Source organism: Gymnoscopelus microlampas (assembly GCF_963454915.1).
Source record: "Gymnoscopelus microlampas genome assembly, chromosome: 5".
NCBI lineage: Eukaryota > Metazoa > Chordata > Actinopteri > Myctophiformes > Myctophidae > Gymnoscopelus > Gymnoscopelus microlampas.
In genome coordinates, this window is record NC_139942.1 from 11436830 (window position 1) to 11508918 (window position 72089).

A 72089-nucleotide genomic window follows, 5' to 3' on the forward strand; every position below is an offset into this window, starting at 1 on the left:
ATAGCAACTTCACCCAAAAATGAACCTTTTGTCAATTCTTCAAAAGTGCCAGGCCTACAAGCTCACAACGGGTCACATTGCAACACATTGTGAGCTTGCAGATCTGCCATTTTTGAATTGCCTAAGTATAAAATGGGGATAAAGTGGTTAAACTTAAATGTATTTAGCTGGGGACCCCCTGACTCTGCATCACTGCTACAACTCTACACTGGGTGTCATGCTTTATGAACAGCTCCAGATATAGAAAAAAAAAAAGTTAAAATACAGGTAGAACAGCAGGTATGATTAACACCTTTAATACTTTATTAACAAATTGCAAACAGTACAGCAAGTACAATTATGCAAGCAATGCTAAAAGGATAACACAAAAAGCCCTGAGGGCTTGTTTTCATCGTGGTCATAAGAGTTCTAAAATATGTAAGAAGCAGAATTCAATGTCACATATACAGTACACGTCAAAATAACTTGTCTCTTAGGAATTGCGCATTCAGCCTGCGCATAGTGACCTTGTAGTATATTTATTTCTGTAGTACATTCATTTTGTATATTTGTCAGCTGTAGTGTATGTAGTATATTATATTTTACATAATGTCTCATTGAGTCCATTTATAAGTATGTGGCCCTCAGGTTAAAGGGATAGTTCACATTTTTATTCTATCGATTAGTCACCCCATGGAGAACAGCGAATCCGGTTCCGAGACAAAAAGAGTCTATTTTGTATCTCTTACAGGAACCGCTGCCTACCGGTCCGCTGGTCATCAAAGTATTGGCTTATGAATGCGACAAAAAAAAAATATATATATTCATGAATTCAAGTTTCCATGGGGTGACAAATCGGGGGGTGAACTACCCCTTTAAGCAAAGATGCTTGGTGCAAAAATAGCCGTGTAGCAGGCAGACCATACAGACACCAAAGATGGAAACCGTTGTCCCTTGTAGCTACCAACCCCAGCAGAGGATGGACAGGACCTGCTGCTAACAGAATAAACATGACTTGGTGGAGGAACCAAGTTGGGTTTTCGCTGGGTTCGTCAAAGGGCTTGGGCTTCTTCGAAAGGTTTCCGTTCCGCTGTTTGGCTATCACAAAGCTCCATATATAAAACGTGTTTATGACAAGGCTTGGTTGAATGCTTCATTCTGATGTCAATCACTGAATTCAGCAGTGTGTTATTATTTTAATAATGACCGCTGAACTCTATAACAAACATACCGCTATCTAATCAAAGATTCAGAACATCTGGCTCATCTGCGCTGCTTGTTGTTTACTGTAACCAACATGGCATGGCAGCTATTTGTAAACCAATGTCATTTAAACATTTGAAGCAAGCAAGAGACAATGCAATAGTTGATCCTATTTTTTAAATCACTTCTAGAGCAAAGCGGACGCACCTAGCATTAATTAATGGAATACTTGCATTACCATAGGCCTTTGTTGTGTTGTTACTTTTGGGTCAATTTATTAATGTCCTTTTTAAGTAGCCATGTAACAACCTGCAGGGTGATTACACCCCTCCACTATTGCATTATGATTAGACCCCTCCACTATTGCATAGGGGTCTAATCACCCTGTCAGGGTTTATTTGTCAATAATGACCCCACTCCCCATTGATTAATAAACTACTATTAAGAGGAACAGACCTGGCTTGGACATTATATCTCTCCCTGCAACGAGTTGCAAATTATGAAGCATAAAAGTAGAGTCCACCAACTACAAAAACATCAACATTTAAATTCACCGCACAATGTGATTCCTTAGGTGAATGAAAACCAAATGACAAACATTCGGGTTTGTTTACTGCAGTATAGACCACAACTGATACCACTATAACATAAGCTGCATAATATATCAAATAAGTTGCATAATGTCATGTCATTATGTGCTGAATATGCATCAAACAATTTAAAAACATGATTAAAAAACGTGGTGTATATGGTTCAAATGCTAACATAAAAAACTAATGATTTAATATACAACATGCAGTATACTAATTCATTAACATGCTACAATAATATCAAATTATGATTGATAAAACTATAATTACAATGATTAGTTAGTGTCACACAATGCCTACTGTGTAAACTGTCAAAAATGTGGGAAATGTTTATGAACAAACATTTATAACTGTAGGTTAATTATCAAATTCCAATTTCAGTAGCCCTGAAAACAACATCAAACCATGGGGTGTGTGGTAAATGTAAGTAAAACAAGGGAACCAGGAGACCTGGTACTGCCAGACCCCTAGTGGTTGAAATCTGAATGGCCGGACTTCGCATGACGTGTCATGCAAAGTCACGTCATGCGAGGTCCCTTCTATGCCCATGTATGGATGAAAGGGGGACAAAAGATGGACCGACATTTATGCCCATGTATGGACGAAATGATAACAAAGCCTCATGTAGGCCGACCCTCTGGGTCTGGCAACAAACATTCTTCCTCCTGGGTGTCCAGAGGACTCTGCTATCAATCATCAGATGACTCAGCGCTGCTTGACGGAGCCTGTGAGAGAGTTGAACAAAGTTGATGTCAAAGTGAGAGGCAGCGTGTCACTTGGATTGAGTTATTTGTTTTTCTCTTCTGCACCGTAACTGTTTCTTTTTTTTTTGTTTTACTTTTTTTGTTTTATGTATCCTAATGTCTTTACATTGGGTTACAAGGTTTAATTGCCTTGTTTAAATGTACTATTTACGGGGCCAGGCTTCCAGCATGGACCCGTATTGTTATTCGCATTATTCCATTTCTTCTTCTTCTTCTTCTGCCGTTTTTGCCAGTTCTGGCTGAACCGTGCATACGCTTTTTATGAAACTCGGCCATATGATAGATGGTCATGAAAAACGATCAAAAAATAAATCTCACAATCTTTCGTCAAAAGGTGGCGCTATAGCACTCAGTTGAAAATGCCAACTTTGAACAGGTACAACTCATGCCCTGTTTTACCTACAGCCATAAAACTTCAATACACACATGCGTCTCCTCATGATGAACAACTTTCACACTCTGACTTTTGACCTCTGACCCTTAGATCTCCCACCATTTCGAATTATATGAAAAACAGTTAAAACCTATCTCCTCCTGGGATTTTTGAGTAATCTGCACGAAACTTTTTACACATGAACTTTGGACCTATACCAAAAAACGTTTGCAAAATATCTTCCATAAGTGAAAAAATGAAGCTTTAATGAGCCAATGAATATTGCAGTTTTATGACAATTATTCATCTGCCCCTAACACATACATGCAGACTTACCATTCTTTGAAACTTTGCAGAAATGTAAAGGGCCATTCCAAATATCACTGAAACCAATCTTACTCCAATTGATCAAACGGGGGCGCTATAGCAATTTTTTGAAAATTGAAACTTTAAACAGAAAAAAGTCATGCCTCGTTTGGCCGACAGCCATTAGACCTGCTTACACATGTGCCTTGACTAATGAGGAACACATCTATCACGTTAACCAGTAAGCACCACCCTTATATTGTCCGCAATCTTCAGCAGTTTGAAAAACACTTAAACCCAGGATTTTTCAGCTATTTGCGTGAAACTGTATCATCTGTGTGATCTCCTTTCACAGGTTCTTGTCTGTTGGTGGCTTCTCGCTTAAATGTGTGCCCCACAACCTGAAGGTCACCAGTTCAAGCCTCACTTGGTGCAGACTTCATCTAAGTTGCATTTCACACAACATGACTATCAATGAATACATCTGCAATTGTTAAAGATAACATGAAATACTTAATTGAGTGTTTTTTACATACTTCATTGTGAAAATAGCTGATCTACAATCTCACAACTTTTCAGATAGCAATGAGAGTATGTTTTTTCAATGTATAACATACTTCATTGTGAAAATAGCCGATGTACAATCTGAGGAGAATCTGAAGGAGATGTACAATTTCTTCATTGGTAAATGGTTTGTGAACGAGTGATCTTTGTGTTAGTGAAACAGGGGCTTGGGTCATGACAGAAGGCAAGAGTTTGTGATCCTCAACAGACAATATCAGCCTAGACAAAGCTATAGCACTATAGGTAGTGTTGCAGCTACCTAAGAGTGCCTCACGATCGCAAGGTTTCCGGTTCAAGCCTCACTTGATGCAGACTCATTTAAGTTGAATTGCAAAAAACATGACTCAATCTATTCCGTTTCCATGGCTCTCTCTCTCTCTTCAATCTATTCCGTTTCTATCTTCAATCTATTCCGTTTCCATGTCTCTCTCTCTGTCTCTTCAATCTATTCCGTTTCTATCTTCAATCTATTCCGTTTCCATTTCTCTCTCTCTCTCTCTCTCTCTCTCTCTCTCTCTCTCTCTCTCTAGCTGAGTGGTTAGTGAGCCCGCCTAGGGAGCCAGATGCTCTGGTTGACCCAGGTACGATTCCAGACCAGGTCAGCAAATGTGTCGACGAAATGTAATTTGTCCCTGAGCAAGACTCTTAACCCCTAATTGCTCACAGGCCCTCATTGGAAACAAGACCGCAAGGACTTTCATGAACTGACCTGTTAAAGGAATTATCATTTCTCTTTCTCTCTCCTGGCCCCGTATTATCGCTGCTTGCAGCTATATTGTTTCTATTGAACTTTTCCCCACACTGGTCACAGCAGCAAAGTCTTGGTTTAGCCTAACTGAGGACAGGACAGGACAGGTATCTGAGTAAACACATACCTGCAGTGAGACAGTTTCATGCATCTATCAGACTTCATTCTGATAGCATTCATTCACTTCTAAAGCTTTTCCTGTTTCTCTTTTGTGCAGAAAGGGTTTTGTATTAGTTGATGATATGTATTAGTGTTACTTTTATGCTATGTTGATGAATTAAATACATAGGACCACAAAGGAAACACGTCCCCAGGACGTTACCCTTTTAGCCTTAATGTCTGATAGTACCACGTGCTGTTTATATTTTTGACTAATTACGTATTCAATCACAAACGTTCTTACAGTAACCTTACAACCAGAGTCAGATTTACTGTTAAATATGGGCAATTGTCTGCATCTCTGAAAAAATGTTTTCAGACTTTACTTTTTAAGAGAGCGAGAAAAAAAGATCATTCATATTAAACCCAATATCAATCTTTTAAACATGAGAAGTGAACAATGGGGGGAAACCGAATGGAATAAAACAGAATAGGACAATTAAAGCAGTCTTTCAAAAGACGGCATGCCATGCAATATGGCCTATAGGCTATAACATTTAAACACGCCAGTGATACAAAAGTTGTTCCGTTTGTGTTGTAAGAATATGCAGTATGCTGTTTTAGTAATATTATGTTTGTGTAATGTGAATATTGTTTTTCAGATTGACAAAAAAAACTGCTTCAGAAACATTAGTTACATCTGCTAATGTGTCCGTATTTGATTGGGAATAAATAGTTCAGATGTTTAAAAATGTACTTTGACCCTCGGGAACTAATCATTGAATAATCTGTTGTACTGACCTATCCCTAATTAATGTATTAATAAAATGTATTTTACATGGTTACCATTATGGCAATATCAATACAATGGGAAAGTAAACATCCACTTAGCCAGCCAGGCAAGGAAGAAAACAAATGCTCAAGGCTCAATGACAATCGGCCTTGGTTCTTCAACAGAGTCTATTAAGTAATTATTAGCAGCTTGGACCTGAGAGAAAGACAGAAACGGAGAGAATGCAACTTACTGAGGTCCTGGTGGTCTTGTGGTTCCTCCTGTTTAATGGTGTTAGTCCTGGATGACTCACAGTGGAAAGGCTGCTTTCTCGAGTATGGATGAGCTGATGCTCTTTTAATGATCCAGACCAAGTAAAACACTTCCCACATATTTCACAACTGAAAGGCTTCTCTCCAGTATGGACGCGCCGATGATTTTTTAATGTTCCAAACTTAGTAAAACACTTCCCACATTGGTCGCACCTGTAAGCCTTCTCTCCAGTATGGATAAGTCGGTGAGATTTTAAGTGTGAACTCTGTGTAAAAGACTTCTCACATATTTCACAGCTGAATGGCTTCTCTCCAGTATGGCTGCGCAAATGTATTTGTAATGATCCAGTAAAAGTAAAACGCTTCCCACATATTTCACAACTGAAAGGCTTCTCTCCCATATGAATGCGGCGATGAGTTTTTACTGTTCCAGAGTCAGTAAAACACTTCCCACATATTTCACAGCTGAAAGCCTTCTCTCCAGTATGGATGCGACGGTGTTTTATTACGGTTCCAGGCTCAGCAAAACACTTCCCACATATTTCACAACTGAATGGCTTCTCTCCAGTATGGACGCGCTGATGATTTTGTACTGATCGTTTCTCTGTAAAACGTTTTCCACATATTTCACAACTGAAACGTTTCTCTCCAGTTGAAAGTCTGCCCTCTCCAGTATGGATGCGTTGATGTTTTTTCAATGTTCCAGACTCAGTAAAACACTTCCCACATATTTCACAGCTGAATGGCTTCTCTCCGGAATGGGTGCGCAAATGTTTTTGTAAATTTGAAGACTGATTAAAACACTTCCCACAAGTTTCACACCTGAATGGCTTCTCTCCAGTGTGGATGCGCTGATGTACTTTTAATTTTTCTTTACGCCTAAAACACTTCCCACATATTTCACAACTGAAAGGTTTTTCTCCAGTATGGATGCGCCGATGAAATTTTAATGACCCGTTCCAAGTAAAACTCTTCCCACATATTTCACAACCGAAAAGCTTCTCTCTAGTATGGATGCGCTGGTGAGATTTGAGGCCACCACTGTAGGCAAACTTTTCCCCACACTGGTCGCACCTGAAAGCCTTCTCTCCAGTATGGATAACTGAGTGACTTTTTAAGTGTGAATACTGAGTGAAAGATTTCCCGCACAATTCACAGCTGAAAGGCTTCACTCCAGTGTGAATTCTTTTGTGTATCTCAAGGCCATCTATCCGATTAAATCTTTTACCACACTGGTCACAGCGGTAAGGCTTTTCACCAGTGTGAATTGTCATGTGTTGTTTTAGAACAGCCATGCGTGTGTAGCTTTTCCCACACTGGTCACAGCAGTAAGGCTTCTCTCCAGTATGGATTTTTTTGTGTTTCGAAAGGTCAGACTTTTGAGTGAAGCTTTTTCCACATTGCTCACAGCAATAAGGTTTCTCTCCAGTATGGATGCGCTGATGAGTTTTCAATTTACCAAAACAAGTAAAACACTTCCCACATGTTTCACAGCTGATTGGTTTAAATCCTGTGTGAATTATATTGTGTTTTCCGAGGTTAGACATTGAAGAGAATCTTTTACCACACTGGTCACAGCAGTAAGGCTTCTCTCCCGTATGAATTCTCTCATGTTGTTTAAGACCAAACAAGAAGGGGAACCTTTTCCCACATTGGTTACAGCAGTAAGGCTTCTCTCCAGTGTGAACTTTCTTATGGTGTTTGAGGTTACCCGATTGAGTGAAGCTTTTCCCACACTCCTCACAACTATAAGGCTTCTCTCCAGTGTGAATTCTATGGTGTACTTTGAGATGGTAAACTGAAGCGTAGCTTTTTCCACATTGTTCGCAGCAGTAACGTTTTGCCTTAACTGAGGACTGAGCAGGACAGGTTTCTGAAACAGAAAACACAAGCACACATCAATCAGATTTAATTTCACAATTACGATTTAATTTAATTACGTGAAATGTATGGATCCTTGACAAATTGATTTCTGACTTAAAAAAAACCAAAAAAACAAAAATAACAGACCTGCAAACATTGGGAAAATGTTTTGCGTACCGTGCTTCCGCGCACATAGTTTCTGTGCATGTCGTTTCGGCGTACGTGGCTTCGCTTGAACAAGGTTATTTTCCCACTAGCATTCATATCATCAATTTATTCAACAATAAATCTTCTTTAGGAGTAATTGAAATATTGTGATACTATTATCAATAACATTGTATTACTTAATCAAATATAAAACTTGATTTCATCAGCACATGTAGGCCAATTGCCTAGTACAGCGTTTCCCAACCGCGGCACGGCGGACCTTTTTGTGCCGTGTGATATGCCTTGGTGTTCCGATTAAATTTGCAAATGAAAAAAAGAACAAAATCAACCCCGCCCCCACAATAGATACGTGGGCTGCCACTGCCTTGAGCTCATAGTCCGTCGCGGACACACAGCCAATCGATCGCCCATAGAAATGCAAATGTGTGGCTTTGTCTTCATAGGGCCATCACCTGTACTCCCCTGGCAGGTAGTCAGGGGTGAAAGTGGGTCGGAACGGGCTGGTAAGGCGTTCAGCAGGTCCGCCAAAGCAGGCCTACTAACGTTATATCAACATAAGTGTTAGTTTTCTTATAAAGTGCTTCTAAATCACTCCAGTGTGTTTGTGTCAACATAATCCATGTAGTTTGTTGGTGTTTAATTACTCCACAGAAAGGATCTGTTCACTCGCAAGCTGTGGTGACGTCAATGTTCTCTCTGTGGGGTAACAAGAAGATTTGCCCCACACGCTCACCCTCATTTGCGGACCAGCGGTTCTTGTATTCTTGTATTTGTTTTAGTGAGACTAAGGTTAGAAATAAGTTTAGGGTTAGCCATAGTTTACTGAGGTTACATTTAGGAATAAGGTTAGGTTTAGTCATAGTTTACTGAGGTTACGTTTAGGAATACCAGCCAGAATACCGCTGGAATTGCACCGGGGCGACTGTGCTTTGGGGCGTGTGTTTTGGTATTCATATGTAGTGGGCAACTGCACATGCATCCGCAATAATATATATAATGCTATCAGGATGAGATTATTAGATATTATTATCACATATTAGAAGTATATTGGGTTTAGTACCAACAAAGTTTTACTGTGGGAAGCTGAAATCTGACTCCTCCATTCATTGCACTGACCCAAGTTTATATATTTGTAGGCCAAAGACATTTTGTAATGTTCAAGTTTTCTTTGTTATTCCATCTTGTGTACATAAGAGTAAGACTTGGTGGGTGCTTTTAGACGGTGACCATTGCTCTTATCAGCGCAACATACGACTAGGTTAGGTTTGAAGGCCGCATAGCGGCCTGAAAATGTAGTTATAGTTTTTTTTAACACTTGCCACCAATACATTGCTCTGAATATGCATATCATTTGATGTTACATTATTACCTGCTGATCATTGATGATAGACGTTAATTATTAACTGCTGATCGACGTGAATATCAGTCTTGAAAGACCATACAAACTGCAATACAATCTGTCTAAACTTTCAAGAAAGTTCAAAAGGCGCGTGCAGTGCATATGATCCATATTAGATCTGTTGATTAGTCAATGATTTGTTACTGCTGTGCACAGTAGATTTGCAGGTGGTTTTTCATTAAAACCGCATCGCAGACACACGTATCGTGTACTTGGTGTAACAGCTGTGGTAGAGAAGAATTATGCATTGCGCGAGCACTGTTCAGTTCTACCTTCCTCGAAGTTAACATATAGCCATGCTGGATTGCAGGGTACGCGTATGCGAGAAAGTAGCCAATAGAATGGAAGCAGGACACAGCACCATACACCGTACAGAGCAGGTGACAGAGAGATATATAAACACAGTGGACGTCACGTTGTCAGCTTGTCATTTTGCGTACTTTAGATGGACACATCGTACCTGTGTACTTTGTTGTGAAAATGAGGGCATGCTACGCAAAATGTACATGTTGGCAGGTCTGTAATAATACATACATGTTTTTCAACAAGAGAAGTGAAAATGAGGGACAACAGATGTGAATAAAGCAATACAAATCATGAAACTTACTGAGGTCCTGGTGGTCTTCAGGTTTCTTCCGTTTAATAGAACCAGCCCTGGCCGGATCTGGAGAGTTAATCTTCACCTGCAGTCTGGACACTATAGACTGGTCTGGAATGAAGGAATTGAAATCCCATTAATTCAAGATGAATGAACTCTACTTGAACAATGATACACAATGAGGGAGGATTAGACGTGGCTAATTCACTCTGGCATTGATTTCAGTAATTGATCATCATGCAATATCTGTGTAGAGTAAATCTGCGTTAATCCCATTTGATTTAGAGATATATTGTGGGCAACTGGTATATCTGGCCTAAAGCGCCAGTGAGCAGACCATGCGGTCACCAATATCACTATTTGCAAGGAAGCATGAAGGTACACAGTAGCCTACATTTAATGGCGAACCAAATTCGCCTTTCAAATCATACGGGCTGGGGCGTGTTAGGCGGGATGAGTAGGACGAAAGGCTCTATATGTCCTCCCGGTGGGGGCTCCTCACTGGTATGTGAGTCAGTAGGATATACTGTAACAGCAGTGACAACACAGAGGGGAGGAATCAATTGGCATAATGACTAACATGGGGAGAAGAAGGGGGCAAAAATAATTGGCTACTCTAAATTTTTGAAAAAACAATAAAAAGCATAGGCATGTTAGTATGCATTTTGGGGACTGAGAAACATAATAAATAGGGATGCATCGCATATTCGGCCACCAAAAATATTCGGCAGAAAATGGCAAAATAAAAGCACATTTGCTTTTCGGCCGAAATGATTTTAATGCTAAATAAATATTACCACATGTTTAGAAGACATACACAAACAGCACAATCCGAGCTGTAAAACACTGTTGTAGGGATTAGTATTGAGCAGCTGCGTCTCTCTCGGTAACACACTGTTCAATGGAGGAGTACACAGCAGCTGCTTCGCTCCAAGCCCAGCTGCATTCCTCCACGCACACCACACACACCACACACACACACACACACACACACACACACACACACACACACACACACACACACACACACACACACACACACACACACACACACACACAGTGACGGCACTCAACTCAAGTAGGAAGGAAGATCTACTAACTTTGTAACCAAGCGTTGCTGTTTTCATCTTGAATTAACCAAACTAAAATCCAAGCGTCAGAGAGGGTGTAACATTAGTAGGTTAACCAATGCTAGTTAAGAGCCCGCGCAGAATGAAGAAAAAATAAAAAGAAGAAATCGCCAACATGTTTGTACCAAATTAACCAAATTACCCAAATTAATGTAACAAAAACACCCAAAAAAGTAAAAAATCTGGCACATTTTTGGTTCTTCAACGCTCTCTGCATCCCTGCAACAAGGCAAACCGTGTGTACAGACAGTAGCAGTAGTAACATGAATACAATAATATTAGGAAATAGTAATAAATTACAATACAGCATAACCATACCTATTCTGTGTAACTTGATCACTGGTGTCAACATGGCGGTCTGCATCGCCGCTACAACTCTGTTCTTCACACACTGATGGAAAACTTGAGGATGGACGTTGTTAGACCTGGATGTCAAATGTTTTATGAACAGCTCCAGCTCTAAAAACAAAATAAGAGGAATGTAAGAATTTCTCCAGATCTGTCATTCGAATCATGCATCAAAGCTCTCAGTGTTGTTGATCAAAAATTACGTTTTGGGTCGTCCTCCCTTTGTCATTCAAGTAGCCAGACTACTTCACACTACATGGTACATGAGGATTTTATGTGTGAGAGAGAGAGACAGAGAGAGATGAGGAGATGGAGGCAGAGAGAGAGAGAGAGAGAGAGAGAGAGAGAGAGAGAGAGAGAGAGAGAGAGAGAGTAAGTGAGTGAGTGAGTGAGTGAGTGAGTGAGTGAAGGCAACACATGTTTGCAACCACAGATCTGGCCCTTGCCAAGAATGAACAACATCTTGAGGAATGCCTGCGCCCCCTCCCCCGCACGCATGCACGCACACACACACACACACACACACACACACACACACACACACACACACACACACACACACACACACACACACACACACACACACACACACACACACACACACACACACACACACACACACACACACACAAACACACACACACACACACACACACACACACACACAATAAAACAGTACATACCTATTCTGTGTAACTTGAAACTAATCTCTCAAGAACAGATTCTGCACTACGTTGGAATCTGTCCTGAAAGTTCGTCAGAACGTGTACACACTGTGTGGGAGTGGGCGTGCCTTCAGATCAGGAAGCAGGCCGCGCTTTACCCAATCAAATGTAGTGGGCGGGATTCACGTGTCCGTCGATCCTTCCGTACTGGAAACTAACCGAAACTAATTTAACAATAGCGTCCGTGGAGCAGACAAAACCACGGAAAGATATTCACATTTGAACTAACTCTTTCATCATAGAAACAAGTGGGCTTATAACCAAAACGATCCATGTTCTCTGGGAGAAGTGGTGTTAGTGTTCCGTGTAGAAATATTGTTAGTGGGAATGAAAAGTAGTCGCACCACCCGGAAGTGGAGCGGTGAAGGCAGACTTAAACCCTGGTTTCCTTGCGCACATGTGCTGCGTCGGCATTGTCCCAGAGTATAACTGAGGAGGAACGAACAGCAGAGGTCGCTGTTTTTCCTTTTCAGTTGTCTCTGGGCTCCGAGACTGCTTGAAACAGAATCGACCTTCCTCAGAGTCCTCAGGTCGAAAGACCGAAACGTCAGTCTATCTGTTTTACTTGCACCGAAATAAATAAAAGGCCTAAACTGTCCGTGTTGCTCCAGAGTTCTCTCTTCTGCATCTATTGTCCTTACCCTTGTGACGCACCGGACTGGCCGTTTAAGGCTGAGGCACAACGGTAGAATCCCTTTGTTCTGGTGTAATAAAACAGTACATTCCTATTAGACTAAATGTTTACAGTAACATAATAAAACAGTACATTCCTATTAGACTAAATGTTTACAGTAACATAATAAAACAGTACATGCCTATTAGACTAAATGTTTACAGTAACATAATAAAACAGTAACATAATAAAACAGTACATACCTATTCTGTGTAGCTTGATCACTGGTTTCAACATGGTGGTCTGCATCGCTGCTACAACTCTGTTCTTCACACACTGATGGAACACTTTAGGATGGATGTTGGTACACCTGGACGACAGATAGTGTTGCACTGTAAACTCAGTGTTACTGAGAAATGTAATCAAATGGACATTTGGCTCCATTTGTACGCTCCCATAGTTTGAGTAACACTAAGTGAGGACTAGTGGTCGGTGAACGGGTGAACAGCAACAAAGTACATTTTTCTCAGTAACTGTACTTTAGTTGTTGTTTTTTCCCAGATTCAAGCAACCAATATTGTACTTTTGACTCCAATACATATCTAAGAAGGGACACTTGGGACCCAAACTTAATACATTATGAATTAGCCACTTATGCCACATTAATATAAATACAAAAATGTAAATTTAAAAATGTGAAAATGGCAGATCTACAAGCTCTCAATGTGTTGCACCGTGATTAATTGTATGCTTGTAGATTGGCTATTTTCACAATTTTAGCTTTTTTATTTTTACATACAGCAATGCATTGCTATTATAAATAAATAGTAATTTTGAATTCTGAATTCTTAAGTATGTTTAAAAGCAAGTACCAGTACTTACGAATGTGGCTGTGCAGCTTCCACTTGTAGTCAAGTCCTGGGGTTGAGTACTTTCTCCACCAGTCCTGAACACCGGTAGGCTACAGTCTTTGCCTAAAAGTGAATTCCACAACAATGCACTGGTATTCATTTTAGTGTTTGTATGATATATATTGTATATTGTATGATATATAAAATACCATACCGAAAGGCATGGCGAGAGAGTATGTTTTGCACCCTGTCCGTCCATCCGTCCGTCCGTCCGTCCGTGTGTGTGTGTGTGTGTGTGTGTGTGTGTGTGTGTGTGTGTGTGTGTGTGTGTGTGTGTGTGTGTGTGTGTGTGTGTGTGTGTGTGTGTGTGTGTGTGTGTGTGTGTGTGTGTGTGTCCGTCTGTGAACAGGTAATCTCCGGCTCCGTTGGCTCGATTACAGCGAAACTGTGCACACACACTCCCTGGATGCCAATTCAGAACATTTGCCCCAAATCTTTCACATGGGCCTGTTATAGCGCCACCAGGAGGCCGCTTTTTGCAAAACACATTTTTTGACAGTACTCCTACCGATTTTGTCCAAAAAATCGGTACAAAGTATCGCGAATCGGTACAAAGTATCTCTATAGTCATTACACAAAACGGTCTTTCATATTTTTCATATTCCATCCTGAATGGCTAAAAATGGCTTCCAAAGTTTGCAGGAGTGCTCCGTTTTGAACAAAATGCCTCAAATCATGAACACAGCATGCAATTTCCATGAAATTGTGCACGCACATTCCCACTATGCCGAGGAAGAAATGCCACTTGAACATTTTCAAATCAGCCTCATGGTGGCGCTATAACATGCCGATTACTGTTTTTACCTATAACTGCACCGAGCTGTGTAAAACTTTGTATGTGCACTCCCTAGAGGTCAGGGAAAAACCTTTGCCCTGCATTTTTCACATCTGCCTTTTATAGCGCCACCAGGAGGCCGACCTATATAAAACACATTTTATATTACTCCTTAACATTTTATCCAAATTTCACGCAAATCGGTAGATATGATCTCTATAGTCATGTGATCAAGACGATGATTTTTTTGATTTTTCATATTACAACCAGATTGGCTAAGATTGACATCTAAAGTTTGCAGGAGTGGCCCGTTTTGAACAAAATGTTGCAAATCATGAACGCAGCGTCCGATTGCGATGAAACCTCGCACGCACATTTGCACTACGTTGACGAACAAATGCCACCTTTTTAACATTGCCCTATTATAGCGCCACCAGGAGGCCAACTTATATAAAACTTTTTTTTATATTACTCCTTCAGATTTTATCCAAACATCATGCAAATCGGTACACATGATCTCTATAGTCAACTGATCAAGACTGATTTTTCACATTCCAGCCTGATGGCGAATTCCCAACATTGCTGCCCCACACTATCGAACCTGACCTGGCGGAAACCTGTGCTCCGAGGAGCACTTTTTCTAGTTGTATTTCATTTTTTTCATTTTCCAAAACATTTTTTTTAAATAAATAAAATATCTAAATACTGAATCAAGCCACTTAAAAACGGTCTGGGGGGCTCACAAAAGCCTGAGTAGAAGCTAAAATGACGCAAAGCTTTTTGGAAAGTGAAATATCCCTTTAAGGTACCAGAAGTAAAATGTACTCATTATGCAAGTTTTCAAATGTATAATGTACAGTATAACAAGCTTTTGAAAATAGCAGATCTACAAGCTCACAATGCATCGCAACGCATTGTGAGCTTATAGATTGGCTATTTTATGCCTCCCCCTGGCCAGCCGGGGTGCCTGATGGAGGGGAAGGGAACTGGTCGGAATAACGTGTTCCTTCCACGCGATACGTCCAACCAGGGAAACTCTCCCCTGTCAGGTGACAAGAAGGTCAGTTGGCTCTCATGCAATGAAGGAGGCATGAGCTCGGCCATGGCCTCCCTAGGTTGGCAGAGGGAAGGTAGTGCCCAGGATTACACGCTTAGGCATTGGCACCAGGGTGAAAAAATAGGGGTTACAAAAATCGTGGGATAAAAATTGAAAAGAAAAAAAGATTGGCTATTTTCAAATGTAATAATCTACAAAGTAACTAACTAGTAACTAAAGTTTTTAAATAATTGTAGTGGAGTAAAAGTACATTATTTGCCTCTGAGAGTAGAAGTAAAAGCACTGAAATTTGTTAATTCTCCAGTAAAGTAAAAATACCTCAAAACTGTACTTACTGTAAGTACAGTACTTGAGTAAATGTACTTTCCACCACTGCTTGTATGATGTCTGCCATGGAAAAACCTCCCTTTGTGCACCAAGCATAATAGGCCCGTGTTTTGGGGAGGTGGTCATTATTGAAATTTAAAGCCCGACAGGGTGATTATGCACCGAGGCGGAGCCCGCTTATTACACAGCTACTTAATAAATAAATAAATTGACCCAAAAGTAACAACAAAACAAAGTATTTCCTTGCTTACGGCAATGAAAGTATTCCATAAGTATTGGGCTGGGCGGACAAGTTCGCCTCGGAAAACAAATGACGGTATTCCACAAGGTAACCGGAAGACTCGCCCCAAAACACACTCGCCCCCATTCTATATACCGCCGATTTGCCTGTAATACCGCCGGATTTGCCCCGGGGCGACTGCATTTTGGGGCGAGCATTTTGGTATTCCCCCATTGTGCCACGATAAACAAGGAAGTGCAGTGGATCAAATAGAATCACTTTTCGGTTATTGCATCATCTATTTCTCACAACAACAACACAGGCACTCTCACAAATGTTTTCAAAAACATTCTTGAGAGCAACGTTTAGTTGCAAATGACATTGTTTGTTTACATGCTGTCATGTTGGATAAAAGCATAAAACCAAGCAGCGCAGGTTGACATGAGCAGGTGTTCTGAGTATCTGATTACACAGCGGTCCGTTATAGCTCCATTAAGAACCTCTCACTCCGCTATTACAGCTCCGAGATGAGGTTCTATGTGGATGTCACCCAAAATCGGTAGAACGTCCACCAAGGCTCCGCTGTTTAGCCCTTTGTATACATCGTGTCCAAAAACTAATGGTAGATTCCAATGCGTACAGGTGTTTAAGGTTTGGTTGGGTGGAAAATATTTTAGGTTGGAGCTCGAAATAACCGTTTAAATCTCTTATTTAGTCAGCCTGTGGCCATGTTTCCCATTCAACCGGAAAACCCTATACGTCCGCTGCCAGTACTGCTCCCGGTTTGGCTACAATGTAGATGATACAATGACCAAAAGTTTTTTTTAAAGTGAAATATCCCTTTAAGTCATAATTTAAATGATCGTGTTTATCATTATTGACCCAAATCAATTGATTTTCACTTCAGCTCTCTTTTATTACTATTCTTTTATCTTAACTATTATTATGTTTTTATGAAGATGATTTTCTTAAATCTGTGTCAGCAGTTCTTTTGTTTTGTAATTAACTTTTGTTTTATAATAACAAGGAGGGAATTGCAGAAGAAGTATTAATGATGCTATATTGTTATTATGGTTGCTTATATCTAAGCTTTATATTTTACCATCACTTAGTAGGCTACTTATAATACGTTATAATATTTGGAAGTTTGTAAGAGCCTAGATGTCTCCACTAGGCAGGTCTGATAGCTATGATTTTGGTTACAGCCTGTCTTGTTATGGTTCAGCTTGTCCTTAAAGCAGCTATACTGTATATCTATTGTCTGACACCTGTGCTGTTGTGGCCTTGTGGGGATCGGCGAGGCTGCGCAAAACGTTCAGCATGGGTGATCCCTATGAAGACCCCCTTCGTTCCTTGTGTAGCAAAAAGGAGACAAACACATTTTAATACAGTCACTGCCGGCCCGGGCGACGATCCCCTACACTGCAGGAAATTACAACTAACACGAGAAGCCACTTATAACATCACCACCCAGATGAGCTTTTGTTGAATCACAAAAACCTGTTCAGGTCACATGACTATAAAAGAGTCCCACTTTCCCATAACAGCCCGAGAGCTGAAGAAATAATATAACTCAGTTTGATATGCATTAGGCCACCCAAAAGATTTTTTAGATTTCTTATCTCTAGGATACAAAAAAATAAGTGTGCAAACAGAACCAATTTGGTTCATAACTATCAGTCATTTGGAGAACCCCTGGAACCCCCTCAAGGACACCTGGGGGTCCCCGTGCCCCACGTTGAGAACCAGTGCTGTACAGGAGGGTAGGTCTTTCTGGGACCAACAATCACACCATGTTCAAAGTCACTTGGATCCCATACTCATTCTGATGTTTGTGGGACAGTAACTGATCCTCTTGGACCTTTCTGCATACAATACTTTATATACAGTATTGAGTTGCAGCCACGCCTCTCTCTCTTTGGAGGAGTAGGTTGTTTGCATGAATGTGTGGCATTTGACCTAAACCTTTTTATCAATACAATACTAAAATAAAAGATAAAACATTGTGTTTCATCATATCTAAGAATAAGCATTGTGTGTAAGCATTATGGTATGTCAACTTCAAAAATAAGCTATTATATAGCTTCCTGCATGAGCCCCAATGAGGAGCATATTTTAAAGTATCAATTTCTATTCAATGCATCAAGTGTGACGCGTTGTAAGCTTTAGATCAGCTATTTCTGCTTTTTTTTACATGTATAAAATTATTAAATGTCAATAATGTATTTGTATGTTTCAGTTATTTATCAAATCTACCCTGTGCAATTTTTTATTACAAAACTTAAAAGGTAAGCATAAATTACATTTGTATTCATATGTTCCAGTGTTCAACGCCAAACACACAATTAAATCGTTAATCACAATTATTTGAGTGACAATTAATCGTCAACTTAAATGTGTAATTGTGACAGCCCTATGTGTGTGTCTCAAATAATTCCTTCATGCCACATGACAGTCAGCACAGGGCACATGAATGAACATCAACCTGAATGATCACAACAGATGTGTATAGATACCAGAATTAAACATGATTAGAACGACATTCATGAGACATGTTACTCACCCTGGCACCAGAATAAATAATAAATACAGCAGCAGACCCACGGCCAGCAACCACCAAGCAACTTGTTGGTAGATTGCAGGGCATTTAAATAATCAACCTTGATTGACGACAAGGAGGTGGGCAGTGCAGCCGTACCTACGGTGGCCCCTGAGGCTCAGGTCTGACTGGCTGCAATTATTGTCTTATCAGAAGACGTGCTTAGTATACTGTGTGTATATATTAGTGGCAGCGGTGGCCTAGTGGTTAGAGGGGCGGCCTTGATACCGGAAGGTCCCTAGTTCGATTCCCCAATTCATCACATCAATCATGAATCACCGCTGAATAGCCCTTGAGCAAGGCTTCCATGCAGGGTCCGGCTGGAAACAAGTTTCGTACTTAGTCCGACACCCTGGGTAAACAACAAACTTTGCTTTGCTTTGTGATCACATGCAAGTTTGGATTTGTTCTACTACGTTACTGCTAATCCCCTCTAGAGGGCAGCATTGTTCCACACTGAAACCTCTCATGTAGTTACACAGGTAATACAATGCATTTTCCCCAACAAAAACAACAATAATAATGACATCCAAATTGGCTCAGATAACAAACATAATATTCACATATTACTGGAATATTATTTGGTTTGGTTCTGCATAGTCGCTACAGTAATAATAAATAAATGATGGGAGGCAAATAAAAATCTAAAGCAGGGGTCTTACACGTTTTTCAGGCCAAGGACCCTGCAGTGGGAAAAAACACAGAATCACATCCACAGAAACACAGGCACTCATCAGCACTGTAACAACACCCTCTGTATTTACATGTCTGTATATTGTCTCTGTCTTTACAGATCTAGCTGCCTATAGCAACATCACCCAAAAAAAGGTTACCCGAAAATGAACTTTTTGTCAATTCAACTTTTTTCAAAAGTGCCAGGCCTACAAGCTCACAACGGGTCACATTGCAACACATTGTGAGCTTGCAGATCTGCCATTTTTGAATAGCCAAAGTATAAAATGGGGATAAAGTGGTTAAACTTAAATGTATTTTACTGGAGACCCCCTGACTCACACAGGATTGCTGTTAGGCCTGGGTGTCAAATGTTTTATGAACAGCTTCAGATATAAAGACAGAGAGAAATAAAGTTTAAAATACAAGTAGAACAGCAGGTATGATAAACGCCTTAAGAGAGGTATGATATCTTCAGCAGCAGTGTTAAAATTGAAAACTTTATTGACACATAGTACAAACAGTACAGCAAGTACAATTACGCAAGCAATGCTAAAAGGATAACACAAAAAGCCCTGAGGGCTTGTTTTCATCGTGGTCATAAGAGTTCTAAAATATTAAGAAGCAAAATTCAATGGCACACATATACACATCAACATAACTTGTCTTTTAGGAATTGTGCATTCAGCCTGCACATAGTGACCTTGTAGTATATGTAGTAAGTACTCATTGAGTCCATTTAAAAGTATGTGGGCCTCAGGTTAAACGGATAGTTCACCCCTAAAAGATTGTTTTCCTAACGATTAGTCACCCCATGGAGACTTGAATTCATGGATATTTTTGGGCGGTGTAGCCGCCCCTATAAGTGGGGTTGGGACACCTCATTAGTACACCCTTCGCTGTACTGTGATTGGCTCATAATAGTACACCCCTAGCTGTACTGTGATTGGCTGACTCTATTGGCTGACTCTATTCAGCACTGTGATTGGCTAGCGAGACACATGATGAAATGAATAACCTATAAATAGGACTATGCACTTAAACAAAAACACTTTTTTTTAAGTGAGCTTCCATCACTGTGATGACCACTGTGATGACCACACCGCCCACTTCACACTGGGTGTTTTTTTTTTTTTTTTGTCACATTCCTAAGCCAATGATTTGATGACTGGTAGCGGTTCCTGTAGGATACACAAAGAGTCTCTTTTGTGTCTCCTACTGGAACTGCTACCTACCGGTCCGCTGGTCATCAAATTATTGGCTTAGGAATTCGACAAAAGTATATCCATGAATTGAAGTCTCCATGGGGTAACTAATCAACAAAGAAAAAGTATTGATTTGGTTGAACTACCACTTTAAGCAAAGATGCTTGGTGCAAAAATAGCCATGCAGCATACTGTATTATATTAACATACAGACAGACCATACAGACACCAAAAATGGAAACCGTTGTCCCTTGTAGCTACTGATAAATGACCACTTAACTATCCCAGACACTGAAAATGACTTCTATATATGTACAGGTTTATCCTGTAAACTAACTGCTGACCCCAGCAGAGGATGGACAGGACCTGCTAACATGACTTGGTGGAGGAACCAAGGTGGGTTTTTGTTGGGTTTGGGGTTCGTTGGGCTTAAGGCTTCTTCGAAAGGTTTCTGTTCCGCTGTTTGGCTATCACAAAGCTCCATATATCCATATATAAAGTGTTTATTACACAGCTTGGTTGAATGCTTGATTCTGGACATTAAATCTCTCCCTGCAACGCGTTGCAAATTATGAAGCATAAAAGTAACCAAACTCCACAAAAACAACCTCAACATTTAAATTCACCGCATACTGTGATTCCTTAGGTGAATGAAAACAAAATGACAAAAATTCTGGTTTGTTCACTGCAGTATAGACCACAACTGATACAACTATAAAATAAGTTGCATAATGTAATGCCATCATGTGCTGAATATGCATCAAACGATTTAAAAACATAATTAAGAAATGTGGTGTATGGTGCAAAGGTTAACATTAAAAAAATAAATAATATGCAGTATACTAATGCATTAACGTGCTACAATAATATCAAATTATGATTAATAAACTACAATTACAAAGATTAGTTACAATGTCACACGATGTCTACAATGGAAACTGTCCAAAATGTGTGACATTTTTATGAACAAACATTTATAACAATTCAACTGTAGGTGAATTATCAAATTCCATTTCCAGTAGCTCTGAAAACAACAACAACATCAAACTATGGTGTGTGTGGTAAATGTAAGTAAAGAATATTCATCCTCCTGGGTGTCCAGAGGACCTTGCTAGTTGGACATCAATCATCAGATGACTCAACGCTGCTTGATGGAGCCTGTGAGAGTTGAACAAAGATGATCAAAGTGAGACAAAACGTGTTAACATGAATGGAACCAACATTGTGTAGTCTGCTTTCTGTCCCTAAAACCAACTAAAGAACTTTCTGTTTGCCGCTGCCCTTGATTGTTTTTATTCTCTCTTCTGCACTGTACCTGTTTTATTTTTCTTTCCTTTTTTTACTTCTTTTGTCTTATGCATCCTAATGTCCTTACATTAGGATGGAAGACTTAATTGCCTTGTTGTTTAATTGTGCTATTCTTTCTAGTGAACTTTTCCCCACACTGGTCACAGCAGCAACACAGTAACTGAGGACAGGACAGGACAGGTATCTGAGTAAACACATACCTGATAGGAGACAGTTTCATGCATCTATCAGACTTCAATTTAACGTTTTTACTGTTTCTCTTTAGTGCATATAGTGTTTCGCATTAGTTGATGATATGTATTATAGTGTTATTGTTATGCTATGTTGATGAATTGAATACATAGGACCACAATGGAAACACATCCCCAGGACGTTATCCTTTTAGCCTTAATGTCTGATAGTACCACGTGCTGTTTATATTTTTTGACTAATTATGTATTCAATCAATCACAAACATTCTTACAGTAACCTTACAACCACAGTCAGATTTACTGTTAAATATGGACCATTGTCTGCATCTCTAATAAAATGTTTTCAGACTTTTCTTTTTAGGAGCGAGAAACAAAGATCATTCATATTAAACCCAAAATTAATATATATTTTTTTCAAATGAGAAGTGAACAATGAGGGAAAACAGAACAGAATATAACAGAATAGAAGGACAATTAAAGCGGTCTTTCAAAGACATGCACCATGCATTCTGGCCTATAACAGTTCAGCAGGCCAGTGATACAAAAGTTGTTCCGATTGTATTGTATTAATATAGTATGCTGTTTTAGTAGTATTATGTTTGTGTAATGTGAATATTGTTTTTAAGATTGACAAAAGAACTGCTTCAGAATCAACATTAGTTACATCTGCTAATTTGTCCGTATTTGATTGGGAATAAATGATTCAGATGTTTAAAATCAACTTTGACCCTCGGGAACTAATCACTGAATAATCTGTTGTACCTAATTAACATATTAACTCACTGAGTGCCATTAACGTGTTTCACGTGTTTTTACCGCTATGGCGCTGGGTGCCATTAATGTGTTTGACGTGTTTTTGATGTTTTTGATTTATGGCAATACCAATACAATGCAACTAGCAATGGGTGTAAAATATGTGGGCAAGTAAACATCCAGTCCACTTAGCCAGCCAGGCAAGTTAGAAAAGAAATGAACACTGAGCCTTGGTTCTTCTACAGTCTACTGTGTAACTATTAGCAGCTTGGACCTGACAGAAAGACAGAAACAGAGATAATGAAACTTACTGAGTTCCTGGTGGTCTTCAGGTTCCTCCTGTTTAATGGAGATGGTCCTGGATGTCTCACAGTAGAAAGGCTGCTCTCTCCAGTATGGATGCATTGATGTCTTTTTAATGTTCCTAACTTAGTAAAAGATTTCCCACATATTTCACAGCTGAATGGCTTCTCTCCAGTATGGCTGCGCAAATGTATTTGTAATGATCCAGTATAAGTAAAACGCTTCCCACATATTTCACAACTGAAAGGCTTCTCTCCCGTATGAATGCGGCGATGAGTTTTTAATGTTCCAAACTCAGTAAAACACTTCCCACATATTTCACAGCTGAATGCCTTCTCTCCAGTATGGATGCGACGGTGTTTTTTTACTGTTCCAGACTCAGCAAAACACTTCCCACATATTTCACAACTGAATGGCTTCTCTCCAGTATGGACGCGCTGATGCAGTTTTAATCTTGCTTTCTCTTTAAAACACTTTCCACATATTTCACAACTGAAATGTTTCTCTCCAGTTGAAAGGCTGCTCTCTCCAGTATGGATGCGTTGATGTTTTTTTAATGTTTTAGACTCAGTAAAACACTTCCCACATATTTCACAGCTGAATGGCTTCTCTCCGGTATGGATGCGCATATGTTTTTGTAATGTTCCAGACTGATTAAAACACTTCCCACATATTTCACACTTGCATGGCTTCTCTCCAGTGTGGATGCGCTGATGTACTTTTAATTTTTCTTTCCTCATAAAACATTTCCCACATATTTCACAACCGAAAGGTTTTTCTCCAGTATGGATGCGCTGGTGCATTCTGAATGACCCATCCTGAGAGAAACCCTTCCCACATATTTCACAACTGAAAGGCTTCTCTCCAGTATGGATACGCTGGTGAGTTTTTAGATGCTGACTGTGGGCAAACGTTTTTCCACACTGGTCACAACTGTAAGCCTTCTCTCCAGTATGGATAAGCCGGTGATATTTCAAGTGTCCATTCTGGGTAAAACACTTCCCACATGTTTCACAGCTGAAAGGCTTCACTCCAGTGTGAATTCTATTGTGTATCACAAGGGCATCTCTTCGATTGAAGCTTTTACCACACTGGTCACAGCGGTAAAGCTTTTCATCAGTGTGAATTTTCTGGTGAGTTTTTAGATGACCCATGCTTTTGAAGCTTTTCGCACACTGAGCACAGCAGTAAGGCTTCTCTCCAGTATGAATTTTCTTGTGTGTCAAAAAGTTAGACTTTTGAGTGAAGCTTTTTCCACATTGGTCACAGCAATAAGGTTTCTCTCCAGTATGGATGCGCTGATGAGTTTTCAAAGAATCATGACGAGTAAAACACTTCCCACATATTTCACAGCTGAATGGTTTAAATCCTGTATGAATTCTATTGTGTGATACAAGGCTAGGCATTGAAGAGAATCTTTTACCACACTGGTCACAACAGTAAGGCTTCTCTCCCGTATGAATTATCTCATGTTGTTTAAGAGTAGACATGAGGGTGAACTTTTTCCCACATTGGTCACAGCAGTAAGGCTTCTCTCCAGTGTGAATTTTCTTGTGGTGTTTGAGGTGACCCGTTTGAGTGAAGGTTTTCCCACACTCCTCACAACTATAAGGCTTCTCTCCAGTGTGAATTCTATGGTGTACTTTGAGATGGCAAACTGAAGTGTAGCTTTTTCCACATTGTTTGCAGCAGTAACGTTTTGCTTTAACTGAGGACTGAGTAGGACAGGTTTCTGAAACATAAAACACAAGCCTGGTAAGAGCCAGCTTCACACATCAATCAGATTTAATTTCACAGTTCACCAAAGTCAGTGTTACGTTGAAATTAGGTGAAATGTATGCATCCTAGACAAATTGATTTCGACTTTTTAAAAAATATATAAAATAAAATAAATAAAACAATAATAACAGATCTTGGGAAACGGCGCATGCCGTTTCTACAAACACGGCTTCACTTGAACACGGTCATTTCCCCCTAGCCTCCATATCATCAATTATTCAACAATAAAGCTGCTTTTTAGGAGTAATTGAAATATTGTGATACCATTATCAATAACAATATTATGTTAAGTTATATTACTTAATCAAATATAAAACCAATTTCATCAGCACATGTAGGCCTATTGCCTAGTAGTACATGTATGCATGTACAAGACAGTGAAGTACAGTCAGACTGCTCACACACACACACACACACACACACACACACACACACACACACACACACACACACACACACACACACACACACACACACAGTTTTCATTTGTTATCGTGGGCTGCCATTATTATAGTATAATTTAAGGATACCATGTTGACAATTCTTCATCCACTGCTAAGATTAAACACTAGATCTAAACACCAATTCTACAAGTGGTGTTCAGAATGATAACCAATTTATTTAAGCAGAGAGAAAACTAAAAGTGAAGCAGTGAAACTATTTGCGAGTCGTATTAAAATACGGGTGAACCACGGAAAACATTTGTGAATTCATTTGCGAGTTACAAGCCATGAAGTTTGGTTGCAAGGTGTAAATGACAGAGTTGGAGAGGTACAAATAAGACATTATTGTGCAAATGTGAACTTTGTGCTTCACTTATAAAAAGGGATTGACAAATGTGTAAATAACACGTAATTACAGAGCTCGATTGTATATTTACAAAGCTTAAATTTGTATTTGCAAACATTAGAAAACACAAGTGACACAGAGAAAACATTTGCGAGTTGTATTTTGCACATAAGTGACCAATAGAAAATATGTGCGAGTTGGCCTAAAATACAAGTGACCAATGGAAATATTTGCATATAATAATGTCAAATAAAATCTTCCATGGCCCCAAACTTGGTGGGTGCTCTTAGACAGTGACCATTGCTCTTATCAGTGCAACATATAGGACAAGGTTTGAAGGCCATGCTACGCAACCTGAAAATCTAGTAGGGTAAGTGATATTTTTTGGTTAAAACAAAAAGTATTTTGTTGAAAGGTTAAAACACTATATTCTGATAGTAATCATTGCTATAGAGTGTTTGTTCAGTGACAGGAGTCTCCCCGTCTCTCCAGCTCTTTAATAAACAGAAAATACATGTTTCGGTAGGTGTCAAAATCTCAGCCAATCAGGAGAAAGTACCCATTTTTAAGCTTAATTTGTATAGTGTTCCAGTTTCAATTTTGCATGCTCATTTCTTAGTGTCATCACTTCCAATTTCACTTGTTTAATCTGTATCCTGATTGAGTTCTCTGTCCTGGTTGGATAAAATTGGAAATGAAACTGAAACTGAAACGAAAATGCATTTTCTGTTTAATAAAGAGGTGGAGAGACAAGGAGACTCCTAATACTGAACAAACACTCTATAGCAATGAGTACTATCAGAATATAGAGCTATTTAACAATTATTTTAACCAACGCAAATCACTTACCCTACCTTTAAAGATACAGTATATATCTGAATATATAATAGTGCAGCTAGTATTTGTTTTAATTTCATCCCCATTTCATCCCCAACACTTGCCAGCCAAAACATAGACATTGCTCTGAACATGCATTATCATTTTATTAAATTATTATCTGCTGATCCTTTACGATCAACGTTAATTATTAACTACTGATCAACGTTAATATCAGTCTTGAAGACCATACAAAACGCATGGCCATCTGTCTAAACTTTCAAGAAAGTTCAGAGGCGCGTGCAGGGCCGTGCACACACATTTTCTTTTCGGGTGGCGGTGCCGCAGATGATCCATATTAGGTATGTTGATTAGCCAACAATTTGTTTCTGCTGTGCACAGTAGATTTGCAGGTGTTTTTATTTATTAATAATTGCATCACAGACAAGTATATCATGTACTTGATACATGCGCTGGTAGAGAAGAATTATGCAATCCCGCCCACTACATTTGATTGGGTAAAGCGTGGCCTGCTTCCTGATCTGAAGGCACGCCCACTTGTAGGCCAGTGCATACACGTTATGACGAACCCCCCCCCCCCGACAGATTCAAGCGGAGAGCAGAATCTGTTCTTGAGAGATTAGCGAGGAAGTAGACAATAGAGTGGAAGCGGGACACAGCACCATACAGAGCAAGAGAGTGAGTGACAGAGAGAGATATAAACACAGTGAGCGTCACGTTGTCAGCTTGTAATTTTGCGTACTTTAGAGGGACACATTGAACCCGTGTACTTTGATGTGAAAATTAGGGCATGCTATGCAAATTGTACATGTTGGCAGGTCTGTAATAATACATATATATGTTTTTCAACAAGAGAAGTGAAAATAAGGGACAACAAAACTGATTAAAGCAAAAATAAATCATGAAACTTACTGAGGTCCTGGTGGTCTTCAGGTTTCTTCCGTTTAATAGAAACAGCCCTGGCTGGGTCTGGAGAGTTAATCTTCACCTGCAGTCTGGACTCCATAGACTGGTCTGGAATGAAGGAATTGAAATCCCATTAATTCAGGATGAATTAACTCTACTTGAACAATAATACACAATGAGGGAGGAGTAGATTTGCCCAATTCATTCATTGATTCAGTAATTGATCATCATGCACTCTCTGTGTAGCGCAAGTCTGCGTTAGTCCCATTTGATTTAGAGATACTAGACCATACCCGGATCGCATCCGTGGGGGGATATGCGCACATGATCTGGCAACCCGGGAGGCGACATTGTTTGACACATAAACGCTAATAAGAAGCTGAGATTTGATGAAATTGAAAAACGGGCTTCACAGTTGCGTTCAGATGGTAATGGTCAATGTCTGTGTGCAAAATCAGAGCAATTGGTCCAGCCACTGAGGAGAACCGGGTTGTGACACCACTACAAACAAACGAACGGACGGACACACAGAGGTTACTAGAATTATAGTAGGATATTGTGTGCAACTGTTATATCTGGCCTAAAGCTCCAGTGGAAAGGCCATGCGGTCACCAATATCACTATTTGCTGGGAAGCATGAAGCTATAGAGTAAATTTAATGGCCAACCAAAAGCGCTATTCTTAGAGCGTCTTCGCTGGCTGGCCTTAACAATTACGCTCGGGTGGTGCAGAGGTAAAGTGCCTGCCCAGTGCCCACCACCGCGGAGGTTGTGGGTTTTAATCCACCGTCGTGCATTTTGGCCACCGAAAATATTCGGCCGAAAATGGCAAAAGAAAATACATATTCGATTTTCAGACTAAATTATTTTAACGCTGAATAAATATTACCGAATGTTTAGAAGACATACACAAACAAAAAAAAGCACAAGCACAATCCGATCTGTAAAACACTGTTGGAGGGCGAAGTATAGAGCAGCTGCGTCTCTCTCGGTAACACACCGTTGAATGGAAGAATACACAGCAGCTGCTTCTCTCCGAGCCCAGCTGCATTACTCCCCGCACACCCCCTCACACACGCCCACACACACACACACACACACCACGGTGACGGCACTCAACTCAAGACAAGTAGGAAGAAAGGACTACTAACTTTGTAACCAAGCTTTGCTGTTTTCATCTTGAATTAACCAAACTAAAATCCACAAATGTCAGAGAGGGTGTAACATTAGTAGGTTAACCAGCGCTAGTTAAGAGCCTGCACAGCGCAACATAATCAACACCAGCTGTAAACACTTCCGTCTTTGAAATATTGTCTAAATAACTGATCTCAATATGGACCCAGAAGAGAGAGCGCTGGAGCAACACGGACAGTTTAGGCCTTTATTTATTTCGGTGCAAGTAAAACAAGGTCGAAAGACCGAAACGTCAGTCTATCTGTTTTACTTGCACCGAAATAAATAAAAGGCCTAAACTGTCCGTGTTGCTCCAGCGTTCTCTCTTCTGCATCTATTGTCCCTACCCTTGTGATGCACCGGACTGGCCGTTTAAGGCTGAGTCGCAACGGTAGAATCCCTTTGTTCTCAAGTTCTTGTGGCTACCTGGATTAGCCTCTCTACCTGCTGCTCGCCACCCCAAACAAAAGGACGCGATGGATTTCTTGGAAACCAGTCTAAGCCTAACCACCAGTGGAAACACTGAGGTACAACCAGAAACGCTGTCCTTTACTGAAGAACAAGGTGCAAGTATTATTCTTCCACAGTCTCTTTTTAAATATTTTATACAACCAACAGTGTCATGTACACCTACTCTCACAAGAGACCTTGAAGATGCAAAAAAGACTCAAGCCAGATTCCTCTGGCATTCTATTACACTCTCAGAGTACTGGCGAGAGTACTTCCTCACGGACTCCGCTTACACAAAACCCCGTCCTTCGGGATGGATGACAAACATTTTGTACAGTAATGGGAACAAATTCTGAACAAATGTTCAATGGACCTTAAGCTTTCAGTTATTAAAAAAAAAACAAAGCAGAGAGCGATAAAGTGACAGCAAACATCACAAACATTGAGAATGAAATTAAAGCTTAAGTGGACACGGACACCTACAACGATATAACGAATAACAGCACAACCACCGTGTTTGTGAAAGATCTGCAAGCCTACAAGATGGACAAATACAAGCGTGACATCAAAGACTACGAGGTGGGAACCATATACGACTGGCATGGCAAAAGAAAAGCCTTCAAGAGCCAACGGCACCCCCCTGCCAAAAACATCAAAGACCCGCTCTCGACAGCCAGTGAGAGGGAATCCTCCAACGACACTGCCAGTGACGTAGCCGATGCCCATAAAAGGTCTTCCAAACCTCCTTTTCCACACGCCCACTCTAAACACGCAAAAAGAGGAGGGGCACGCACGGCGGGAGGAGAATCCCCCCCCCACACGACGCTCTCCACGCAACTAGCATGGCTAAAAAGTGCCTAAAAATGAAAGGTAAACCCAACATGACCAGAACTGAAATGGAAGCCATACATGACCATGAAGTAAGAAAATACAGCATTATACGCCCAGCCAATAAAGGCGGCCCAGTAGTAGTCATGAGTTTGGATAAATACAACTTGGGTATTTTAAGTCAGCTCACTGACACCAACCACTACACTCCTCTACCCTCTAACCCTACTGCAAAAGTCAAAACTAAGATTGATGTTTTTATTGATGCGTCTCATTGATGCATCTCATAAGAGAGGCTTTATCACAGACAAGGAAAATACATTTTTGGTCAAAGATCACCCTGTGTGCCCAGTAATTTATGGTGTTCCTAAAATTCACAAAACCCTAAAGAACCCCCCCTCCGCCCCATTGTGTCCTCCTCACTGAGCCCTGTCTCTGAGTTGATCATTTTCTGAGAAAATGTGTGTTAAAGGGACTACACCATGAATTTTAACTTTTTCTTCTTTTCTGTGTGTTTTTGGTCTCCCCTACCTCTCTTCTATCCTCAAAAATACCCCAGTTTGAATACTCAGGCTTTCACAGCAAATCTGGGGTTTTCTGTAAATTGGTCTAAAAACAGGCCAGAGAGAAGTTAGTTGGAATGAGTATATCTGAGGCTTGATTTAGGCTCAAACCTTTTGAAAAACGTTTGAGGGACATAAACAATATGATATTAAATATTATTATTATTTTTTAAATTCATGGTGTAGTCCCTTTAAATTTGCCTTCGTATCTTGGAGACACCACTGACGTTCTGAATCTGGTTCATAATTTGAAATGTGAACATGCTGATACCATCTTAGCTTCACTCGATGTAACAAGTCTGTATACATGCATACCGCATGATGTGGGTTTAGAAGCCATTTCCCACTATTTAGATACACGCCCGGCACATATCATGCCCCCCTCAGCTTTGACTGAAGTTGCTGAGATTATTTTGTCTAACAACTTCTTCAAGTACTCTGGTCATTTTCATTTACAATGCCAAGGGACTGCTATGGGTAGTACTTTTTCCCCGTCATATGCCTGTCTGGTTATGGGTTTCTGGGAAGAAAGATTTATACACAATCCTGTAAATAATACATTTCTCCCTAAAATAGCTCTTTGGCACCACATTGATGATGTGCTCTTGTTCTGGAAGGGCACCGTAGATGAGCTGCAAGCGTTCCTCCTGTATGTAAACTCCACCACTAGGTACTTATAACTTTTACCTTGGAGTTTAACAATAATGAAATACATGTTCTAGACCTCACCATCTTTAAAAGTACTGATGGTTTGTTTGATACCACTATCTACCATAAACCACTCAGTAGGAATACTTTACTAAGAGCGAACAGCAACCATTCTAAACAACTCATTCGGAATATTCCTATTGGCCAATATCTGCGCCTTAGGCGTAACTGCAGCTCCACCACAGACTTTGAATCTAAAGCTACAGAGCTCACTAACCGCTTCACAGAAAGAGGCTATAATCCAGTGAACCTAGACGCAGCATATAACAGAGCCCTACATACAGACAGAACGTCCCTACTAATAAAAAACCCTTAACAGACACCCGCTCGGCTGTTTCTCAACACAATATTCTCCAGCGGCAGGGCTAATTAAGAATGCTTTACTCAATGATGTTGCTAGGTTTTCAATGAAATGGGTCCCGGGACCCACAGGTGGTCATTCAAATGGGTCCCAGAAACACCGAAAATAACGATCTGAAAACAACGTGTCACGCGTCGGTGTTTCGGCTCGCGGCTCGGTTTGGTGCGCAGGTCGCGGCTCGGTTTGGCTCGCGGGTCGCGGCTCGGTTTGGTGCGCGGGTCACGGCCTGGTTTGGTGCGCGGGTCACGGCCCGGTTTGGCTCGCGGGTCGCGGCTCGGTTTGGTGCGCGGGTCGCTGCCCGGTTTGGCTCGCGGGTCGCGGCTCGGTTTGGCGCGCGGGTCGCGGCTCGGCTTGGCGCGCGGCTCGGTTTGGTGTGCGGCTCGCTTTGGAGCAGGGCTGCGTGGCTCACGGCTCGCTTTAGTTGTATGCGTCCCGTGGACGCAGTGACGGTTGGTTTAATGCGTCCTTTATTAAAAAGGTGCGTCAGAGACGCAGGACGCAGGGCTAGCAGCATCTCTGTTTACTAAAACATTGGCACGTTTTAAAAAGTGATCCCAAACTTCAACATGTGTACTGATCCTCCTCTCTTCTCTTTCAGACGCTCCAGAAGCCTCAGAGACCGTCTTATCCACTCGGACATGAATACACCCCCCCCCCCCACCTGGCTCCCCAATCCCCCACAGGGTTTCTATAAATGTGGCAACTGCGCCCAATGCTCCAATTCATCCAATGCTAAAAAAAAATACCCATCCACGCACAGGTAAAAAATACAAAATATACTCATTTATAAATTGTAAATCAACTTATGTGGTATATATGCTCAAATGTCCCTGTGGACTTAAACTCAGTATAGGCGAGCACGAAACTGCTTTTAGTGCAGGAACCAAAAGCCCAAAAGTTGACTATACCCCTCCCCGGAGTAGAACAAAACGGGACATAGTTTTTTCATATCTTTAGGATGTCCCCTTCGTGAAATGGATTGTCCCAAATTTTACTTTTACTGCAAAAGTCATGAAATTGATCCATGAAGTGACTCACCACATAGGCAAAAAAAACGCCTATGTTGAAAGTGGGAGCTCCAAGTAAATCCTCTGCCATTTTCTACCTGTTGGTTGTTTTTAGATCATACTTGCACAGATGGTCTACAGGTAGTGTCCCTACATCCCAAAACAATCAGAATGCCAATATGTGGTTCTATTGTGAATCAGCAGCCTTTTATATAAGGCCTTAAATAGGCGGAAATAGCAACAAGTTGACTTTTCTGAGCAATATGTACTTGTAACTTTGGTCCAGCTCTTTATCAGGGGTAGAACTAGATGTGACATTGTCTTTAAGATGTCCACTTCCTGAAATGGATGGTCAGAAGTTTTACTTTTACTGCAAAAGTCATGAAATTCATCCACAAAGTGACTCACCACTGCCAAAACACGCCTACCCTGAAAAAGGGAGTTCGAAGTCAATCCTTTCTCATTTTCTACCTTATGTTTTTTGTTTTACATCATACTTAAACAGATGGTCTACAGGTAGTGTCCCTACATCCTAAAGCAATCAGAATGCCAATATGTGGTTCTATTGTGAATCAGCAGCCTTTTATACAAGGTCTTATTATAGGCGGAAATAGCAAAAAGTGGACTTTTCTTAGAAATATTCACAGGGAATACTGGTCCTACCCTTCTATCAGGGGTAGATAAAAACTTCACCTTATTTTTCCATAACTTTGACTTGTCCTCTTCATGAAATGGATTGTCCCCATTTTACTTTTACTGCAAAAGTCATGAAATTCATCCATGAAGTGACTCACCACTGCAAAAACACACCTACCCTGTAATAGGGAGTTCTACACGCTGGTTGTTTTCACATTGTACTTATACACAGATGGTCTACAGTTAGTGTCCAGCTGCCCTTTATATAATATAAGGCCTTATTCAAGGCAGAAATAGGAATATTCACATGTGATTTTGGTCAGAGGTAGAACAAAAACTGACCTTGTTTTTTCATAACTTGACTTGTCATCTAACTATCAACCATCAAACTATTTACATTGACTGCAAAGATCATGACATTCTTCAATAAAGTTTCTGCACCAAGAAAGTGCAGAACTGCCCCCAGCTTGCATGAAAAAGGGATCATATTTGCCCAGATTGTCTACAGGTAAGACCCCTACACCCCAAAGCCACCAGACAAATATGTTAAAATTTGTGTATTGTGAATTGGGTTTTATAGGCTCTTAGGCCTGGTTAAAGGCATTTAAAACAAATCTGAATTACTTTTAATCCTGCTCTATTAATACTGTAAAATGCCACAACAAAATGACTGCTTCAGGGAATACAATTTGATACCATGATTTTACCCTGCCACTTCATATTCATATGGAATCTATGATGCTCAGGTAGGCCTAATATCTCTACACCTCAAAGCCTCAGGAATGACAAAATATATTTCTATAAGCCCATACAACCTAAATGCAGTATGGCTTAAGTACTGTAGAATACACTTTTTGTGTGCCATTCTTAATGAATAATCATCAATCTGCAGCTTATGGAAAACGGTTTGGCACCCGTCAGTCAGTTCCCTCCACACTGCTCAAAAAAGTAAATAAATATATGAAATTGAGAATAAGCTGCTGATTGATGATTATTCATTAAGAATGGCACACAGTAGTATATTCTACTTAGCCCATACTGCATTTTAAGTCTGGCTACCATAGAAGGCTTATAGAACTATATGTTGTCATTCCATCTGTTTTGAGGCATCAGGATATAGGCCTACCTGAGAAACATCCTTAGATTCCACATGAATATGAAGTGGGTAAAAACATGGTATCAGAATACATGTCCTGTTATTAAGAAGTCATTTTGTTTGCAGGCATTTTACAGTAATACATCAGGATTAGAAGTAACTCTGAAAAAATAACTTCATAATATAATAAACTGCTCACAAAATGTAAGAAAACTTGAATTTGGGCCATTATATCTCCCCTTTACTAATACCAATCAGTAAAGTGTTATATATCATTTTTATCTGTGATTAGTCACCTTTACAACAAGGTACAGCTTGTAAGTATCGGGCATTCATAGAATGAGCAACACAGGCAAATGTGTGGGTAGCGCCGAGCAAAAATGTGCCAAAATCACCCAATATGCTTTTGCTGGTAATTGCTCTTGTTTTAAGCGACCTGCCAGCACACACCTGCTGAGAGGTGGGTTCTGGGACTTTGCGTTCTGCAACATGTGTTCTGCAACTTTGTTGAGTTTGTGTATGCTCCAAGCCGCAACACTGCCCCCATAGAAAGATGCCACGTTTGTCCCTTCAGGATAAGGCCCGTGCAATAGGGCAAGTGAAGCTGGTGTTCCATTACGCATTATTTGATGTCAGCCCCGGCACCATTTGCAGGCAGGTGTGTGCCAGTCAAAGGTGTGTGACTGGCACCTGAGCATGGGCCCTGCAACTTTGACATCTGTCTTTGGTACCGTTGTGCAAATCTTGCCTGTAAATCTATGGTTCCTCAGTGAAGCAAGGGGTCTGGGTTGTTGTCTTCCTTGTTGACTTCACCAGTCTAACAGAACTTGGTCCTAAGTTTGGAAATGGTACCAGGGCTAACACCAAATAATGCTGTCACTCTGCATAACAGAACACCAGCTTCACTTGCCCTGTTGCACGGGCCTTATCCTGACAAAAGTGGCATCTTTCCATGGGGGCAGTGTTGCTGCTTGGAGCATACACAAACTCAACAAAGTTGCAGAACCCATGTTCAGGTGCCACTCACCTGTGAGGCAGTCACACACCTGTGACTGGCACACACCTGAAGCCCATTGAATGTCATGAATGTCACGACATTGAATGTCAGCAAAAAAGTCTAACAGGCCATTTTAGCACATTTTTGCTCGGCGCTACCCACACGTTTGCCTGTGTTGCTCATTCCATGAATGCCCGATGCTTACAAGCTGTACCTCGTAGGTGACTAATCACCGATAAAAATGATATATAACACTTTACTGATTGGTATTAGTAAAGGGGAGATATAATGGGCCAAATTCAAGTTTCCTTACATTTTGTGAGCAGTTTATTTAACAAGGCCTACAGTAGGAGCCTAAAATCCTGCTGATTCACAATACAGCATATTTTGACATATCTTTCTGGTTGTTTTGGGTGTTGGGGTCCTACCTGTAGACAGTATGTGTAAATATGATGTAAATCCAACCATTAGGTGGTCAATGAAGCAGGATTCACTAGGTAGGTAGGGAGTTTTCTGCATTATTTTTTTCTTTTTGTAAATGTTCATGAATACATTTCATGACTTTTGCAGTAAAAGTAAAATGGGGACAATCCATTTCATGAAGAGGACAAGTCAAAGTTATGGAAAAACAAGGTGAAGTTTTTATCTACCCCTGATAGAAGGGTAGGACCAGTATTCCATGTGAATATTTCTAAGAAAAGTCCACTTTTTGCTATTTCCGCCTATAATAAGGCCTTGTATAAAAGGCTGCTGATTCACAATAGAACCAAATATTGGCATTCTGATTGCTTTAGGATGTAGGGACACTACCTGTAGACCATCTGTTTAAGTATGATGTAAAACAAAAAACATCAGGTAGAAAATGAGAAAGGATTGACTTCGAACTCCCTTTTTCAGGGTAGGCGTGTTTTGGCAGTGGTGAGTCACTTTGTGGATGAATTTCATGACTTTTGCAATAAAAGTAAAACTTCTGACCATCCATTTCAGGAAGTGGACATCTTTAAGACAATGTCACATCTAGTTCTACCCCTGATAAAGAGCTGGACCAAAGTTACAAGTACATATTGCTCAGAAAAGTCAACTTGTTGCTATTTCCGCCTATTTAAGGCCTTATATAAAAGGCTGCTGATTCACAATAGAACCACATATTGGCATTCTGATTGTTTTGGGATGTAGGGACACTACCTGTAGACCATCTGTGCAAGTATGATCTAAAAACAACCAACAGGTAGAAAATGGCAGAGGATTTACTTGGAGCTCCCACTTTCAGCATATGCATTTTTTTTGCCTATGTGGTGAGTCACTTCATGGATCAATTTCATGACTTTTGCAGTAAAAGTAAAACTTGGGACAATCCATTTCATGAAGGGGACATCCTAAAGATATGAAAAAACTATGTCCCGTTTTGTTCTACTCCGGGGAGGGGTATCTCAAAAACTAAGGCTCTTTTTGAGGGTTTGTTCCTGCACTATATTCACACTAACAACCCAGAATATGCCATGGCCAGGCACTATAAATCAGCAAATCATGGCTTCTGGGGAATAGAAAAAATGTCAGTCTCATTACGGGGTGGAGACATAATTAACAAACTGCTTTGCAGAGAAGCATTGTGGATCCATAACCTTTACACCTTAGAATCCAATGGTCTAAATGAAGAACTGAGCCTTTCATGCTTCCTATAGACGGTCCCTGAGGTTTCCTGACATTGCTTTTGTGTGCTTTTTTACTCTTGAGAGTGTTTCCCTTTTTTTGTGTCTTAAAAATATAACTTTATCAAAATGTATCTAAAGTGTTTTTGCATTGGCAACATTATTTGGCCCCTCTTTCTACTTGTACACTGTTTTAAACTAACCTTACCAAGGCATTATATGTGTATACTATTTTTTATATCTTGTAATATGCTAAATGGTCCACATGCCCAGAGCTAAGCCTAATCATTACTGATTGGCGCAACCTTGAGACTGTGACATGCAGAACTAGGTAATTACCACTAAACAGAGGGCCATTCACCATTGGTTTATTGAGAGCACAGCCCATGCTCACCTCTGTATATAAATGTCTATCTTGATGCTGAGGAAGGTCGAAAGACCGAAATGTCAGTCTATCTGTTTTACTTGCACCGAAATAAATAAAAGGCCTAAACTGTCCGTGTTGCTCCAGCATTCTCTCTTCTGCATCTATTGTCCCTACCCTTGTGACGCACCAGACTGGCCGTTTAAGGCTGAGGCGCAACGGTAGAATCCCTTTGTTCTCAATATGGACCCATTATAATGATTATACGTTTTTTAAAGAGAGAAATATATATATATATATATATATATATATATATATATATATATATATATATATATATATATATATATTAGACTCAATGTTTTCAGTAACATAATAAAACAGTACATACCTATATATATATATATATATATATATATTAGACTAAATGTTTACAGTAACATAAAAAACAGTACATACCTATTAGAGTCAATGTTTTCAGTTACATAATACAACAGTACATACCTATTTTTTTTTGTATCTTGTTTTTTTTCCCATTAGAGGTAGTATTAAATGGCGTTTTCTCAAATCACCTCGTGGGCCAGATTTGACGACGTTGCGGGCCAGAAATGGCCCGCGAAACACAAGTTTGACATCACTGTATTAGACTAAATGTTTACAGTAGCATAATAAAACAGTAATATAATAAAAAACAGTACATACCTATTCTGTGTAACTTGATCACTGGTTTCAACATCCTATATTCGGTATTCGGCCAAGACTTTTCCATTCGGTGCATCCCTAATAAATTAACAGTACATACCCATTAGACTAAATGTTTACGGTAACATAATAAAACAGTGCATACCTATTAGACTAAATGTTTACAGTAACATAATAATACAGTACTATGACGGCAGAAATGTATAGAGAGTATTGTGTATTTGTTGGTTATCTCATTGAAGCAAGGTTTTACACAACTGTGCTAATTCCAAGTTCTACAGCTGTCGCTGTAACAGCTGAGCTGTCTCTCCCATGCTACTCTGACTCTGTCAGCTATTATGTGTATCAATGTTTGTGTTGCTCTTACCTTTAGTACATCACTTATTATGACCATTTAGAATAGCATCTCTGGTACAATGTGGACTATAAGAGCTGTGTTAGATGGGTGCTCAAGAGGCCTGTGCCCCGAGGGGCTGCTGGAGCAGGCCTGGAGGCCTGCTTCTCATGATCTGTACTGATCTGTGTATGCTGCTGCTCTGCTGAAAACGTCCTAATAAATGGCCTAAACTTCACCCGACTGGAATATAATATTTCTATAATAGCACATACCTATTAGACTAAATGTTTACAGTAACATCATAAAACAGTACATACATATTCTGTGTAACTTGATCACTGGTTTCAACATGGTGGTCTGCATCGCTGCTACAACTCTGTTCTTCATACACTGATGGAAACATTTAGGATGGATGTTGTTAGACCTGGACGACAGATGGTGTTGCACTGTAAGCTCAGTGTTACTGAGAAATGTAATCAAATGGTTCCATGTGTCCCATAGTTAAAGTAACACTGCTGGGGACTAGTGATGGACAGTAACAAAGTACATGTTTTTTCCCTCAGTATCTGTACTTGTAGAGTATAAGCAACCAATATTGTACTTTGGACTGCACTACATATCTAAGAAGGGACCCTTGGGACCCAAACTTAATACATTATGAATTAACCACTTATGCCAAATTAACTGCCAGAGTTTTTCAGAACAGTATGCAACTTCTGCCAGCGTTTTTGAGCGTTTTTAGTAATCTTTTGAGACCCGTAGAATATTTTTTTCAAAGATGTTAACATCAGATGTCTGGGGGTACACAGGTCTGAAAACATTTGACCGCAATATTCCGTTCTGTAGTTGTCAGCAGTTGAATCTGCAGTTTCATTCACAACACTAGCCCCATCACAAATCTCTCCCGCCAGGCCGCCACTATACAGCTCCGAGATGAGGTCCCACTGTATTGGCTAGGCTAGAACTGCTCTGTGTCCTGAGTGTGCGGGGAGAAATACAGGCATTGTATCACCTGCAGTATTGCCATACTGCGAGAGAAATAAGCATATAGAAAATAGCCGATCTACAAGCTCACAACGCGTTTCATCAAGTCGCTTATAATAAGCAGACATGGCAACGCTGATCACCAGCCAGCGCCAGACTGGCTGCGTCCCCCCACCTTTATCGTACATAAATATCTCATAAAAAAATCAAATAAATCATTAATATCAACCAGCGCTTGATATTACGGTAACTAAATAAAATAATGAGTCATTTGTTTAGAAACATGATGGCATGGGTGTTCACTCTCCATTCCGACATCTCACCACTCCGACTAGTGGCTTCCGCGTGCGGTTAGGGTTAGGTATAGGGTTCGTCAACGTCGGAAAGGCGACATGTCGGAAAGGAGAAATGCACCCGATGGCATGATCCACGGCCAGCAGGGAGCCACCTAGCCCTAGAATGTCTGTGATCTTACATACATTTCATGTATTCCAAATACACAGTCATAGATCACCCTGGACGGCGCGCTGTGGTGACGATCTACAGTACGTGGCCGTAAAAGTGCTCTAAACTCCGTCTGTACTCACCCAATAATTAATTCCTAAGACTTGGAGTCAGATATTGTCCTCTAGTTTCATATCCATTTGAAAGTTCTGCCAGAAAACGTGTGTTTAGTCAAATATCTCCACTTTTCCACGAGCTGCACACGGACGACTTTATGTACGGGCGAGGGGCCTGGAATGAGTGCAGGAATGAATATATGTAAACTTCCTTTAGGACGCACAAATGTTTGGGCACACAATTGGCCGGTGATGTGATTCATTACCCTGCACCAATCACATGCACCTGTCAATTGTGTGCCCCATTCGTTTGTGCTTCCCTGTGTCAATTTGTGATGACGTTTGTGGTGATCAGAGGAAGTTTTGATCAATTCGGTCCGTCACTCAAGTCGCGGCCCCCTAGCCCGTACAGAAAGTCGTCCGTATGCAGCTCGTGGAAAAGTGGAGATATTTGACTAAACACACGTTTTCTGACAGAACTTTCAAATGGATATGAAACTAGAGGACAATATCTGACTCCAAGTCTTAGGCATTAATTATTGGGTGAGTACAGACGGAGTTTAGAGCACTTTTACGGCCGCGTAGATCGTCACTACACAGCGCGCCGTCCAGGGTGATCTATGACTGTGTATTTGGAATACATGAAATGTATGTAAGATCACAGACATTCTAGGGCTAGGAGCCACCATGCAGATAGCCCCAGTGTCCCCGCCTTGAGGTGCTCTGAACCCGGCAATAAATTCATGCCGACACCCTCAGACAAGCCAGGAGTCCCGCGCGAAATGACCATAGCGATTATAAAAATATCAATAAATATAAAGCATAAACAAACTACTTCACATGAACAATGTTGCTGTAACTAAGAGATTTGAGTGGAAATAGATATTCTATATACACATATTTACAAATACAATACATTTTCAAGTAAAGCCACTTCCTGGTTTAGTACAAGAAAGCTGCGGTGCTTCCTTGCACTGCGACCCACACACAGAACATATACAGTAGGCCTACAGTAAGAAAAAATCCCAATCTGACGTCATTAAAATATTTCAAACGTACAGTCTCATATGTGACATTTAAGGGCCATGTCATAATCCCTTTATTCAAGTTATTAATCAGTATCAGCGTGGAAACGGTATATTTTGCACTTACTGAACTCCTCTGCCCAAACTGTTGGCTGCTCCGACCGCTGCTACGTGAGCCTGTGTGTGTCACTTACTGTTGCCAGATTTTGCGAGAGAAACCAGCAACCAGGTCTATGAAAACAAGCCCAAAAGAGAATCAGAATCAGCTTTATTGTCACATCACATTTTTACAGAAGTAAAAAAGTGGGTGAAACTGGGGAAAGGAGATCAAACAAGAACAAGTTGTCTACAAATGTACACAATACCTGAGATAAGATAAAAGGTGCATGGGCATAGCAGCAGATGCATGATGATAAATTACGTTTGTTAAGGTGCTAGAAAACACAAAAAAAGACAAGTCAGTGCAGTATGGGAATGGGATTAAGGTGCAAAATGACAGTGTAAAATAGACTGACACTGGTATAAGCCATGAAGAACAACAACAAAAAAATCGAATCAGTTGAACTTGTCCCTAATCCACACAGGTAGGTCCAAGGAAGAGCAAAGGTCCGAGACCAGCCTGACAGCCTGTCATCAGGCTGCTGAACAAGGCTCATGCCATGCTCGAGCCATCGAGCCATGCGCACTTTACTGAAAATAGCCGATCTACAAGCTTGGGAGCTTGTAGATCGACTTGTAGATTGGCTAATCTTGGAAAAAAAGCGACAAATGTGGGTTTAAACAGCATTTGGAAACAATCCGTGTAACTTTCGTACGGATTGGAAACAAGCCCAAAATAAGCAACTACACTTTAGAAACTAGCCCCCCAAAAAGGCAATCTGCAACTACCAATATTTACAAGCAACTAAAAAACAAACAAATTGCTTATAATAAGTGGACATGGCAACCCTGGCGTGTGTGTGTGTGTGTGTGTGTGTGTGTGTGTGTGTGTGTGTGTGTGTGTGTGTGTGTGTGTGTGTGTGTGTGTGTGTGTGTGTGTGTGTGTGTGTGTGTGTGTGTGTGTGCGTGCGTGCGTGCGTGCGTGCGTGCGTGCGTGCGTGTGTGTGCTCGCAGGCGCGCGCGCGAGCGTGTCGGGGCTGCAGGGGCTGTGGTCTTCGCTGGTTAAAGTTTGCATTAGTGCACGTCTGCATGTAGGCCTACTGATCTTTCAATCTAATTAGTTAAGCCACAAGTGGTCATTAATGATCGTGTTTATCTCATTATTGGCCATAATCAATTAATATTGACTTCACCTTTATTTTAATATTCTTTTATCTTAATTATATTTTTCCTATTTATCAGTAGCATCAGTTGTTTATTAATGTTTTTATGAAGATGATTTTCTTAACAAATCTGTATTTCGTCTTAGTAGTTCTTTAATTGAATTAACTTTTGTTTCATAATAACTTTTTGTGATTTTGTTTTGATGTCTCCTGATGAAATAATTCTACCTCAATGTGTTGATCTTATGATCAACAAGGAGGGAATTGCAGAAGAAGTATTAATGATTTTTATGGTTGCTTATATCTAAGCTTTATACCATCGCTAATAGGCTAGCGGAGCAGATAAGTGCTACGATCTTTCAATTTATGATACAAGCATGAAAATTGGCTTGAGCAGTCTCCATTTTTCAAGATGGCCGACACCTTATTGGGCAGTTAAGTGATATGGTGGTTTATTTGGTGATACAAGCATGAAAATGTGCATGAGCAGTCTCTGTGGGTCACTTGACAATAGGCCACCCACAGCTATTTGACATTTCAAGATGGCGGCCATTTTTCAAGATGGCCAACACTTTAGTGGAGCAATTAAGTTATATAATGGTTTATTTGGTGATACAAGCATTACATTTGGCATGAGCAGTCTCTAAGGGTTGCTTGACAAGAAAACACTCCCAGCCACTTGAAATTTCTATTTTCAAGATGGCCGCCCCTTGGATCCTCAAAGGATACATTTTATCATAGAAATGTACATTTCTTTTCATTAAGGATTATGCTAAAGAACAACTTTAACACATCACAATACAGTTGTGTTGATTTGTTGATCATAGATAGATTAGATAAGAGTGAGTATCTGCACTACCAGGGCACAATGGTGATATATCACTGCTGTGGGGTTCAATGTCAGCTAATTGAAAGTTAGTATTCCAAATACTAATTTACCCCAAAACAGTTAGATAGCCGCACCTGAATTGACAGGTTGTGCCAGCGCGGGAGAGCCAAGCCAAGGTTAATGGGGTTTTAGTTAACCAGATGGTGTAGAGATCGCACAGGATTTAAATGGCATTGGATGAACGATCGGACTAAGTGTAGGGTTAAGGCACAAACTTAGTTGTATCCCATACATCAATGTGCTTGGTAAAGGCCAGGCCTTATCTCTTTGCCAGAAAGCAAAGACAATATGACTTGATCTCACCAACTCAAGAAGCACTCAAAGAGCATGCCAAACATGCTTCTTATGAGGCTGGATACGTGTGGGGACAGGCATTGAAGCGACATCCACAAATGCCGAGCCCATCTGACTGGGGATGGGTGGAACAGGACGAGAAGTGGAAAGTCTTCTGGACTCCACTTCCACCTATTGCGGAGAGTTGTTGAGAGTTGACCAAATGTGGGTGCACCAAGGCATATGTACTGGAAGCAGGGTTTCCGTTAGCCGGTATATACCGGCCATTGACCGGTAAAAAAATTAATTGGCCGGTAAATATAAACACCACCGGCCACCGTGGCCGGTTGGGAAAATGCTGTTATTAGGCTTAGCTATTTTATCATTTAAGCCTATTATTAATATTATTATTTGCATAAAGTAGTTGGCTACAACCATTACAATCGTAATCGTTTAAAGTTTTTATCATGATCTGACTGTGTGGTTTAATTCCGACAGCCTGCTCGGCTGCTGCTGTGCGCTGCAGTTATAGAATAGCCTATTCGTTGTACGATGGTGTCGCGCGTTGAAAATATCAAAGCTACAAGCTCACAGCACGTCGCAACGCGCCGCTTTGTGAGCTTGTATGTCTGCTAGTTTTGATTCGACGCAACACCGCTAAGAGACACAGCTGTGTCTCCTCCTGATCAGTGCTGAGTAGGGTGGTTCGCTCGGGTGTTGATAAACAGAACCGGGATTTTCCGAGGTGATAGAATCATCTGAACCAAGCCGAACTCAATTATCGATAAAGGGACCCGTCCCGTCCCGAACACGTGTGGGTCGTGGATATTATGCAAGCACAGTTACTGCAATGGATAAAGTGGTGAAAGTTGGTGAAAGCAACTATAAAGGCAAGTAATCAACCTCGCGCAAGGCCACATATATCATGACATATAATTAACGTTAACAAAACAAAACCTACTTTCGCATATCAAGGTTGAATGAGAATCGATTTAAAGCCCAAAATATATATTAATTTGTTTATACTGGGCGACGGTGTTGTGCAGGGAAACCACAGCCCGCAGGGTTATTAGGACTCGCCCCAAAACACCCTCGCCCCCATTTTTCAGGCGGACCAGCGGTTGTATTCTTGTATTTGTTTTACTGAGGATAAGGGTAGAAATAGGTTTAGGATTAGGTATAGTTTTACTGAGGTTAAGATCCGGAATAAGGTTAGGGTTAGGCATGGTTTACTGATATGTTTAGGAATACCAGGCGAATACCGCCGGATTTTCCCCGGGGCGACTGTGTATTGGGGCGAGCGTTTTGGTATTCGTCTGCTGCGTGTTCAGCAGCGCAGCTCTAACGTAACGAGGTGTAATGAGCCCAATCAGTTGTTGGGTGCATGTATGCAGTGCAAACACGCATGTGACGTTAATAATAATATGGCCGGTAAATTTATTCTTTGGCCGGTAAAATATAATCTTGCCGGCCATGGTGGCCGGCCCCAAAAATGCCTAGCGGAAACCCTGACTGGAAGGTGTAAGTGCTTCAGATGGACTCAGTTTCACATGCCTAGTTGCCCCTGCTAGAACCTATTTGCATGTTTATTTTGCCAGAGTTATTCCCCGTTGTCCTCTGTGTTTACAAGTGTAGGCCTATGGCTCGGCTTCCCCTCGCCACATCGGCACATCATGTTTTACTTTTTATCTAGTCTATTACTGTGTAATTTTCAGTTGTTACTTTGTAACATTGCTTCCACTGCCTTCCACTGCCATATCTAACAGTGAAGCACATTTTCAGTTTAGTTCCTTAGTATCGTTTGTCATGGTTCCGTGGCTATTGCCATTCAGTATTAGCCATTGCTCATAATTTTGGAGCACTTTCCATTCAGCACCACAACTGTGCTTATCAGCACCACAACTGTGCTAATTTATTCATCTTATTTTGTTCCCCCACCCCTTAGTATTTATTTGACACATGTAATGGCTGTTAGTTTATATGTTAGTTTATATATGAGACCAGGGCACTTAGACCCGGAAACAGGATACCAGACTACGCCACCCTGGGAGTTTCACCCGGAGATTATGTTATATAATGCACAATACACCTTGAATACTAGACCACAGGTTATTATAATAAGGAGGAGCAGAGACATGTGTTTCCAGTTGAAAAGAGTATATTTGTTTTATTTATAATTAAAAGCAAAATGAGCAATAATGATCAATAATGCGTCAAACTGGAAGGGGTCAAGTTCATGAACTGTAAGTTATATTTATTATCAATTACAAAGACTAAGTAAAAGGTAATTCACCATTTCAATCAAACAGTATCAAAAGGGATAAAAATGGGGCAATAGCCTAGAGTACCAGTAACCCAGGGGCATAGGTGTCCTTACACACAGGAGGGAGGCAGGGAGTGAGGGAGTGAGGAGAGAGGGGTTTCACCGCCACCAAAAGCGCACAAACGGCACACGCACTAAAAGACAAGAGAAAAAATGTTAAAAACAACACAACACTGAAATCTTAAAAACTAAATCAGCATGCAGCCAGGACAGTAAATCATGCACTAAAACTAACACAAACTCCAATACAGCCTATCACCAGTGACCACCCACCTGTCGGGACTACAAGCCCCCTAGTACTGGTACGGCCGGAGCCAAAGATACCTCAGTTTATACTATTATATGTCTATTATCGAGCAGCTGGTTTGCACAAATACAATAAATCAAAATAAACAAAAATCAAATAACCAAAACAATAAGGACAAAAACAGCAGGGGCACAGAGCTCCTCCTAATACGACAAAACACAATATTAATAAACACTGATCAACACGATTTAAGACAGATAGAAATATAATATAGGCAGCCCTTTACCTCAAATCAAGAAAGCCACAATAAGAACTGAGAGGCCATGTCATCATCAATGCTCCCTGGCAGGTCCATAGGCAACACGCCACTGAACCACCATCAGGAAAGCATAGCAGTAGCTCCGCATGCAGACTCGCATACAAGGCTATTCAACAGGTTAGAGATAGGGGAGGACGCCATGCAGGGCTGGACTGGGACCAAAATTCAGCCCTGGCTGAATTTTCTGGCATTTTCACGCTTGTATCATCAACTGAAAGATTCTGCCAGAAAAAAGCATTTAGCCGCTCCAATATATTTAGGCTAATACGTTATAATATTTGGAAGTTCGTAAGAGCCTAGATGCTATCAGGTCTGATAGCTATGGTTTTGGTTTAATACAGCCCGATCTTGTTCAGCTTGTCCTTGAAACAGCTAGTATAACTATTGTCTGATCCCTGTGCTGCTGTGGCCTTGTGGGGATCCGCGAGGCTGCGCAAAACTTTGTTCCTTGTGTGGCAAAAAGGAGACGGACACAATTGAATGCAGTCACTGCCGGGCGACGATCGCCTACACTGCAGGAAATATAACTAACACGAGAAGCCACTTGTAACATCACCACTGTTAGGGTTTTCCTGTACCTTTACACCAGAAAAATATAAGTTATGTGTTCATGTGAAAAACGGACCCAACAAGTTCATTGATATTGTTAAAGGAGGAAACCAAAGGAAATCAATGTCCAGGCAGTTTAGTTGTAATTAAAATAGCCAATTGTTTTATTAAAAATCAAAAAGCTATACGTCCAGTATATATTGAACCTATGGTAATACAGAATGAATGTAAGAATAAAATGGTACAACCTGAAATACAGCAAATACAGCAGAGCTCAGGATGTGTACGTCCCTCTTACAAGCAAGCCAGTAGAAGGGCATGAAGTCTACATACTGGGCTCTAAAACCTACAGAGCTTAATATACAATTCCTAAACAATAGGTGGAATCTCGATGAATGGGTGGCGTCTTTCAGGTGGCCGTCCGGACACGCTCTCTATGCATGGATGACGTGGGTGATGGATGATGTGATGAGTTCAATGTTCATTTCGTCCTACGTCCTTTCTGCACATCAAACATGCTCAACCTTTCTTTGCTCTTTCTGTCAAAAACATCTCAATTTCACAGACACACAATATCCTGTCTGACACTTGTATTTCTGATTTACGGACTTTCCACTTATCATGTGGTTCTTTTTAGAGCCAGGCAGGGGAGTGCCAGTAGGCCTACAGTTCAGGTCATGGTACAATTCTCTTGTTATAAGCACATAGTTTGCACAGTAAGCTGTTCAAACACCCATCGCAGGCACTGAGCAGACTTGTTCAAACACCTACTGCAAGGTGCAGGCACACAGTAAGCTTGTTCAAACATTTACTGTAGGTGTACCGCCCTCTTTTCTATATTGCAGTTCTTTAGACATGCTTTATCAACTCTGTTAATTATATATTCTATTTCTGTCATGTAACGATATCTCTGTACTTTTCCATAAAGTGAGTCCTGTGACCTCCACTCTGGCCCTATGATTTCTTGCATGTGTTATCCACCCATACTTTTTAATAAGGCGGATGTATGTTTTACATTTTGAAACCTTACTTTTATACACTTTTCTCAACACCACCCATATAAGCTTGTTGAATCACAACAACCTGTTCAGGCCACATGACATTAAAAGAGTGCCACTTTCCCATAACAGCCCGAGAGCTGAAGAAATAGCAGATGTTGGCTTATTTATTCTCAGATTTTTTATCTCTGGGATACAAAAATAAGTGTACAAACAGAACCATTTGGTTCATAAATGTCGGCCATTTGGAGAACCCCTGGAACCCCCTGAAGAACACCTGGGGGTCCCCATGCCCCACGTTGAGAACCAGTGCTGTACAGGAGGGTAGCTTTTTTTTAGGACCAACAATCACACCATGTTGAAAGTCACTTGGATCCCTTACTCATTCTGATGTTGGTGGGACTATAACTGAACCTCTTGGACCTTTCTGCATACAATACTTTATATACAGTATTGAGTTGCAGCCACGCCACTCTCTGTTTGGAGGAGTAGGCTGTTTGCATTAATGTGTAGCATTTGACCTAAAATCTTTCTATCAATACTGAGATATTTCATCATATCCAAGAAAAAGCATTGTGTGTTAAGCATTATGGTATGTCAACTTCAAACACAGCCTCCTTCATGTGCTTTTATTTAGTTATTTTAAAGTTGAACTGCACTGAATTGGAATTGAAGCAAAAGCTTTTGCTGTTTTGCTGTTGTCCACACACAGGACTAAGGAAAGAGCTAAACATAAGCTATTATATCGCTTGCATATAGGAGCATATTTTAAATGATCTTTTTTTATTTTATTTTTTTATTTAGAGTAGCCAATCATTTTGTAGCCCTTTTTCTCTCCAATGTAGTTGTTATGCCAATTCATTCCTCCCCATACACATTTCTGTGTTGTCACTGCTGTCGTATTCTACTAACTCACTCGCCTACCAGTGAGGAGCCCCCACAAGGAGGACGCAGAGCCTTCGCCCTACTCCTCCCGCCCAACACTCCCCGCTGACAGGTGCCGCCCCAGCCCGTAGTTGTACGTACAATGACCGATGTCACCCTCACCGTCCAGCTTCCCTCCCCCAAACACTGGCCAATTGTGTTTGTGTAGACGCTCGACAAAGCCGGATGCACCACGGTGGATTCAAACCCACAACCTCCGTGGTGGTGGGCAGTGACTTTACGACTGCGCCACCGGAGCGCTTCGAAATGATCAATTTCTAATCAATGCATCAACTGTGCTGCGTTGTAAGCTTGTAGATCATCTAATTCAGCTTTTTTTTGTACATGTATAAAATTATTAAGTGTCAATAATGTATGTGTATGTTTCAGTTATTTATCATATCTATCCTGTGCACTTTTTTATTGCAAAGCTTAAAAGGAGAACAGAAATTACAATTGTATTCATATGTTCCAGTGTTCAACGCCAAGCACACAATTAAATTGTTACTTGCAATTATTTGAGTGACAATTAATCGTCAACTTGTCTCAAAGAATTCCTTCCTGCCACATGAAAGTCAGCACAGGGCACATGAATGAACATCAACCTCAATGATCACAACAGATGTGTTTAGATACCAAAATGAAACATGATTAGAACGACATTCATTCACGAGACATGTTACTCACCCTGGCACCAGAATAAATAATACATACAGCAGCAGACCCACGGCCAGCAACCACCAAGCAACTTGTGTTGGTAGATAACAGTGCATTTAAATAATCAACCTTGATTGACGACAAGGAAGTGAACAGTGTATGGTGGTCCCTGAGGCTCAGGTCTGACTGGCACTGGCTGCAATTATTGTCTTATATCAGAAGACGTGCTTAGTATACTGTATGATCATCACATGCAAGTTTGGATTTGTTCTACATTACTGCTAATCCCCTCTAGAGGGCAGCATTGTCCCACACTAAAACCTTCTATGTTTAGTAGTTATAGTCCTGTACCTGGCCTGTAGACCTGTTCTCAATTTGGTGTTGGGGGAATTTCTCACCTGAACTGAGTCAGTGGGTCCCTAGACATGAAAAATCCCGGAGGTGCTTTTTCGCCAGAGTGGCACGAATGGCGCAATGGCCAAATCAAAAATGGCCGCCATCGGCTATGATGAAAATCCACCTTTATTGTTTCTGAATGTATAAACAAACGTAATACCTCCATTTTGACTAATTAGGGTGTGTGGGATTCATTTTTGATATTGTTATGAACTTTTGGGTGATTTTGACCTTGAAAGGTCATGGTTATGGTAATTTTGCTATTCCAAAGACATTGGCCATAACTTGGCCATTGTTAGGAGTAAAAACAGGTGCAATAAGTCTATTTCAACTAATTCTGACATTTAGAATTCATTTCTGATATTTTTTTGACCATTAAGGATCATCTTGTCATTGAAATATCAATGTCAGTCATTTTTCAATAATTCAATTACGATTTTGTACTTTACTATCCCTTTTATTGTATTCTTTTTCATAATAATTTGTTTTATTTACAGCAAAAGACATGTACATGAGAAAAATAACAATTCTAAACATTTCTGTTTAACTTTTATTTTAATTGGGTGTTGAAATTAGCAAACAAGACTATGTAGGAATAAAAGTGATATACAAATAAGACCATACCACAAAATCAAATAAGAATTTTGTTGGTAGCCGTCATCAAGAATGCTGTAGTCTCCGAAAGAGAAGAAAACTGGAATCTACATGCGGACTCTATCCCAATCTTTGCAGAATGTGATTGCAAAAACTACCTGCGTCATGGCTCATGGTATCTTGAACAAATCAAGATGCTAGAGTTCACACATCCTGAGCTCTATCGGCGCTTCTCTATAGGCCAGTGGGTTATTCGGGATCGCCCAGGCTGGGTCTGGGCTGTAGGAGGTGACATGAAGGTTGAGCAGACCATTCAGCGAGTGTCGACGGGTCCAGGAGGTCACTCTGTAGTAGGAGCCACACACAATGCAAATTCTGTGGCAGAGTTCGAGCTCTTGTTCCACGAGATTGGGTCAATCACCAATGTCCTCAACTTTCTCACCAACAACCACACCATGAAAGATACAGAATGCCATCTCCAGCATGCACTGAGTACCACTCGCCGCCTTACATTCAACCGGAATGTGGCGGTTGAATGAGCATCACAATCCATACTCAATGATGGTCAATGTGCCTGTGCCACAGCACAATCTGCTCACAAAGCAAGCAGTTGACCGAGGGGTCACTCCACGCCTGCTCAATTGTCTAAAAAATGGGGAGCGTGTCTACTGCTCATACAGACATGAGAGGTTAGTTGAGAAGACCAAGAAAATGAGCTCAACCATATCAAAGTGGAAGTTACCTCAGTTCAACGAGCAACCGCTGAAGACGCCAACAACCATTCTGAAGGAGCATGGTTGGTCTCATCCAAAGACATGGCCGAGGCACATAGGAGTATGGACATTGCTAAGGAGCGGGGCATGAACATCCGGCAGATACTTACTCATGATATGCTCTCAGCATCTCCCCTGTTTGATGGTGACCTTCCAGCTCATGTCAACAAGTCAAAACGTGTCAGTGAGATTGAGCCTGAACTTGACCTCACCCAATGGAGTCCAAAGTCTACTCTTGCCACTCATGTTGTGGTAGATTTCATGTCGAAAATGTGGCAGATGCCACTTGCACGATTCCCTACTTTAGGTGCTGTCATCAACGCCATTGTGACGGTGGCCAACTGGGTCACATTTGACTTGTCAATATAATGACACTCTTTTTAATCAATTCAAATCACAGTGGTTCACAACAATAAAATATAAGGTGCACAATAAAGTGCGGGGTGCATAATTATTGTGAAACCAGAGGATTCGATTACTGCAGACTACGCCACTCAGGTTTGGTATAGGAGCCTAAGAACTCCTCCTCTAATACTTTTCTATTTCAGGCTGTACACAGGTTCGAGTTAAAACCAGGTAAGTACTTAGACTTAATTTTGAGAACAACACTTAAAAACCCAGGAGAAAATGGACGCTGACAAAATGGCTAAAAAGGGTGAATATACATTTATTAGAAATACCCTGGTTACAAGAGGCCTCTGTGCCTTAAAATACAAATACAAAAGAAAACAATGAAATCCTAAAATAAGCCTATGGCGCCAACTAACTAACTAAAATGAAATACAAAAGAGAGCGAGGCTGTGCAAAATATAGCAATTTTCTGCAAAGTAACAGAGCGCATCAATAACTTAATTATAAGTAAAGTGCCAAATGCTGTTAAAGTGCTATAATATACTATAATAATATAAAGACCATATACTGAGTGCAAATGGGGGGTTTTCGGTGGGGAGGGACCAAGCAGGTAATCTTCTGTAATCTTCTAGTTCCACATCATCATCTTCGATCTGTAATCACAAGAACAGGGGCCAGTTCATCTGTTCACAGATAATATACTGCGAGGTCTAACTCAGTGGGTTTACACAGCTAGTGTTGCATATGATGGTACTTACAACGACGGCAGGTATTAACCTGCCGCTGCGTTGGTTGCGCGTGCAACACTGTAGCCACCCCGTCGTCCTTGGCTCGCTCCAGGTCCCGCTCCGTTTGATCACTTGGTCACTGTTGAATTCACTGCTTTTCCAGGCTCATCTCCTCCTCTGTATACTCTGGTTTCTCGCAGGGTTCCTCGTCCACACGGCGTCTCACACTGTCTAGGTGGTGTGAGTACTCGCCCTTGGTCCCTCTTACTGCCCCAATGCACTGGTCTTTTTCTCGGCTTCCTCACCAGCTCTCACACACAACCTTCCTCGGTGCTGTCCCTTTTTGAATGAGCGCGGCTCTCGTTCATGCTCCGCTCACCGCGCCCTCCTCTCTCTCGATTGGCCGCTGGTGACGTCGCCTACTAGGGGATTGGGCAGTGGAAACCACGCCCGAGTCTCTGTCAGCGTCTCAGCTGTTCGCTGTCATTGTCACTTATTTCTGTTTAAGTGGCTTGGGGACCGGGGGAAAACATTGTCCAACAATAAAAGCACATAATACATTTCAGATCATCATAAATGTAGGCTTAAAAGGGGTTAAGAGATGAAAAATTATACAATAAATAAATAACGAAAAATAATAATAATACTCCGTTTTTCCCCCTGTCACACCATCATCAGCTCAACATTATCCCTCTGCCAAGAGCCAGGGTTCATCCATCTCATACTCCATTCCTACATTGAGATGTCTCTAAAGGAAGGGGAGCGCATGCGGCACACAGACTCAAGAACAGGAATCGACGTCATTGGCATGAACAGAGACACACCCATCCCTCAGCAACTTGACAAGTTATGGGCGTCTGAGCAGAACAAGTGCAATCTCCAACTGCTAGTTCGGGATGTGGTGTGCAGTCAAGCCAGTCAAGCCTGTGGCAATGCTACCATCATTGTCAGCTCCGTCGTCTCTGAAGATGAGGTGCTCCCAGCAAAGGCTGCTGGTGGTGAAAAGATCCCAGACCTATTGAACTGGATTGAGGAGGCTGAGACCAGATTGGTGGTGCATTTGGAGTGGTGTGTTCGTGTGAAACAGAGCAAGAGAGTTGTCATAGTCTCCAATGATACAGACACCTTCGCATTACTGCTATACTACACCCCATACTTCCAAGCACTGGGGGTGAAGGAGATCTGGCAGCAGTATGGCACTGGTGAGAAGCAGCGCATGCTTCCACTGCATCAAGCAGTCTCTCATCGTGGAGCACCACTAGCCAAGACAGTTATCAAGGTGCATATCCTGACTGGAGAAGACTGCATGAGCAAAGTGGGGACCAAACATGAAGCTATGGCTTCTGACCCAGTACAATATTTAACAAACTTTGGAGAGGCAGACACCTTGACAGAACAAGACACAGCGTTGGCAGAGAAGTACTTGGTACGTGTCCAGACAGGGGCCAGGTCAAGTACAACTGCTGAGACGTTTGATGACCTCAGGGACAGCTATACCAGTGCCAGCGCTGGAATTAATGCTATCCCTCCCACAAGTAGTGTGATCAGAGGTCACATCAAACATGGTACTTTTCTGGTGCATAGGGCTTGTCACCTGCTTGCGACAGCCAAGGAACCTGAGGCAAGATTAGAGCCAGTGGAACATGGATGGGAGGAGCACTTTGGTACTCTACTGCCATCAAAATGTCTGAAGCCCTTACCACCGAGTATGCAAGTGTGCAGGCAAGTGCGACACTCGGCGATGTGGCTGCCGTGCTGCTGGAGTTCCGTGCATCATATTCTGCCATGAAAAACTGGAAAATCCTTCATGTAAAAACCCATCACACTAACCAGCATGCACACATATATGGTGCACTGTAAGAGAAATTGTAACAAAAAGATATGATTTTATTTGTATATCATTTTTATTTTCTAATTAAAGCACCCAAATCAAATAAAAGTTAAAGGGGGATATTTAGAATTGTTATATTTTTCATGTTCATGTCTTTTGTTATAAATTCAACAAATAATTATGAAAGAAATACAATAAAAGTGACTAAAGAAACAAATCGAGTTATTGAATAATGACATTGATATTTCAATGACAAGATGATCCTTAATGGTCAAAACAATATCAGAAAGGAATTCCAAATGTCAGAATTAGTTGAAATAGACTTATTGCACCTGTTTTTACTCCTAACAATGGCCAAGTTATGGCCAATGTCTTTGGAATAGCAAAATGACCTTGACCATGACCTTTCAAGGTCAAAATCACCCAAAAATGTCATAACAACATCAAATATGAATTCCACACACCCTAATTAGTCAAAATGGAGGTATTACATTTGTTTATACATTCAGAAACAAGAAAGTTGGATTTTCATCATAGCCGATGGCGCCCATTTTTGATTTGGCCATTGCGCCATTCGTGCCACTCTGGCGGACAAGCACCTCCATGATTTTTCATGTCTAGGGACCCACTGACAAAGTTCAGGTGAGAAATTCCCCCAACACCAAATTGCGAACAGGTCTACAGGCCAGGTACTGGACTATTACACAGATAATACAATGCATTTTCCTCAACCAAAACAAAAACAACAACAATAATAATGACATCCAGACTGATTGGCTCAGATAACAATTATTTGGTTTGGTTCTGCATTGTCGCTACAGTAATAATAAATAAATGATGGGAGGCAAGATACAAATCTAAAGCAGGGGGTCTTAAACGTTTTTCAGGCCAAGGACCCTGCAGCGGGAAAAAAGAACACAGAACCACATCCAACACAGGCACTCATCACCACTGTAACAACCCCCTCTGTATTATCTCAGTCTTTACATCTCTGTATATTGTCTCTGTCTTTACAGATCTAGCTGCCTATTCACCCAGCAACTTCACCCAAAAGTGTTACCCGAAAATTAACCTTTAGTCAATTCTTCAACATTTTTCAAAAGTGCCAGGCCTACAAGCTCACAACGGGTCACATTGCAACACATTGTATAAAATGGGGATAAAGTGGTTCAACTTAAATGTATTTGTATTTTGCTGACTCTGCATCACTGCTACAACCCTGTTCTTCACACAGGATGGCTGTTAGGCCTGGGTGTCAAATGTTTTAAGAACAGCTCGAAACATATAGAAATAAAGTTAGAATACAGGCAGAACAGCAGGTATGATTAACATCTTAAGAGAGGTATGATATCTTCAGCAGCCGTGTTAAAATGTAATACTTTATTAACAAATTGAAACCGCACAGCAAGTACAATAACGCAAGCAATGCTAAAAGGATAACACAGAAAGCCCTGAGGGCTTGTTTCCATTGAGGTCAAAAGAGTTCTAAAATGTCCTAAAATATTAAGAAGCAGAATTCAATGGCAACCATATACACATCAAAATAACTTGTCCTTTAGGAATTGCACATTTACAGTAGCCTGCTCATAGTGACCTTGTAGTATATTTATTTCTGTAGTACATTTATTAAGTATGCGTGCCATCTGTAATATATATGTAGTTAGTATATTTTGTATAATGTCTCGTTCAGTCCATTTAAAAGTATGTGGGGCCTCAGGTTAAGCAGAGATGCTTGGTGCAAAAATAGCCATGCAGCATACTGTATAGTATTATGTTAACATACAGGCAGACCATACAGACACCAAGATAGAAACCTTTGTCCCTTGTAGCTACTGATAAATGACCACTTAACTATCCCAGACACTGAAAATGAATTATATATATGTACACATTGATCCTGTAACTAACTGCTGACCCCAGCAGAGGATGGACAGGACCTGCTGCTAACAGAATAAAAATGACTTGGTGGAGGAACCAAGTTGGGTTTTCGTTGGGTTCGTCAAAGGGCTTGGGCTTCTTCGAAAGGTTTCTGTTCCGCTGTTTGGCTATCGCGAAGCTCCATATAGATCCATTATATATGGATATATATATATATGGATAAGTGTTTATTACACAGCTTGGTTGAATGCTTGATTCCGATTGGTCAATCACTGAATTCAGCAGTGTGTTATTTTTGAATAATGACCGATGAACTCAATAACAGACCGCTGTCCCGGCTCTTCTGCGCTGCTTGATCTTTACCGTAACCAACATGGCATGGCAGCTGTGTAAACTGATAAACATTGCTCTCAAGAATGTTTTTGAAAACCTTTGAAGGGAGATAGGCAATGCAGTAACCAAAATTTGATTATATTTTATCAACACTTCCTGTTGTTTTCCGAGGCGACCGCGTATCACTGGACGCACCTGGCATTAATTAATGGAATATTTTCATTACCGTAAGCAATGAAATCCTTCGTTGTGTTGTTACTTTTGGGTCTATTTATTAATTTTCTTATTAAGGTAGGGTAAGTGATCTTTTTTTGGTAATACTTGTGTTGTTGTTAAAAAGGTTCAAGTACTATATTCTGATAGTAATCATTGCTACAGAGCGTTTGTTCGGTCACAGGGGTCTCTCCAGCTCTTTAGTGAACAGAATATAGTACATTTTCAGGTAGGTGACAACATTTAAGCCAATCAGGAGAGAGCACTGAAAATGCATGTTCTGTTTAATAAAGAGCTGGAGAGACATGGGAGACTCCTTTTACTGAACAAACACTCTGTAGCAATGATTACTATCAGAATATAGAGCTATTTAACACTTATTTTAACCAAAGTAAATCACTTACCCTACCTTTAAGTAGCCATGTAATAACCCTCAGAGTGATTAGACCCCTCCACTATTGCGTAGGGGTCTAATCACCCTGTCAGTGTTTAATTCTCAGCAATGACCCACTCCCCATTGATTATCCCTTGCTTAATAAACTACTCTAAAGAGAAACAGACCTGATTTGGACATTATATCTCTCACTGCAACGCGTTGCAAATTATGAAGCATAAAAGAGAAAACCCCTCAACATTTAAATTCACCTCATGATGCGATTCTTTAGGTGAATGAAAACCAAATGACAAACATTTGGGTTTGTTCACTGCAGTATAAACCACTACTGATACAACTATAAAATAAGTTGCATAATGAAATGTCATTATGTGCTGAATATGCATCATACGATTTAAGAACATAATACAAAAATGTGGTGTATGTGGTGCAAAAGTTTACATAAAACAAATGATTTAATATTACAATTGATAAAAATTATACTAATTCATTAACATGCTACAATAATATAAAATTATGATTAATAAACTATAATTGGAACTAACAGTGTAGTCTAGTTTCTGTCCCTAAAACCAAAAATAAACTTAGGGAAGTAGCATTTAGTTTGTATGCACCACATATAAACTCCCAGAAAACAGCAGGTATGCAACTTGCTGCTGCCTTTGAGTTTTTTTTTCTCTTCTGCACTGTAACAGTTTTTTTTGTTTTTATTATTTTGTTTTCTGCATCCTAATTCCTTACATTAGGATGCAAGGTTTACTTTGCTTGGTGTTCTGTGTACATCACATTGAATTGCCTTGTTGTTGTGGGATCGCTAAGGCGATTTATTATTATATATTCCGCACGTTTTTTGGCCTCTAACTAGTCCTTCATACTTTTAGCTACAAACTCTGTTCCAACTTTACAACTTTCGGCCTACTTAGGACATTTTGACTACCATGTTTAAATGTTTCCGTTTCTTCAAGAACAGTACTTTCTAGTTTAAATATGCTATTCTTTTTAGTGAACTTTTCCCTACACTGGTCACGGCAGCAACGACTTGGTTGAACTGAGGACAGGGCACCAGTTTCAAGTATCTATCAGCCATTCCCTTTTCCTGCATATAGTGTTTTGTATTTGTTGATGCCATGTATTACTGTGAAATTTTTATTCTATGTTGATGAATGTCCTATTTATTTAATTATTACATAAATAGGACCACAATGGAAACAAGTCCCCAGGAATGTTTTGTTATCCTTTTAGCCTTATTGTCTGACAGAACCATGTGCTGTTTTTATTTTTTTACTAATAAAGTATTCAATCATTCACAAATGTTCTTACAGTAACCTTACAACCACAGTCAGATGTACTGTTAAATATGGGCCATTGTTTGCATCTCTGATAAAATGTTTAAAACATGACTTTTAAGGAGAGAGTAAAAAAAAGATCATTCATATTAAACCCAATATTAATCTTGTTTTTAGCATGGAAGTGAATAATGAGGGAAAACAAAACAGAATAAGACTAGGACAATTAAAGCTGTCTTTCAAAAGACAGCGTGCCATGCACTATGACCTATAACAATTAAGCAGGCCAGTGAACGTTGTTCAGTTTGTGTTGTATGAATATACAGTATGCTGTTTTAGCAATATCATGTTTGTGTAATGTGAATATTGTTTTTCAGATTGAAAAAAAAAAACTGCTTCAGAAGAACCAACATAAGTTACATCTGCTAATTTGTCCTTATTTGATTGGGAATAAATGGTTCAGATGTTTAAAATCAACTTTGACCCTCTGCAACTAATCATTGAATCATCTGTTATACTGACTAGAGGTCTTCGGGTACAGCATGCAACCCGGGTCGGAACCCGGGTCGTAACCGTTTCAGTTTGTCTCGGGTCTCGGGTCTCCGACTGTGAAATTGGGGGGCGAAGCCTCGTACGCAGAAGGGGGGCGCTCACAAGACAGACTGGCAGTGATGCAGTCAATGACTGGCTGCTATTTATATTATCATATCACTACATAATGTTGATCATTGACCTAAATGGCGATATATTAACAAGGATAGGATCAGGATGATTAAAACATTTTTATGTCTGTTACTCTGTATAAGCCTTGATGATCGTCTTGACCAAAGGCTCTGTCTGTATCAGAAACAACTTTGGACAGGTGGAAAACTTTAGTTAAACTTGCAGAGTGACACATTACGTTACCTTATTAACATCTTCTGATAGTTGTACTTGAATGTTGACATTAAATAATAATCCTGTTTAGTGTTTCACTACCACGAGCGTGAAAGACTACAGCACGTATTGACGGTGCTAATCAACACACTAGGCTAGGATAAAGATACCAATGATTCGACAGTGATGTCACTGGTATGCTACGATACCAAGGATTCGTCAGTGATGACATCACTGACGAATCCTTGGACATGTGACCGACTCATGTATATACGCCAGTTATAACGCTTTGGTTAATGGTTCAAAGTGGTAAAACAGTTGAGTTGTCATAGCGTGTTGTTACCCGGTATGCTCTGCAAAGCACAATGTAAACTTCAAAGCCGATTATAATGTTAACAGAAATTAACATGGATTATATTTGGCAATGAAGGATTACACACATCTAAAGAACGTGGATTTATTTTGTATTTATAAACTGTTCAATGAGCATTGACTGGGACCTCCAATACTGACCTATCCCTAATTAAAATATAAAACATGTATGTCACATGATTACCATTATGACAATATCAATACAATGCAACTAGCGTGAGTGTAAAATGTTTGGGCAAGTAAACATCCAGTCCACTTAGCCAGCCAGGCAAGGAAGAAAACAAATGAACACTGAGGCTTGGTTCTTCTACAGAGTCTACTGTGTAATTATTTGCAGCATGGGCCTGAGGGAAGACAGAAACAGAATGAAACTTACTGAGGTCCTGGTGGTGTTCAGATTCCTGGTTAATGGAGTTAGTCCTGAATGGCTCAGCGCAGAAAGGCTTCTCTGCAGTGTCATGAACTGGGTTACAATCATGACAAAGGTGGGAGATGACACACAGGAGTAACTTAAGTCATTTTATTTTAACTAAAAACAACAAACTACAAAAACAACAAACAACAAAAAAAAGAGAGAGAGAATGGCTTTGGCCAGCCTGCTTAAGTACTCCAGGGACGAGTGGAGTCAGGTGTGCCTCGCCCCACAGACACACCGCTGGCAGGCTGGCCCTCTCCTCCTACACAGGCCATAAAAAGAACAAACCATTAGGGACAAACAGAACAAACAGATGACCCCAAGCATAGTTAAGGGGTCGTCACAGCAGTATGGATGCGCTGATGACCTTTTAGTGATTCAGGCCAGGTAAAACACTTCCCACATATTTCACAACTGAAAGGCTTCTCTCCTGTATGGATGCGCCGGTGTCTTTTTAATTTTCCAAACTCAATAAAACACTTCCCACATATTTCACAGCTGAATGGCTTCTCTCCAGTATGGATGCGTCGATGTTTTTTTACTGTTCCAGACTCAGTAAAACACTTCCCACATATTTCACAACTGAATGGCTTCTCTCCAGTGTGGATGCGCTGATGATTTATTACTGATCGTTTCTGTGTAAAACGCTTTCCACATATTTCACAACTGAAACGTTTCTCTCCAGTTGAAAGGCTGCTCTCCCCAGTATGGATGCGTTGATGTTTTTTTAATGTTCCAGACTCAGTAAAACACTTCCCACATATTTCACAGCTGAATGGCTTCTCTCCGGTATGGGTGCGCAAATGTTTTTTTAATGTTCCAGACTCAATAAAACACTTCCCACAAGTTTCACACCTGCATGGCTTCTCTCCAGTGTGGATGCGTTGATGTACTTTTAATCTTTCTTTCTTCATAAAACATTTCCCACATATTTCACAACTGAAAGGTTTTTCTCCAGTATGGATGCGCCGATGCATTCTTAATGACCCATCCTGAGAGAAACCCTTCCCACATATTTCACAACTGAAAGGCTTCTCTCCAGTATGGATGCGCTGGTGACTTTTGAGATGCTGACCGTGGGCAAACTTTTCCCCACACTGGTCACAGCTGTAAGCCTTCTCTCCAGTATGGATAACTGAGTGACATTTTAAGTGTGCATACTGAGTGAAAGATTTCCCACACAATTCACAGCTGAAAGGCTTCAATCCAGTGTGAATTATTTTGTGTATCTCAAGGCCATCTATCCGATTAAATCTTTTACCACACTGGTCACAGCGGTATGGCTTTTCGCCAGTGTGAATCTTCTGGTGTGTTTTTAGATAACATATATGTTTGAAGCTTTTCCCACACTCGTCACAGCAGTAAGGCTTCTCTCCAGTATGAATTTTCTTGTGTCTCAAAAGGTTAGACATTTGAGTGCAGGTTTTCTTACACTGGTCACAGGAATAAGGTTTCTCTCCAGTATGGATGCGCTGATGAGTTTTCAATTCATCATGACAAGTAAAACACTTCCAACATATTTCACAGCTGAATGGTTTAAATCCTGTGTGAATTCTATTGTGTTTTACTAGGTAAGACATTGTAGAGAATCTTTTACCACACTGGTCACAGTAGTAAGGCTTCTCTCCCGTATGAATTCTCTCGTGTTGTTTAAGAGTAAACATGAATTGGAACTTTTTCCCACACTGGTCACAGCAGTAAGGCTTCTCTCCAGTGTGAACTTTCTTATGGTTTTTGAGGTTACCCGATTGAGTGAAGGTTTTCCCACACTCCTCACAACTATAAGGCTTCTCTCCAGTGTGAATTCTATGGTGTACTTTGAGATGGTAAACTGAAGCGTAGCTTTTTCCACATTGTTCGCAGCAGTAACGTTTTGCTTTAACTGAGGACTGGGTAGGACAGGTTTCTGAAAAAGAAAACACAAGCCTGGTAAGAGCCGGCTTCACACATCAATCAGATTTAATTTCACAGTTAACCAAACTCAGTGTTACTTTGAAATAAGGTGAAATGCATCCTTGACACATTGATTTCTGACTTTTTTTTTTTACATGAAACAATAATAACAGACCTGCAAACACCGTTTCTGCGTACGAGGCTTCGCTTAACGCGGTCATCACTAAAACACCATGTTGACAATTCTTCTGTGCTGATTAATTGATGTGGCTTAATTTTCTCATTCAACCCAAATAGTAGGGCGGAAAAAATGATACGATAGTGCACTTGGTGATACAAGCGCGAAATTTGGCACAGATGACCTTCATATGACCCTAATTGATAATCAATCTCTGGCCACGCAGAATTCCTAAGATTTCAAGATGGCCACCACCAGTTTTCAAAATGGCTGCAACTGGGCCAATGTTTTGGACTATGTCACTTTGCTGGGGCTTATTTTAATATATGTACGATAAAAAATAACATTAGGTTCCAATATGGCGGCATGTTTTCCAATATGACTGCCAACAAATTGCAAAAATGTTCATTTGCTTATAGTTTATCCACATGAGCTGTATTTGTATTAATTACCATACACAGAATCCATTTATGAAACATTTGAAAGTGATTTACTAGCTTGGTAAAGCTTAGTGCTTTACCAAGCTTTTTGTTTTGTTATCAAGTCATTACAATCACATTCTCATTTACAATGGTGGCTAGGCAAGTGACAGGCCAGTGTACTAGCAACTGCAACCACAGAGGGGTGTGCAGATAAGTCCAAACTTAAAGCATTTGCAGTGTCCAGAACATGCTTTTTTTTACATCCACATCGTGTCAGCTCCTGGCATAATTTGGCAAACAGGACTGCACAAGAGTGACTGGCCCCATGTATGTCCTGCTTGGAATGCACTTCACTTGCATTCACTTCCTTGTAGGAACTACTTCTATGAAGTTCATGAGTACATGAGTACTATGAACTCCTCAATGACTTGCATATGTTTATCATTTACTGCAACAGGTGTTGAACCTAATTTGGAGAAGTTGTCTGCCTTGCTGACCTTTTTCACTTTCCATGGAAGGACGAAACTGTATGGCATCCGCTGGGTAACCGTCTTCCACGCCGACATCTCGCCACTCCGACTAGTGGCTTCCGCGTGCGGTTAGGGTTAGGGTGAGGTTTAGGTATAGGGTTCGTTAACGTCGGAAAGGCGACATGTCGGAAAGCCGCCATGTAACCCATCCGCTGAATGCATGAAAGAAGCAAAGACCTGATGACTTTGATTCAATAGCTGATGCAATTTCATGAACGGGGATCCATCTGAGATCCTTCCCTCCTTCCAAAGGCAATCCACAGCTAATTCAAGCCAAGTCTTTGAAAAAGTGAAACTGTTATGTCAACAATGTCAGGCTAGCATCTGACACATCATGATTTGCAGCTCAGATACTGACGTTGTTGTCATAGCAGTTGCACTTGTTCATATTAAGTAAGTCTGAGACTTATTGTCAGTATCAGCTGAGAACACAGGGGTCTTATAGACCCCCTGATATTGCTGAGGTGGAGCGCCACACTCACCGTACCTACTCATACACTGATCCTGATCGAACCCATGACCATGTGATCTGAAGGTGAAAGCTCTACCGACTGAGCTACCCAGACACAAAGACTTGGCTTGAAAAAGCTGTCGAAGGACCTCAGATGGATCCCCCTTCATGAAAATGCATCAGCTATTGGATCAAAGTCATCAGGTCTTTGCTTCTTTCATGCGTTCAGCAGATGCCATACAGTTCTGTCCTTCCACTGAAAGAGAAAAAGGTCAGCACCTGTTTGATAAAATATCCCTATATCCCTATATATATCTAAGTTTTTGTATTTATTGGTGAACATATTGAAAAGTCTGTTGCCCTAGGTCATTAAAAAGCTACCAAATAACTTTAAAATGTGCTATAAATGTATTCTGTGTATGGTAATTAATACAAATACATGTGCTGCAAGCTCATGTGAATGTACATTTCTGCAATTTATCGGCAGCCATATTGGAAAATATGCCGCCATATTGGAACCTAATATTATATTTACTTACTTGGTAGAAATACCTTCAGGATATATTCTCTTATATTAAAATAAGGGGGAAATCAAAGATTTACAGCCCCAGCAAAGTGATATAGTCCAAAATGTTGGCCCAGTTGCAGCCATTTTGAAAACTGGTGGTGGCCATCTTGAAATCGTAAGTTTTTTTGCGCGGCCAGAGGTTGATTATCAATTAGGGTCATATGAAGGACTATTCTAGCCTGCTGTAGTGTCGGCCAGGGTCGTGTCGGGGGCGGGGTTGGTCGGCTCTTTAACATTGCCTGGCAACTCAAGAAGGAAAGGACAGATAGTCCCAAAGTGTTGCACTTTTGCTGTAGAAAGATGAGATTGAGTGAGTTCAATTACTAATGAGTGAGTTTGAGCACAGCTTACCTCAGCTTATTAACGTGTAATTTGAAGCACAAAATACGGAGGAACCGCCACGAAGGAGATCTTATAATCTATAATTCTGTGATAACGAGTAGATGATTGTGCTAGATGAGACAGGTTACATTGACAATGAAACGCGTTCAGACCAGAGTCCTGCACAGGTCCAATTTCGAGAACCCGCGCCCGCCCTGCCAAAAGAATCAGATCCGTAGACCGACCCGTCACCCGTCCGTGATTATTTCAAAATACGAACCAGAACCACCCGCCCGTCAAATAATAGACCCGTTGTCCGCCCGGTTACCCGTGATTACATGCAGAGTAATAGCCTACACCCTACAGACAGTCACTCAATTTAAAAGTGTGTTGAAACGTGTTGAAAAAGAGCGCATGCCTTCAACAATAGCGCTATATTCAGTGGTCAGGTTCATTCAGAAATGAAGTGAAGACGGAGGAACGAGGAGCACACGTGCGAACGCACACATATGCAGTAAGCATGTGGCGTTGTTTACATTGTAAGATGGTTTTAATTTGAAGGTTTAACAGGATGTTCAATGTGTTTTTGTTTGTTAATATAACTGACCGGCGTGCTCCTTAACACATTGCGTGCCAATCGCCATACCGGCGGTAAATGGGGACTAATTACTGCGGGGAAAAAAATCCATACCGCCCCAGCCCTACTTGCCAGCCAATACATAGCTCTGAAATGCATATCATTTGATGTTAAATTATTACCTGCTGATCCTTGATGATAGACATTAATTATTAACTGCTGATCGACATTAACATCTAATACAAAACGCAAAAAGGCCACCTGTCTACACTTTCAAGAAAGTTCAAAAGGGGCGTGCAGTGCCGTGCACACGCCTTTTCATTTTGGATGGAGATGCCACAGGTGATCCATATTAGATCTGTTGATTAGCCAACAATTTGTTGCTGCTGTGTACAGTAGATTTGCAGGTGGTTTTTAACTAATAATCGCATCACAGACACACGTATCGTGTACTTCAGGGGTGCCCATTACGTCGATCGCGATCGACCAGTAGACCGCAGAGGCTGCGCAGGTAGACCACCTGCAATCCCCCAGAAAAAGAAAAAAAAATCTGTCCTAAATAAATCTATTAAAATATATTGCAGTGTGGCTTGTGATGTATGTGTATTGCGGTATTAGTGTGTGTGTGTGTGTGTGTGTGTGTGTGTGTGTGTGTGTGTGTCCCTGGGAAAAGAAAAAGAAAACAAACATAAAACGCCCCTTTTTGTCTTCTGCTCACTGACTGGCATGCACGGCCTGTCGGCCTCACTGTCAACGCCCCGGCCCGCGGCTTCAAACCCACAATGCAATGCCTTGTTTTCATGAGTGAATAGCGCGGGGAACGTCAGTATTCAAGTCTATTAAAAAATAACAATTATATCAAGAAATGCGCGGCAAAGAAGCCAAAAACGTACCACTTCCATGCAGAGTGGGAAGAAGAATATTTTTTCACGATGTCACATTCCAATTGCGTTTGCCTTCTATGTAACACCAGCGTCTTTGCAAAGAAAGGAAACCTGGAGAGACATTTTACAACGCGCCATAAGGATTTCAACGGTGAATTCCCTCCCAAAAGTGAATTGAGAAGGAAAAGGTTGGGCGAACTGAAAGCACAATTAACCGGACAGTCATATTTCACAAAGCCCACTTCAAAAGCAAAAGCAGCCACTGAAGCATCATTCCGGGTCAGTCATATGCTCATTCAAAGTAAGAAATCCTTCCAAGATGGACATATGGTAAAAGACGCCTTCCTTGTGGCTGCAGACTCGTTATTTTGTGATTTTAAAAACCAACCTGAAATAGTATCAGCTGTCAAATCCCTTCAGTTATCCAGAAACACTGTTACACGGCGGTGTGAAATGATGGCTGATGATTTGACTCAGCAACTTAAGAACATTGCAAAATGTGAGTGTTTCTCGTTGCAGTTAGACGAGTCTACCGATATAAGTGATACAGCACAATTGTGTGTTTTCATTAGGATCATATTCAAAGATATGACAGCAAAAGAGGAACTATTAACAATGCTACCAATGAAAGAACACACTCGGGGCGAGGACATTTTTCAGACATTCAAAAGCTTTGTTGACAAAAACCAGATCCCGATGTCTAAATTGGTATCAATCACCACTGATGGTGCACCAGCGATGGTGGGGTGCAGTAATGGATTCATCGCCAAATGCAAGCAAGACGACGATTTCCCCGACTTTGTTAACTATCACTGCATAATACACCAGAGCCTTAAAAAAATCACCTTTCAGGAGGCCAAAAGAGGAGGTAGTACCATTTTCCCGTTAGACAACATATATATATATATATATATAGAGAGAGAGATTTTTATTTTCTCTGTGTAATGATATTCGAACTGTGGTGCTACTATATATGTCTATGAATTGAATACCAAGGCCCTCATTGGAAACAAGTCCGCAAGGACTTTTATGAACGGACCTGTTAGACAAAGTATTTTAAATGTAAATGTGTTGTTTTACATTTTTTGCCTAATAAAATATTCAATCAATCAATTCAATCAATCAAAGCAAGCACTATGTGCCAAAATGTTGAATATGAAAGAGGTGATGGATGTGTCAATGAAAGTCGCCAACTCTATCCGGGCCAGAGCACTTCAAAGACGGCTGTTCCGTGCGCAACTGGAAGAGGCTGACAGCGACCACACTGACCTATTGCTACACACCGATGTCAGATGGCTGAGTAGGGGGAAATTCTTGCAGAGATTCCGAGAGCTCCTACCAGAGATAAAAGAGTTTCTCCTTAGCGCGAAACATGCAGAATACAAACAGCTTGATGACGAGAAGTGGCTGCTAGATTTGGCATTTTTAGTTGATGTGACCAACATGTTGAATGAGCTTAACTTGGAGCTGCAAGGGAAAGACAAAACTGTGGTCGACATGATCGGCTCAGTTAATTGTTTCAAACGAAAACTAGAAAGGCTGTTATCAAAAATGCAGCGCAAGGATCTGACGAAGTTTCCAAACATAGAGTCCGAGCTGGAGAGGCAAGGAAAGGCGGCTGCGCAATTTGACAGTGCGCGCTACATAGAGCAAATAAAAAATGTGCAGTCAGACTTTAACACACGCTTTCGAGATTTTGCCTTACTTGAGCCTATCGCTACATTCATGTGCTTCCCATTCGGAGAAGACACTGATGTTGATTCCATGGCCTCGAACATCGCAACACTGTTTAACATTAATTAATCTGCGCTGGAGAATGAGATCTTGGCACTGCAGGCTGACATACAGTTGAAATCACGGGCCCGTGATGGACAGTTTTGGAACTTACTCATGGAGGAAAAGTATCCAAACATCAGGACATGTGCAGCCTCACTCACAGCATTCTTTGGCTCAACGTATTTATGTGAATCAGCGTTTTCCCACATGAAGATAATTAAGTCCAAATACCGTTCCACCTTAACTGATGAACATTTGGAGGCCTGCTTGAGACTAGCTGTCAGCCGTGACAGTCCGGATTACGCAGCACTAACGGACTCCATTCAGTGCAAACAGTCATCTGCTTAAGGTAGGAATCTGTCCTAAATCTATTGAAATATATTGCAGTGTGGCTTGTGATGTGTGTGTGTGTGTGTGTGTGTGTGTGTGTGTGTGTGTGTGTGTGTGTGTGTGTGTGTGTGTGTGTGTGTGTGTGTGTGTGTGTGTGTGTGTGTGTGTGTGTGTGTGTGAGAGCGCATGCGGCCATCTGCGCTGGAGAAGCGCGACTGTTAGAACCATGGATTAGAGCGCGCTCCTATTGATAGGATAGTGAGCCATGGAATGTTGCTTGTGTAGATGTGTACTTTTTGGTTTCTTAGCCTTGCTTCTTTTTGTGGTTTTCACAGGGAATTGAAGGGAACAAGAGAGAGAGAGAGAGAGAGAGAGAGAAAGAGGAGGAAAGAAAAAGAGAAACTTTCTATGTGCCTGCTGGAACTACAAACTTGTAGGAATAACTTGAGTGAGAGACTGGTCACTGGTGGTAATGATGAGTCACTTGAGTAAGAGACTCAACTGAGCTGTTTTATGTTACTTGTTAAGATTGTGCAAGGCACAACATTTTTTTTCCCTGTGAAGCCAAACAGTGTCATTTGGTGATGAGATAGTAAGAGACTCTGTTCCTGCAAATGAGCTGTTTTATTGTAGCCTGGCTACCTGTTAAGATTGTGCAAGGCACAACTATTTTATTTCTTCCTGTGAACCCAAACAGTGTTATTTGGTGTTTTTCCATCTTATTGATGAGATAATAAGAGACTCTGTTCCTGCAAATGAGCTGTTTTATTGTAGCCTGGCTACCTGTTAAGATTGTGCAAGGCACAACTATTTTATTTCTTCCTGTGAACCCAAACAGTGTTATTTGGTGTTTTTCCATCTTATTGATGAGATAATAAGAGACTCTGTTCCTGCAAATGAGCTGTTTTATTGTAGCCTGGCTACCTGTTAAGATTGTGCAAGGCACAACTATTAATTTGTTTCTTCCTGTGAACCCAAGCAGTGTTATTTGATGTTGTTTCATGGATGAGAAAGTAGAAAGAGACTCTGTTCTTACAACTGAGCTTTTTTAGGCACCTGTTGTTTCACTTGTTGCTGCATTATGCCTTCATGTGACTGTATGTATGCATTGTTATAATTTTGTGTTACATTCCATGAGTAATTTGTAACTAAGAGTAACTTTACCAAACATTTTCTGCTTTGCAATTCAACTTCTTCCAATGTGGAGTAATTGGAATGATAAATAAATGCATTCATTGATTTTGAAACAGTCCTAATGTTGTTATTTAGCTCCCATAGGTACATTTTTAAGTATGTTCATGGGATAATAATTATTTGTTGGTTGGTAAATAAAATGAATTACATTTTTTTTTTTATATAATTAAATCGATAAAATCAGGCAAAAATAAGAAATAAATAACCTAATTCTAACCCTAAAACCGAAATAAAGTAACCAAAAAGCGGAACAAAAACCACCCAAAAAACAGGGGGAAAAAAGAAAAGAAATCCACCCAAAACCGCGCAAATTTCGCGCAAATCTGCCCATTTATTTTTCAATTTCAAGAGTAGAACCCAAGTTTAAAAAGTGTGGGCACCCCTGGTGTACTTGGTTTAACAGCTGTGGTAGAGAAGAATTATGCATTATGTCATGCTGGATTGCAGGGTACGCGTCTGCGAGGAAGTAGCCAATAGAGTGGAAGCAGGACACAGCACCATACACCGTACAGAGCGAGTGACAGAGAGATATAAACGCAGTGAACGTCATGTCGTCAGCTTGTAAGTTTGCGTACTTTAGAGAGACACATCGTACCTGTGTACTTTGATGTGAAAATGAGGGCATGCTACGCAGAATGTACATGTTGGCAGGTCTGTAATAATACATATATATGTTTTTCAACAAGAGATGTTAAAATGAGGGAGAACAGAACTGAATAAAGCCAAAATAAATCATGAAACTTACTGAGGTCCTGGTGGTCTTCAGGTTTCTTCCGTTTAATAGAAACAGCCCTGGCCGGGTCTGGAGAGTTAATCTTCACCTGCAGTCTGGACTCCATAGACTGGTCTGGAATGAAGGAATTGAAATCCCATTAATTCAGGATGAATTCACTCTACTTGAACAATAATACACAATGAGGGAGGAGAAGACTAGACAATTCACTTGTTGATTCAGTAATTGATCATCATGCGCTATCTGTGTTGAGTAAGTCTGTGTTAGTCCCATTTGATTTAGAGATATACTGTGTGTGCATCTGGCCAAAGCGCCAGTGAAAAGACCATGCGATCACCGGCATCACTTTTTGCTGGGAAGCATGAAGGTACAGAGTAAATTTAATGGCAAACCAAAATCGCTTTTCTTATAACGTCTTCGCTGGCTGGCCTTAACAATTATGCTCGGGTTGTGCAGAGGAAAAGTGCCTGCCCACCACCGCGGAGGTTGTGGGTTTGAATGCACCGTGGTGCATCCGACTATGTCAAGTGTCTACACGAACACAATTGGCCTGTGTTCGGGGGAGGGAAGCCGGAAGAGGGTGATAATTGTGAAATCCTATGGGCTGGGGCACCTATCAGCAGGGAGTGTTAGAAGGCCCAGATTCCTCCCAGTGGGGGCTCCTCACTGGTAGGTGGTAGGATACAACAGCAGTGACAACACAGAAATGTGAGTGGGGAGGAATCAATTGGGATAACGACTAACTTTGGGGGAAAAAGGGGATACAAATAATTGGCTACTCTAAATTTTAGGAAAAACAATTACAAGCACAGGCATGTTATCATGTGAATTTTGGGGAGTAGTAGGGCGGGAAATTGCCGTTTTCAATACACGCTAGTGCACTTGGTGATACAAGCGAGACATTTGGCACAGATGTCCTTCATATGACCCTAATTGATAATCAACCTCTGGATTTCAAGATGGCCACCACCAGTTTTCAAAATGGCTGCAACTGGGCCAACATTTTGGACTATATCACTTTTCTGGGGCTGTAAATCTTTGATTTCCCCCTTATTTTAATATTAGAGAATATGTTCTGAAGGTATTTCTACCAAGTAAGATGGTGGTTGCAGTTGCTAGTACACTGGCCTGTCACTTGCCTAGCCACCATTGTAAATGAGAAAGTGTTTATAATGACTTCATAACAAAACAAAAAGTAAGCACTAAGCTTTACCAAGCTAATAAATCACTTTATGTTCCATAAATGGATTCTGTGTATGTAAATACAGCTCATGTGGATAAACTATAAGCAGATGCACATTTTTTAAATTTATCGCCAGTCATATTGGAAAATATGCCGCCATATTGGAACCTAACGTTATTTTTTATCGTAATTGGTAGAATATATACGTATATATATATATATATATATATATATATATATATATATATGTATATATGTATATGTATATGTATATGTATATGTATATATATATATATATATATATATATATATATATATATGTATATATATATATATATATGTATATATATATATATATACATATATATATATATGTGTGTGTATATACATATATATATATATATATATATATACATATATATATATACACGTATATATATATATATATATATATATATATATATATATATATATATATATATATATATATATATATATATATACACACATACGAGCAGTAGCACAGACTAGTACATTGGCTATTTGAAAATAGCAGATCTACATGATCGCAAAGTGTTGCATGCACGACGCTTTTTGAGCTTGTAGATCGACTATTTTCAAAAAGATCTTGAAAAGAAAAAGTTAAACAATATTTGGAATATGTATTTATATGTATATATATATATATGTATGTATATGTATTTATATGTATATATATATGTATATATATGTATATATATATATATATATATATATATATATATATATATATATATATATATATATATATATATATATATATATTTATACTAGAGGGTCGGGGCGCTGCGCGCCCCTCCCCCCTATCCGCTGCGCGGTGCTTTGTGTTTGTTGGTCTCTATAATATATAAAGCCATAATAGGAGATGTTCCCAATGGAGCAATAGGAGATGTTCCCAATAGAGCTATGCCCAAATATGGAGTGTGTTGTCTGACCTCACTTGGGTCTCGTTGGGCGGTGGTCGGCGATGACGCTAAGGAACAACATGGCCGACTGTAATGTTGTGAGTTTGTGTTGGCCGCAATTAATTATGCTGCGAGGGGGCAGATGTGTGCTGAGCAGTATGAAGTGGCCTACAGACTGCGCGTAGTAATTCTGCACGTTGTGGCGTGTCTTGTTAGTGACATTGATATGTTGTTTTTGTGTTTAGTCCCACACAGTGGCAGGTTTTTTTGGGGGGTTTTGGGTTTAGAAATGTATTATAGGAGATATATATATATATATATATATATATATATATATATATATATATATATATTCTGTCAGTCATTGTACGTATATTGTAATGAATTGATTACTGCAAAGTAACAAAGTAAGGATACAGCACTATTGTTACAACTTGTGCAACTTATTTCAACTTAACCACAACAACAATATCATTATGTGCATGAAAATATGCACTGAAGGGCAGAGCAGATCACTCACTCCAGACCGTTCTTTGCGATCCGGGGCGACCGTGTTTAGGGGCGAGGCAGAACGGCACTGGTCGCTCACCCCAGACCGTTGCGATCAGGGGCGACCGTGTTTAGGGGCGAGAGATAGTG

At 40.5% G+C, this 72089-nt stretch overlaps 1 protein-coding gene across 2 annotated transcripts; it reads right to left on the minus strand.

The window, feature by feature from the left end:
- Window positions 1-1863: 1863 nt before the first annotated feature.
- LOC311045637 (uncharacterized protein) lies at window positions 1864-41025 on the minus strand. Of its 2 annotated transcripts, none has more exons than XM_084057592.1 (7): window positions 40951-41025; window positions 40713-40816; window positions 38334-38406; window positions 37680-37757; window positions 27153-27254; window positions 22844-24567; window positions 1864-2497 (listed from the first exon to the last, which is right to left on the minus strand). In XM_084057592.1, the coding sequence occupies exons 3-7, from the start codon at window positions 38401-38403 to the stop codon at window positions 2462-2464; spliced, it is 2010 nt and encodes a 669-aa protein (XP_083913718.1). In that variant the 5' UTR covers window positions 38404-38406; window positions 40713-40816; window positions 40951-41025; the 3' UTR covers window positions 1864-2461. The 2 variants fall into 2 exon arrangements, with proteins under 2 accessions (XP_083913718.1, XP_083913717.1); XM_084057591.1 differs by lacking the exon at window positions 1864-2497 and adding an exon at window positions 21298-21438.
- Window positions 41026-72089: the final 31064 nt, after the last annotated feature.

What these genes read in the sequence shown, in the direction of transcription:
- LOC311045637 (XM_084057592.1), bottom strand. Translation starts at nt 38,403, where the DNA reads ATGAAGAACAGAGTTGTAGCAGCGATGCAGACCACCATGTTGAAACCA. An exon ending in TGAAGACCACCAGGACCTCA is followed by an intron (nt 24,568 to 27,152) that starts GTAAGTTTCATG and finishes TTTATGTTTCAG; the next exon opens with AAACCTGTCCTACTCAGTCC. An exon ending in TGAAGACCACCAGGAACTCA is followed by an intron (nt 2,498 to 22,843) that starts GTAAGTTTCATT and finishes ACTCTCTCACAG; the next exon opens with GCTCCGTCAAGCAGCGCTGA.